The sequence below is a fragment of the Nicotiana sylvestris genome, chromosome 11 (genome assembly GCF_000393655.2).
Source record: "Nicotiana sylvestris chromosome 11, ASM39365v2, whole genome shotgun sequence".
Classification (NCBI taxonomy): Eukaryota; Viridiplantae; Streptophyta; class Magnoliopsida; order Solanales; family Solanaceae; genus Nicotiana; species Nicotiana sylvestris.
Window position 1 is genome coordinate 28558001 of NC_091067.1, and position 72089 is coordinate 28630089.

Consider the following 72089-nt stretch of genomic DNA (forward strand, 5'->3'; position numbering starts at 1 on the left):
TGACCCCAAAACTAACCCGGTCGTGATGACGCCTAACATGGAACTAGTCCAGCCGGCACATTCCAAAAATAATTCGACATTTAAAAATAAAGATGTTTTAAGCTATTAATTAATAAAACTTCATAGCATAAGTCTTACTAATAAAGCACAAAAAGAAGCAAAAGCCCGACATCAGGGTGTCACAAGTCACTAGCATCTACTAAGCACTATCCGATAACAACTAAGACTAATACAATCTGGAATACACTAATAAAATCTAGAGGAATATAGGAGGGAGAAGAGCAAGGCTGCGATCGCCATGCAGCTACCTTGCCAACTCTTAAATATCTGCAACAGATGAAAGATCAGCGCTCGTTGTCATGTCCAGCAACCCCTGTATCTGCACACAAGATGCATGGAGTAATGTGTGTACGCCAACTCAGTAAGTAATAAAGGTAAATAAAGACTGAGCAGTAAGAAACACATAAATCTACGTCATGAAACCTCAGTAAGTACAACATGCTTTCAAATCAGTATATAAGTCAAATCATCTATTTTAAAATCAAATTTCGGTAAAAAATCATTTGAAGATATTTTTCAACATTTTTAGCAGAGGTTTAATGAAATTTAGAGTAAAAGTGCTGAAAATCATATATAGCCCCTCGGGTAAAACTTGTAGCATAAACCGCCCCTCGGGCATAATATCACTGAGAATTAATCCCTTAGGCAAACCTCACAATAACTCGTAATCAGCCCCTCGGGCACAACATGAATCAAGAACAGCCTCTTGAGCACAACATGAATCAAGAACAGCCCCTCAGGCAACATCATATCACTCACTCAAAGTACCCGCGCTCACTGGGATGTACAAACTCCGGAGGGGCTTCTACAGCCCAAGCACTATAACAAGCCACCTCGTGGTATAATCAATCGGCCCTCAACCTCTCATATATCACAAATCAATAACAACATGCTGCGGCGCACAGCCCGATCCCATAATATCCTCACAACACAGGCCCTCGGCCTCACTCAGTCAGAAACCTCTTAAGCCCCTCGGGCTATCAGTAAAAGAGTGTGCTCAGCCCAAAAGATATCATTTTATGCATCAGAACAGAGTAGTAAAGACTAAGTTATGATATTAGTAAAACATAGCATGACTGAGTACAAATCTTAAGTCAAAATAGTGAGGAAATAATAAGAAAAGGCCCTTAAGGGTCCAAACAGTTTGGCATGAGGCCCAAATATGGCATTCATCCCAAATTATAGAAATTCTTTCTAAAACACAAAAGTATCATATAGTTTCCATTCAAATACGCAACTTAATAGTTGCAATGGGGCGGACCAACTCACAATTCTCAATGGTGCACACCACACGCTCGTCATCTAGCATGTGCGTCACCTCAGAATAGTGAAACGATGTATAATCTGGGGCTTCATACCCTCAGGATAAGATTTACAATCATTACTTGCCTCAAATCGGTCAAATCCCTATTCTGCGACGCCCTTGCCTCTGGAATCGGCCTCCAAACGTCCTGAATCTAACCAAAAGCAATACAATGTGATCAATATTGGCCAAGGGATCAATTCCAAATGAAAAACTATTAATTTATACCAAAATCCTAAAATTCACCCAAACCCGGCCCCCGGACCCACGTCTCGGAATCCGACAAAAATCACAAAACTAGAAACTGCTTTCATTCACGAGTCTATACATACCAAAACTATCAAAATTCGACGTCAAATGGTCCATCAAATCCTCAAATTAAACTCCCCAATTTCCAAGCCCTAACCCCTTAATTTCATCCCTAAATTTCTTTCAATTTCAGGCTTAATCAACTCACAATTACCATAATCACAAGCATTAAGCTCAAATAACTTATCTCGATGAGTATCCCCTAGATTCCCTCTTCAAAACCCTCCAAAAATCTCAAAAATCCGGATAGAAATGGTGAAGAACACCCCAAAATTTGCGAAAGACTCCTTAAATACCTTCTGCCCAGGCATCTCACACCTGCGGCCCATTTTCACGTATCTGCGGCACCGCTTCTACGGTCAATTCAACTGCATCTGCGGTTTTCACTTAACCGCCCATAACCGCTTCTGCGGTCCAATACCCACACCTGCGGTCTCGCAAGTGCGCTCCTCCTTTCGCACCTGCGGTTCCTGGCTTCCTTTGCTTTGGCCACTTCTATGGGCATCGCACCTACGATCCCCACTCCGCAGGTGCGGTTATGACAGAATCGGCATCTTCAGTTGCCTTACCAAAAATACCAATAAGTCACATATCAACATACAAACTTAGTCGAACCTCCGGAATACTCAAAACAACATTGAAACACCCAAATACTCCCGGATTTAATCCTAAGGATTTCCAAAATCCGCAAACGGTGCCGAAACCTATCAAACCTCGTCCTCACTACGGACCTACTCCCATTTTCAGAATTCCTTCTGACCTCGATATCAAGATTTCCATTATCGACCGGAAAACGCCAAATTTTCAATTTCGTCAATTCAAGCCTAATTCTACCGCGGACCTCCAAATTACATTCTGAACAAGCTCCTAAGTCCAAAATCACCTAACGGAGCTATCCAAACCATCATAATTCACATCCAAGATCTTCTACACATAAGTCAACATTCGGTTGACTTTTACAACTTAAGCTTCTAAATAAGAGACTAAGTGTCTCATTCCACTCCAAGACCACTTCGAACCCGAACCCGAACCAACACGATACGATGAAATACAACTGAACAACATATAAAGAAGCAGAAATGGGGAAAACTGGGCGGTAACTCATGAAACGACCGGCCAAGTCGTTGCATCCTCCCGCTCTTAAACAAACTAGTCAAGAAACGTACATGAAGCCTCAAATAGGTGGGGATATCTGCTCCGCATCTCCCACTCGGCCTCGAGCCTCCTCCACGGGCCGACCTCTCCACAACACTTTCACTGAAGCAATATCCTTAGATCTCAACTTTCAGACCTACCGCTCCAAAATAGCCACTAGTTCCACATCATTAGTCAAATTACCATCTAACTGAACCGTGTTGAAATCCAAGACATGATACAGATCACCGACATACCCCCGAAAATCTAGGTGGCAAAGCAAGCTCATAAGCCACCTTCCCAATCCTCCGAAGCACATCAAAAGGAACAATGAATAGAGAGCTCAACATGCCCTTCTTCCCAAATCTTGTAACATATTTCATGGGTGAAACCTTCAGTAGAACCTTTTCCACAACCAACATCACGGACCTTCCTATCGGCATAACTCTTTTCCCTCGATTGAGCTGTACGAAGTCACTCCTGAATCACCTTCACCTTGTCCAAAGCATCATGTACCAAGTCTGTACCCAAAAGCTTGGCCTTGCCCAGCTCAAACCAACCTACTAGAGATCAACACCGCCTCCCATATAAAGCCTGATATGGAGACATCTGAATACTCGACTGATAATTGTTGTTATATGGAAACTCAGCGAGTGTTATAAACTTGTCCCATGAACCACCAAAATCAATGACACAAGCGCGCAACATGTACTACAATATTTGAATAATGTGCTCTGACTGTCCGTCTGTCTAAGGGTGAAAAGTTGTGCTCAACTCAACTTGAGTACCCAACTATCGATGCACGACCCTTCAAAACTGCAATGTAAACTAAGTTCTTCTCATGGGGCTTCAACTGACAAGAAGCATAAGCAATCACTCTGCCCTCCAGCATCAACACACACCCAATACCAACTCTAGAAGCATCACAATATACTGTATAAGAACCTGAAGTTGATGGCAAAACTAACACTGGAGCTGTGGTCAAGGCAGTCTTGAGCTTCTGAAAGCTCGCCTCACACTCATATGACCACCTGAAAGGAGCACCCTTTTGGGTCAATTTGGTCAACGGTGATGCTATAGATGAAAATCCCCGAATGAACTGGCGGTAATAACCCGCCAAACAAAGAAAGTTGTGAATCTCTGTGGCTGAGGATGGTCTGGGCCAGCTCTGAACCGCCTCTATCTTCTTCGGATCAACCTGAATACCCTCACTAGACACCACGTGCCCCAAGAACGCCACTAAACTGAGCCAAAACTCACACTTGGAGAAATTTGCTTGAAGCTTCTCCTCCCTCAACCACCGCAATAAAACGCTCAAATGCTCAGAATGCTCCTCCTGACTATGCGAGTACACCAGAATATCATCACTGAATACAATCACAAACGAGTTGAGATAAGGCTGAAACGTTGTTCATCAAATGCATGAACGATGTTGGGGCATTGGTCAGCCCAAAAGACATCACAAGAAACTCATAATGAACATATTGGGTCTTGAAAGATATCTTAAGTATGTCCGAGTCCCTGATCTTCAACTGGTGTTACCCTGACCTGAGATCAATCTTGGAGAATACTATTGCTTCCTTAAGCTGGTCAAATAAATCATCAATACAAGACAAATGATACTTGTTCTTGACTGTGACTTTGTTTAACTACCTGTAATCAATGCACATCCTCATCGTGTCATCCTTCTTCTTCACAAATAGAACAGGTGCACCCAAAGGCAACACACTAGGTCGAATAACCCATTATCAAGGAGTTCCTAAAGCTGCTCCTTCAACTCATTTAACTCCGTCGATTCCATATGATACAGTGGAATAGAAATGGGCTGAGTTCTCGGCGCCAAATCAATATCAAAATTAATAACCCTGTCCGATGGCATACTCGGCAGGTCTGCGGGAAAAACATCCAAAAAATTCCTCACTACCGGAACTGAATCAATGGTAGGAGTCTCTACACTGACATCCCTCACGAAGGCCAAATAAGAAAGACAATCGTTCCCAACCATCCGCTGGGCCTTCAAAAATGAAATCACTCTGCTAGAAATTACTCAACAGTCAATCCCTTGTACCCCCGGCATAGCCAACGTCACTGTCTTAGTATGACAGTCCAAAATAGAACGAGAAGGAGAAAACCAATCCATGCCAAATATCACATCAAATCAACCATACAAAGCAATAGAAGGTCCACTCGGGTCTCCAAACCCCTAATAGTCACCACACACGACCGATATATGTGGTGTATAATAATAGTATTGCCCACCAGAGTAGACATATGAACAGATGAAACAAGAGACTCACGGGGCGTATCCAAATAACGAGCAAAATATGATGACACATATGAAAAAGTGGAACCAGAATCAAATAATATAGAGGCATCTCTGTGGCAAACTGATTCAATACCTGTGATTATGGCATATGAAGCAATAACATCTGGTTTGGCTGGGAGTGCATAGAAATGGGCCTGACCACCACTTGATCGACCTCCCCCGCTGGGGCGACCCCTAGCTGACTGGGTGGGTGGTAAAGAAATTGGTGCTGAAGTTGATGGCTGACTCCTCTGCTAAGGCAGATCCCCATGACGACGAGGACACTGCCTCCACATATACCCCAACTCTCCACACTCATAATAACCACCTAGTGCTAGAGACGGGAACTGAAGGGAACCTCTAGCACCGGAATGACTGGTAGAAGAACCTGGCATGGATGAGCCCTGAACTGATGGAGCATGGGACGAACACTAGGATGGAAGGGCACTAAGTGATTAATGGACCTGATGAGAACTGTGAGAACCATGGCCCGATGATGCCCCACGATGAACTGAGCGAGCTGACTGAGCATGTCTAAATGGACGGCCTCTACCATGCTAATACTTACCCCCATGAGGAGAACCATTGAATCTACCCTATACATGAGGACTCTTCCCTCTAAACCCTCTTTTGAGCACGAACCATCTCAATCTGTCGAGCAATGTTGACAAACTCATCAAAAGTGGCACCAGGCACTCTCTCTCTAGTCATAAGCAATCGAAGCTGAAAATCGAGCTATCTATAAACCTCCTGATCCTCTCTCGGTCTGTGGCAACTAACCAGACCGCATTATGAGCCAACTCGGAGCATCGCATCTCATACTGTGTAACAGACATATCACCTTGACGAAGCTACTCGAACTGCCTACGCAGCTCCTCTAAGCGAGACTCAGGTACAAACGTCTCCAGAAAGAGAACGGAAAACTACTACCAAGTAAGGGGCGCTGCACCAATCGGCCTACGCATCTCGTAAGCCTCCCGCCAACTAAGTGCAGCCCCAAAGAACTAGAAAGTCGTGAATGAGACCCTATTGGTCTCCAGAATACCTGCGATCTGAAGCATCCTTTGACACTTATTCAAGAAACCCTATGCATCCTCACTCTCAAAACCACTAAATGATGGAGTTTGGAGTCTCCCAAACCTCTCTAATCTGTGATGCTTGTCCTCTGACATAAAAGGACCTACATAGTCCTGAGCAGCTGCAACCGGATGGGCTGGAGGTACCCCCAGTGTCTCAAATCCCTGAACAACCTGCTCAGGTGTGCGAGCGGCAGGAGTCTGAGTGCCTCCCCCGGCCTTAGAAGCAGTTGCGCCCGTAGTAACTGAGACTGCCTGAGCCAGGCCAGTGTACACTTATAAAATCTGAGCTAGGGCCTCATGAAGGCCTGGAATATTAATAGGCAAGGCCGGTGCCTGAGATGGTCCTGCTGGAGCATCCATAACTTGGACCTGATCATAAACTGGGCGGCCGGTGGATCTGTAGGTGCTACCCTAGCTATTGTGCGGGCTACACCCCTGCCCCTACCACGACATCGACTGCGACCTCGGCCTCACGTGGCCCTAACTGCTTGTATCGGTGACCGTCCGTCCTAACTGGTATCATGTGTCCTCACCATTAGTTAGAGAATAGAATAACATAAGTTTAGTTACCAGAATCAACAGATTCGTACGACAAGAATTCAAGAATGTGAAGTTTTCCTAAAGGTTCTGCAGCCTCTCGAGGATAAGTACAGACATCTCCGTACCGATCCACAAGACTCCACTAAACTCGCTCATGACCGGTGAGACCTATGTAAACTAGGTTTTGATAGCAACTTGTTACGACCCCAAAACCAACCCGGTCATGATGGCGCCTATCATGGAACTAGGCCAGCCGACACAATCCCAAAATAATTCGACATTTCAATATAAAGATGTTTTTAGGCTATTAATTAACAAAACTTCATAGCATAAGTCTAAATAATAAAGTGCAGAGAGAAACAAAAGCCCGACATCGGGCGGTCACAAGTCACGAGCATCTACTAAGGACTATTCGATAATAACTAAGACTAATACAGTCTGTAAAACACTAATAAAATCTAGAGGAATATAGGAGGGAGAAGAGCAAGGCTATGATCGCCATGCAACTACCTTGCCAACTCTAAAATATCCACGACGGATGAAAGATCAACGCTCGCTATCATGTCCAGCAACCCCTGGATCTGCACACAAGGTGCAGGGAGTAATGTGAGTACGCCAACTCAGTAAGTAAGAAAGGTAAATTAAGATTGAGTAGTAAGAAACACATAAATCCATATCATGAAATCTCAGTAAGTACAACATGCTTCCAAATAATTATATAAGTCAAATCATCTCGTTTAAAATCCAAGTTCAGTAAAAAATCATTTGAAGATATTTTTCAACAGTTTCAGCAGAGGTTCAATGAAAACCTCACAATCACTCGTAATCAGCCCCTTGGGCACAATATGAATCATGAACAGCCCCTTGGGCAACATCATATCACTCACTTAGGATACCCACACTCACTAGGGGTGTAAAAAATTCGGAGTGGATCCTACATCCTAAGTTCTATAACAAGCCGCCTCGTGGCATAATCAATTAGGCCCTCGACCTCTCATATATCATAAATCAGTAACAATATGATGCGGTGAATAGCCTAATCCCATAATATCCTTACAACACAGGCCCTCGACCTCACTCAGTTAGAAACCTCTCAAGCCACTCGGGCTATCAGTAAAACAGGGTGCCCAGCCAAAAGATATCATTTTATGCATCAAAACGGAGTAATAAAGACTGAGTTATGAAATCAGTAAAACATAGCATGACTGAGTATAGATCTTATGTCAAAACAACGATGAAATAATAAGAAAATAATAAGAAAAGGCCCCTAAGGGTCCAAACAGTTTGGCACGAGGCCCAAATATGGCATTCAGCCCAAATTATAGATATTCTTTCTAAAAAACAAAAGTATCATATAGTTTCCAGTAAAATACTCAACTTAATAGTTGTTATAGGGTGGACCAAGTCACAATCCCTAATGGTGCACACTGCACGCTCGTCATCTAGCATATGCGTCACCTCAAAATTGTGAAATGATGTATAATCCGGGGCTTCATACCTTCAGGACAAGATTTACAATCATTACTTGTCTCAAACCAGTCAAATCCCAACTCCACGACACCCTTGCCTCTGGAATAGGCCTCCAAACATCCCGAATCTAACCAAAAGCAATAAAATGTGATCAATATAGGCCAAGGGATCAATTCCAAACGAAAAACTATCAATTTAAACAAAAATCCTGAAATTCACCCAAAACCCGGCCCCCGGGCCCACATCTCGGAATCCAACAAAAATTACAAAACTAGAAACAACTTTTACTCATGAGTCTATACATATTAAAATCCGACGTCAAATGGTCCCTCAAATCCTCAAATTAAACTCTCCAATTTCTAAGCCCTAACCCCTTAATTTCATCCCTAGTTTCTTTCAATTTCAGGCTTAATCAACTAAAAATTACCATAATCACAAGTATTAAGCTCAAATAACTTACCTCAATAAGTATCCCTTTGATTCCTTATTCAAAACCCTCCAAAAATCTCCAAAATCCAGATATAAATGGTGAAGAACACCCAAAAATTCGCAAAAGGCTCCTTAAATACCTTCTGCCCAGGCATCTCGCACCTGCGGCCCATTTTCACGCATCTGCAGGACCGCTTCTACGGTCAAATTAACCACATCTGCGGTTTTCACTTAACCGCTTCTGCGGTCCAATACCCGCATTTGCGGTCTCGCAGGTGCGCTCCTCTTTCCGCACCTGCGGTTCCTGGCTTTCTTGGCTTTGGCCGCTTCTACGGTCACTCTTTTGCTTCTGCGGGCATTGCACCTGCGGTCCCTACTCCGCAGGTGCGGTTATGACAGAATCAGCAGCTTCAGCTGCCTTACCAAATTTCGAAACTCTCCGATAACCATCCGAAATCGTCCCGAGCCCCTTGGGTCCTTAACCAAATATACCAATACGTCACATATCAACATACAAACTTAGTCGAACCTCCGAAACACTCAAAACAACATCGAATCACCAAAATACTCCCATATTTAAGCCTTAGGATTTCCAAAAAACGATGCCGAAACCTATCAAACCTCGTTTAAATGCCCTGAAATTTTGCACACACGTCACAAATGACACTACGGACCTACTCCAATTTCTAGAATTCCATTCCAATCCTGATATCAAGATTTTCACTACCGATCGGAAAATGCCAAATTTCCAATTTCACCAATTCAAGCCTAATTCTACCACAGACCTCCAAATTACATTCCGAACACCCTCCTAAGTCCAAAATCACCTAATGGAGCTATCCGAACTATCATAATTCACATCCAAGATCTTCTACACATAAGTCAACATTCGGTTGACTTTTCCAACTTAAGCTTCTAAATAAGAGATTGTATCATTCCACTCCACGACCACTCCGAACCCGAACCAACCAACACGATACAATGAAATACAACTGAACAACACCTAAAGAAGCATAAATGGGGAAAACGGGGCTATAACTCATGAAATAACCGGTCGGGTTATTACACTAAAATTACAAGTTTAAAGAAACTCATCGGTTAAATAGGTTTATATAAATCAAAATTGACGAAATATTATTTTATGTGAAATTTTATATTAAAATTAATTTCTCCCATGTACCACATCCCAATAAATAAAAGATGTACCACAACAAAACGACCCCAAATTCACACAATTGTTTTTGCAGTAATTCCAATTGATCTAAATTCTTTTGATTTGCAAACAAATGTGGTGATCTGATAGACCGTTTTGAGAGCTAGCCTTAATTTCTACATTTCGATACATTTCATTTCTTCATTTGATATTTATTGGTTTGTGTGCATGATCCATGTCATATTTTGGAAAGCTTTTACGTAAAAGTTTAAAGAAAAGGTGATTTTTGAATTAAAATGAGCCTAGAGTTGACCACGGTCAATATTTTTGGTAAACGACCTTGGGTCGATGTATTGATGATTCCGGTGGGTTCGTACGATGTATTTGGAATTGTATGCATGTTTTATTGGGGCCCCGAGTGACCCAGTGTGTTTCGACGCATTTTGTGAAAGATTGTGAAAAATGAGTTTTTAAGTTGAAGTCTTGAGTTTTGATGATCAATTCTTATTATTTGATGTTAGTTTGGTGATTTGAGGTAGCGAGCGGTTTGTAGGATATTATTATACTTGTGTGCACGTTCGAATTGGATCCTGAGGGGCTCAGGTGAGTTCCGAACAAGTTTTGGGATGGTTTGAAACTGCTGGTGTAAGTCTGTTACTGGTGTCAAGTTGCAGGTCTTGCATCTGCGATAACCTGATTGCAATTGCAAGCCTCGTAATTGCGATGTCAAGTTTGCAAATTGTGAAGTGGGAACTAGAGGATAGGTTTCGCATTTACGAATACTTAATCGCTTTTGCGATCTAGTTTATGACTGCTTTTGCGGTCCTAGTGTCGCAACTGTTCACATATGAATAAGGTTATCCAGGGTCAAATAATATTAAAGAATCCCTATGACACACTAAAACAATACATGTGATCACGACATCGGAAGCAATTGCCTCTAGCCTAGCGGGAAATGTGAAGCAATGGGACTGACAACCACTTGTTCAACCTCCCCTTTTAAGGCGACCTCGAACCGTCCGAGCCCTACCCTAGTTGGTTGTGCGCGTCGTGCAGTTGCTGGTACTGAAATTATAGGTTGTGAGCTTTGTTCTGGAACCCTACTTAGGAGTCTTGGGAAATCCCTCTTGAGATGACTAAGTCCCCGCACTCGTAGCAACCCCTCCTATAAGGCTGTTGACCCTGATAACCCAAAGAATTGCCTGTGAAAACCTGAGCAGATGGAGCACGGTAGGAACTCTGTGCTGGTAGCACACTGAATAATGACTGAACTGGGCGAGTATTGTGTGAATTGTGGCTAGCTAAAGAGCCACGAGGAATATGACGAGCTTCCTAGGCGGACTGAAAAGAAAAACCTCTATCATAATGTGACTGGCCTCCAATGAGGCATTACTGAAATGACCTAAACCACGAGGCCTCTTGGCCTCCCGCTCCTCACACTCAAGCTTGTGAACCTACTCCAAACACCTAGCAATCTCGACCACCTAACCAAACCTATCATCCATCTCGGCCTCTCGAGCCATACTGTAACGTAAACTATAGTTGAGGTCGTCAATGAACCTTCTAATCGTCTCCCTCTTTTTGGGAACCAGCCATATAGCATGACATACCAAATCTACAAATCTCATCTCATACCGGGTCACAGTCATACCTAACGTAGCTGCTCAAACTCCCTATGCAACTCCTCCATTTGAGTGTGTAGAACAAACTTCTCTAAGAAGAGACTAAGAACTCATGCCATGTAAGTGGTGCTACGCCAGTTAGCCTGCCTGACTCATAAGTCTACCACCATCTGTAAGCTTCCCCAGTCAACTAAAAAGTAGTAAACGCAACTCCACTAGTATCCACAATACTCGTTGTGCGAAAAATCTAATGACACTGATCCAGAAAACCCTGAGCCTCCTCTGACTCTCCTCCACCGAACTCAATAGGGTCAAACCTATTAAATCGTTCCAACCTCTTTTGTTCCTCATCGGTCATAGGTGGACCAACCTCAACTCGAGCAGCAACAAATGGCGGAACTGGAAACACCCTTGTTAATTGATAACCCTGAGCTAGCTACTCCGGCGTGCAGGTGGCTGGAGTCTGGGCTCATCCCCCATCCTTATGGCAGGCCTACTTTTATAGCTTGATACTTACTTTACCTTTGAAAGGTTGGAATCCAGGAATCGTGGACTAGAGCCCTTATTCTAGGTAGATGTGCCACCAATATATTCTACCTTTGAAATCTGGCTTTACCTTGGCCGCTTCTCCACCAAGATCCTTTCGATGGATGTCACTGGTCTTGTCTCTTCTCAACTGGATTTGACTTCTATTTAAGACTTTTTGAATATTGAATCTAACTAATAGCATCGGTCCCGACAAAGATCCCACTTTTGGAGGTAACTGGGATCATACCGCCTGAGGCAAGCTCATGCACACATTCAAGATCTAGGCCAAAGCCTCCTTAAGACTAGGAATGACAATCGGTACCATCGGTGTCTGAGTTGGTCCCACCGGCTCAACAGTATCTGTAACTTGTTCCTTCACTGGAGCGACTGATGGCTTTACAAGTGCAGGCCTAGCTATAGTGCGAGCCCCACCTCGGCCTCTACATCGACCCTGGCCTCTCACGGCCCTATCTGGTGGTACTGGTACCCTCCCACCCGATTTAGCTGCACGTGTCCTCACCATATGTAAGAGAGTAGAAGAGTAAAGGTTCAAACTTCGGAAATAACGAATCTACACGACAAGAATGCAAGAAAGTGAAGTTTTCCTAACTGTTCGGTAGCCTATCAAAGAGAAGTACAGACGACTCTGTATCAAACCACAAGACTCTACTAAACTTGCTCATGACCTGTAGAACCTATGAACCTAGGACTCTGATACCAACTTATCACGACCCAAACCACCTACCGGTTGTGATGGCGCCTAATTCACTTGCTAGGCAAGCCAAACATAACGAAAATAAAATGTAAATACTGCTTTTATAGGAGTAGTACAAGTCTAAGGTCAATCTAACATAAATAATAGGTTCAATACATAACAAATTTCCAACAACTGGTAAGTATAGAGTCATGAGCTCTAAATGGAAATACAAGTCTGAAATACTAAATAAAAATATTGTCTAAAATAAAGATAACAGTACAAAATAAAATGAGATGCCAAGACTTCGGTCGAAATGCAGCTCTACCTCGTCTCTCGGACAACTCAGCAAGCAAAACTCCATTACTGGCGGCTCGGTCCAACAGTACAACCGACCCCATGTACTCATCAAGTATCATAACTAACCTCGGCGAGGTTCCATAAGCAAGAATTATAAATTATACTCGATAATCACATGTACAGTTCATAAATCCAACAAGTATAGAACATTAATATGATCAAGTCATAAATCACAGAAAGAACCACCTTCGTGCACACAATTATTTAACGTGCTCTGCTCAGTCAAAATCTAGCATATAAGGAAGATATGCAAATAAAGGAGATAGCAATCAATAAAGTTGCAAGTAAAGATGAAATGCAACAACCAACTCAAACACTCGCCAGATTTTACTCAAGATTTCTATAACATTACCAAACCACTCATTAGTTTTTCCTCAATCCGCGTGTACACTATCAAGAAGAAACATGAGAGGATGACTCTATGGGGTGGATCCATATCCATACGCTGCACGACGTAGTCACGTGCAATAATCATAATCCACCTAGCGTGGTCATAGGCTCACTATCATAGATCCACCAACGTGGTCAAAGGCACAGTATCACAATCTGCCGGCGTGGTCACAGGCATAATAACACAATCCACCCAACGTGGTCATAGGCACGATATCACAATCTGCATGGTTTGATCACATGCACAATATCACAATCCGTCTTGCATGATCCAAACATATACCTAAGTCTAAAATCACCATACAAAGCTATTGGAACTATCAAAACTCCATTCTGGAGTCTACCCAAATGTCAAACTCCGGTCAACTCTTACAACTTAAGATTCCAACCTTAGGACTATGTGTCCCAATTCACTTTAAGACCTCCTCGAAACCAAACCAACCACCCCAACAAGTCACTATCACGACCCCTGTTTTTCCTCCGCAGAGAAAGTCCGGGTTTCGATATTCACGGGGTGTAATGACTCATTTCCTTTTGGGAACTGGGTATTTGAAGAGTCACCACCTAACGAATTATGGTGCGTTAGGGAACCTAGAGTAATTAACTCTTGAGTTGGTTTGCATTACCAGAGATTAGGGTAAGGGCTCGAAGTAACCTCGAGGGGAAGGTGTTAGGCACCCCTCTTGGTCCACAACTGTGGGTCCCGACCAAACTTATAGTTACAAATTAGTCCATATAAATAGTTGAATCAAATAAGTTGCAAATAAAGCACGTTGGATAGTTCAAGTAGTAAGATAAAGGTTTGAACAAGTTGTAAAAGGCGTAAAGTTTTGAATAGAGAAAAGATTTGGCAAAGAGGGGTCCTAGGTTGTTTGTCATATAGTGTCACCCCACGCAATTTCCGAGAAACACTCCTCGATGAGGGGCTACACGTGACATTAACGCGTAGTCATCATATCCCATGTCTATCATTCTCATCCCCTTATTGGTCATGCAAAGCGAGTGTTTGGTCACTGATTCCTATTGCGTGCTACTACTCGTCCCTTCTTAGTGGTCCCGGAGGGAGTTAGGACCTCTACCTATAGGTAGTTTTAGACGTACCCCTAAGGTTTAAAAAGGCAAAAACTCTAAGGCGACAATCAAAACATGTAGGACTTTCACACATAATGAGAGCAGATAAGAGGCTCAAATTTCCTCCTCAAGTAAACATACAAGCAACATGACCCAAACACAGTTAAGGTCTTTATTAATTAAAGTCCTAAAGCAGGATCGCTAAGTGACTGTGCAAAAATAGACCAAACTTTTATCAGAAGTTATAACCTAGAAGTTGCCTAAGGACTCTTTTTAAAGTTATTAGAATCAGAAACGTTAAACGATAGAAACAACTTCAGGGAAATGCAGTTTTTGAAAATGCCCTAAGGCTTGCCTATATACAGAATACTATGTCTATATTAATTCAGAAACAAATAGGTTTTTGAAATAGACCCTTTTAATACCTATAGGCAGGATATCTAATGAGATTAAAGCAATTTTGATAGGACTGGTTTCATGAAATATTTACACTTAATAAGACCAGCTTTAAGAAGTAAACTAGGCGAAATGAAATTGATTTATTAGGCTAATTAGATTATCAGACAGAATTGCGAGTATAGATCCCTATAGGCATGATATCTAGGCGTATTACTAGTTTTAGTCGATTTGCATATACAAAAAGACTTATTAGTACTTAATCGGAATTGAGTCCTATAGGCATGACATCTACTGATTTAAGACATGATTGTTTGAAACCTATAAACATGGTTTCTAACATGACAATAATGCAGAACCTTAAGAACATGATTTCTGCTTGATGCAAACGACATTGGAAGTGAAACCTTATAGGCATGATTTCTATTTGATGCAAACAAAATTAGAAGTTAAATCCTATAAGCATGATTTCTATTATGCAAAAGCAATCAGATTCAAAAGAGCAAAGCTATGAGCATGTTTTCTACTTACACAAGTAGTTATATTTCAACAACAAGGTCCTAAGAGCAGGATCTCTACCCATATCACCCCATAACGTATACATTTACCACCCTTTTTACTAAATACCCTAAATATCTGTATACAAATTATTACAGACCAATGAATAAATTACATAAATGAAATAGAAAATCAAGAAGATATTCTATAAGGAGCCTGCAATTAGGCCCAAGTTTCCCAAAGCCTCCAATTGTCTCATAAGCCACAATTCCATAGACAAATCAGAGTCTAGGTGCATCAAAGTTCCCTAAGGGTCTCAAGGACCCCGGGCAATGCTTACACCTAGACTTAGCAACCAAGCATTGAACAAGTGCAGTGTGAAAAGGCCAGCCTTAGTATGCCAGTATTCAGAGGGATCTCAAAAGGATCCCAAGGCAGTACACATACTAGAGGGGGCGGAACTTATTAACTAAGAGTGAAGTGGAAGTGCAAAACACAAGTTGAAAAGGGTTATTGAAGACTGTATTGGAAAGTCTATTTTGAAAGCACTTAGTAAATCAACAGAGATTGCTTGAAAAGAAGTTGGAGTAGTAAATAGCTTAAACACCTTAGGAAAAGATCACACACAACTAGTTTTCAGAATTCAATAGTCACACAGGGGTCAAGGGGTTTGGGGATACATAAACATTTGGCTGCATAACCTAGCAAGGGTCTTAAGACTGGTTTGGACTTACTCAGAGATAGTTGGCACTGGCATAATCACAAACCAGTCAAGAAGAATACAAACACATAGAAGGGGGTGATAAGGATTCGGGGATTCATAGGGTGGTAAGCACACAAGAAGTAAAAGACAACTAACAAGGCATGATTTGAAACCTACATAAGGGAATACATTGATCTAAAGGGAGGGGAGTCATACTAGCATACTGGTAATGTAACTTAACCACAAATTTCATAATAGAACCACAAGTAGAAGCAAGCTAGAAATAAAAGAAACTGAAACAATAAGAGAAGCATATTGTTGCTAGAGCTTTAAATCAAAACTAGGACATACCAGTGAAGATAGAAGTAAGTAGAATGAAAGAACCAAAGAGCACATATGATTAACATTGGCTTGCAGCCGGCTAATAGTAGCAAATAGCACAAGAGAGAGAGGGAAAGCAGGGATTTTTAGTAAGAGAGGTAGTTTTTGAAAACCCAGTGTTCGTGTCCTGTTAATGAAAGACTTAGGGTATTTATAGTTGAAAATAGGTAGTCATATAAGGTAAAAATCATAGTAGTATAATAATTGAAGAACTCAAAATCAATCAATTAAAGAATCAAGGAAGTACTCCCTTAAGTTAAGGGAATCAAATCAAACGTGAAGATTCAATATCATATAAGGAAAGAAGAAAAATCAGTGCATGACTAAATAAGGAAGGAGTCAGGGTTCAGTAGGCATAGAGTAGTCAATTAGGACCAAATTCATAAAACCTTAATTAAGGACACAACTCAGTAGAAATAACGTATCATAGCAAATATGGTAAGGAAATTAGTCAGCTTAAACAGACGGGGTAAAGCTTTCAGGGCTTTAAAAGAAAACTTTTCAATCAACATCAATTAAGGAAATCAGAATCAATCAAGAGGGAGTCACAATTCTGTATTTCAACATATAAATAGAGACGATCACACAGACGTAACAAACAGGCAATGTTAGCCATAGTGACAGAAAGAAGCAAGAGATGAACAGACAAATGAGCATAGTCATACAGAAGTAACATAAGCAGGCTAAGGATTCACTAAAACACATTCGAAATATAGTAACCACAGAGATTAACAAGAGTCAAGTAAACAGGCTAACACACAGAACCAAAGCAAAAGAAATCTTAGGAATTAGGGCTTTTGACATAGGCGAATTAAAAATCAGTAAGAACATAAGATCGGTAAAAAATAAGCAAGGAAAGAGGTTTAAATCATAAAGAAAATCGATTAAAACAAGTGTAGAAAGAACTCCGAGAAAATCCTAATTTTTAAAGAAAGTAAAAATGGTTTGAAGTAGAGGATCTTTCAGAAGAAGTTCGAGAAGAGTGCAAAGCATAGGAAGAAACAGACTTAAAGCATAAAAATAGCACAGATCTGAGAGATTCAGACGAGAGTTAGGGTTTCAAAGGGAAACCCAAATAGAAATCGAAAGAACCTGTTGTAAACTTCACCAATCGTGACATATAAGGTGTGATTTTGCCCAAAATCATACCGGAGAAGCCATGAGTAATAGAAACAGAAACCCTAGATCCAAATCGGCAAGGCCCAGGAGGGCCTTAGAGATTATGAGCAAGGCGGTGGAGTGACCATTGGAAGCTTGGGGTTGAGAGGTAGTCGCCGGAGATGACCGGAGAAGGAGGCGGCGGTTAAAAAGCAATTAGGGTTAGGTTGAGAGAGAATAGGGAGATGAGAGCATCTGAAGGCGGATTGGAAAAGTGATTAGGGTTGGGGGGTTGATTAGAGTTAAAAAAGGAAGGGGCTTGTTTGGACCGTTGATCTGGGAGATCAACGATCAAGATTTAACCGGGTAGGTGGGTTCCGGGTTTGGGTAGGGGTTTGTAGGGTCTGGGTTGGGTTATTTAATAGGAAATTGGATTGGGGATTGGTCCGATTTGGGCCACAATTGAAATCCAAATCTGGCTATTATTTAAATAGCTAATTTGTTTCTTATTTTGATTTATAAAAAATAATAGGTAATTTCTAGAAAATAAGTTAAGGTTCCAAAATGATTTAAAATACATAATTAATATTTTAAAAATATAGGGACCAATTTTATGCATATAAAATATGATTATACCTTAAAATGGGATAACATTGCAATTATATGCAATTTAGCTAAAAAATACTAAATGTAATTATAAAAATGCATAAAAATTATATTAGTCACTTGTGGGATTATATTGGGCTGCCGTTATTGTTGTTGTATAGAAATTAAATAAATAAATTATCATAACAATAATTTTGGAAATAAATATTGGGGGATTTTATGGATAAAAGAGAGAAAATAAATCAATATAAACCCTTAAATTATGGAAAAAATAATAAAAGCCTTGTGCACGCTTATATATGCATGTATATGCTATTTTGAAAGCATTTATACATATTTAAAATATATAGGAAAAAATTGGGTATCAACAGTCACATAACCACAAATACACATATATAAAGTATCAAATGGAAAAAACACGGCTAAAATACTCAAAACGACCGGCTGGATCGTTACACTATTTATGTAGCATTTTCTTGTGTTACTACTCTATTATGTGTAATGACAAATGGTATGTAAATAATTTTGTTTAGATATTTTATAAATATTGTGGTAATTAACTAATTTAGTTAGTAATTTTATCAGTGTTAAAATAATTTAGTTTTACTATTGTGAATCACCTACAAGTGGCAATTGATCAAAATAACATTCTTACATTTATAGCATTTATATATGTATTTTGAATACCATTTCCTTTTCACCTCATTTTTGTACTATTTATTATAATAGTCTTTTATTGTAATTGATCACATATCTTTATCCAAATAATATTCCTATATTTTTATTCCTGAAGTTTACTATACCTATATTATTTAATTCCCCAAATAAGTATTTTTCCATGATTTTATTATGTTCATATTATTTTGGTATTATTTGAAAGAATAGCTTACATTTATTATAATTAATTATATTTCTCACATTTCTTTATTAAAATAATTTTTATATTCTTATGTAGTAATTTACTATACTATAATATTTAATTTCAAAAAACTAGCATTTTAGCTCTTTTTGTGTCACGACCCCGGTTCGCCCTCCGTGAACCATCGCGACGACACCTAGTATCTAAGACTAGGTAAGCTTAAATTGCGGAAGAAAAACCAAAATTTGCGGAAGTAAAATGATTTAAAACAGAAATAAAGTAATAACAGTGTTTTAAATGTGCCGCTCGGCATACGCCATGTTTAACTCTCAATACCAATACGTAAATCAAGACCCGGAAATCCACGAATCATAAGCTAAGAAAAATATTAGATAGCTCTATTTCCGGAATGTCTAATAAGAACAGAAAAATACAGAAGGGCTAAATACTAAATGCAGGAATAGAAAGTGACTTCTCGGTCTGCGGACGCGGCAGATGTACCTCGAAGTCTCTAAAGCAGTCGTCTCCCTCAAGGATGGTAGGCCTGAGTAGCGGTACCTGGATCTGCACATGAAAAACATGCACAGAAGGGGCATGAGTACACCACAGCGGTACTCAGTAAGTGCCAAGCCTAACCTCGGTCGGGTAGTGACGAGGAAGATTTGTAACAGGATAGTGATGCCCTGTTTCAGAAATAAGCACGGCTCCTATTCCCACTCCTTTCATGTTAGCAGCCCCATCAAAGAAAAATTTCCAACCTAGTTTTTCGGCCTGTTCTAGCTCGTCAATATGCATCACCTCTTCATCGGGAAAATAAGTCCTCAGTGGCTCATACTCTTCATCGACCAGGTTCTCGGCCAAATGATCGGTCAATGCTTGGGCTTTCATCGCAGTCCGAGTCACATAGATTATGTCAAACTCTGTGAGCAAAATCTGCCACTTCGCAAGTCTTCCTGTCGGCATGGGCTTTTGAAAGATATACTTCAATGGATCCAAGCGTGAAATAAGGTAAGTAGTATAGGATGACAAATAATGTTTCAATTTTTGTGCCACCCAAGAATTTTGCACACGCGTCACATTCAACACTACAGAGCTACTCCAACTTCCGAAATTCCATTCCGATCCTCGGATCAAAATCTCATTATCGGACCAGAAACTTCAATAATTCCACTTTCGGCATTTCAAGCCTAAATTTGCTACGGACCTCCAAAACACAATCCGAACACGCCCCTAAGCCTGAAATCACCCAACGGAGCTAACAGAACCATCAGATTTTCATTCCGAGACCGTCTTTACACTGTTCCGACTACGGCCAACTTTCCAACACTTAAGCTCTCATTTAGGGACTAAGTGTCCCAAAACTCTTCGAAACTCAAACCGAATATCCTGGCAAATCAAAATAGCAGAAATAAACTCGAGAAAAGCAGTTAATAGGGGATCGGGGCGTATGTTCTTAAGACGACCGGCCGGGTCGTCACATCATGTTATATTTTATGAATTATATTTCTGATCTCACGCCGTGACTATAAAAAATATGGGGTTGATTTCCTTTTTTGTTCCTTCAGTCTGTTCTCAAGCCATACTAAACCAGTAATGCATTCATGGCCTAATATACAGGTATCTAAGTTCCAAAAATGCATAATAGAGGCAGAAAGCTCATATGTACCTTAAGCACAAACTTAAATACTTAATCTGTTGTCTTGGTCTTGCCATTTCAATAGGTTGAATTCTTGAAATTTTCCTCAAATCTTTGTTTCAAAAAAAAAAAAAAAACATTCTTCCATAATTTAAAGTTAAAAAACAATATAAAAATCGCTTAAATAAACAGCAAGGTAAGTTCAAAATAACAGAGACGGAAACTCAACTGCGAAAGAGTCCAAAATAAGCTGAGTTTGATTTACTATGGGCTCGTTTGATTGCTAGAGTTGGATCCAACCCCCCCCCCCCCCCCTTTTTTTTTTGGTCAATAAAACATGCATATATTAAATATTAAGGAGTAGTGCAAGGAGCCTTTCCATTCTTTTTGAACTGAACTCCTTGTCTTAAGTCAAACTTATTTAATACTAATTTACAAAATTAATAATTATGTATATAATATGTAATAAAATATGAATCCCTTTAAAATTAGTAATTAAAATTATAATTAAGCATATCTACGTAAGAATTTCAAAAATTTACTTGTATTGAGATATAGCTTGAGTAAATTAAGATGAATTTAACTATGGTTCAGAAATTATATTGTCCAATTTACCTTTATAAAAACTATCTCCCTTCATTTCAAATGAAGGGTGATGTGAACATTTATTTCAAAAATAAAAAAAATTAAAAATGTTCTATTGTTACCTGGAGATTTGAGAACTTGAATAAATATATATAGCCTTGGGATGGTTTAATGTAGTGGAAATTAATTAGGGCGGTTCAGAATAGAATTGAAACTGATAATTCAATCACAAATTTGGCTTATTGGTATCAAGCTATCGGATTAATGATTGATGAAAAAATTGAAATTTTATAATTAACAATTTATCGGTACGGGGCCGGATTACTCAATTTTCGTATCGAATAAAGGGAGTTTTATAGCTTTACCCATGAAAACCAAACTAATTATCCTTATCTACCCATTTACTTTTCTACCCGTTAAACTAATTACTTTTCCTACCCATTATAGCTTTTGCGGGTAATTGGCTATTTTTATACTTTTTTTCTCCTTTTTCTTTATTTTTTCCTTTTTTCTCCTTTTCTATTTTTTTTAAATCATATTATTCTTTATTTTATTATTTTCAAATAATCTGATTTCATACTCAATTTTGGACCCTTTATTTTATTTTCTTTTACTTTTTCTCTTTTTTCTTTCCTTTTGTTCATTATCTTTATTTCTTCTTCCTTTTGTAAAGTAAATTAGCTCTTTTTTTCTTTTACTTTTTTTCTTACATAATCTAATTACATTCACTTTTTTTGTTCCTTTTTTTTTTATACAATAATAAAAGATAACCGATATAGTAAATATTTATTCACCTTCTTTAATAAAACTGATAGTATAATGTACTATTTGTTTTTCTTTTTCTCTCTTTTTTTTTCATTGCATTTTTTAAATATATTTATTACTGTAAATATTTCAAGCACATAGGTGTAACAGCCAAACCCGCTAGTGATATTATCCGTTCTAGTCCTAGGCCCTCACGAGTTTAAAACGCGTCGCTAGGGTCTAAACCACGCGTCGATGTAGGACTCTGTGGTGTATCGTCTAGCTTTACCTCCAGAGTTATCTTCAGTGCATCTAGTATTTCATGTGTCTATGTTGAAACTGTATTTTCATGAGCCGGGTCATATAATTGATAGGCAGGAGATAGAGTTTGATGATACTCTGTCATATGAGGAGGACCATGTAGCTATAATAAATAGGCAGGTTCGTAAGCTTCGAACCAAAGATGTTGCATCAGCAAAATTAATGTGCGAAATGTTATTGTTGGATTGTTTGACGGGTTGAAATTTTTTTAGATAGCTCCAGTTACAAAGAAAATTCTACCAAATTTTTTAAACTTTTTAGGTGGTATTCTTTGGGGTGCTAAGGAATAAGTGAGAGAGAGACAAAGGCTTAGGCATTCTTTTAGACTCAAGGACGATTGCGACGCAACATTCGAGGATGAGGCAAGGGAGAATGTAAAGCCCCGTAGATTTTTAGGCTTTAAACGTTGATAATGACGATCTTCATGTGACGTAAATTAGATGCTCGACGGGTATAAGAACCTATGCAATCTAGATAAAGTGATTGCAGATATGCCTATAGCACATGATGATTAGAAGTGGTTTATATGATATATTTATATAAGAAAAAAAAAAGAATTAAATAAAGCAATTGAAGCATATGACTGTGTATATTATATGAATTAGTAGTGGTGTGAAATGATAAATTGATAAAGACAAAAAAATTTAGAAGATAAAAGAATGAAAATTTACAAAAAGAGAATTGAACTATTCACGTGCATGGTCACGTGATACATATAGAATGGAAAATTTAAAGAAAAGGCTTTACAACGAAACATTAGGAATTGGTGTTTCTGTAAGGACGATCCAATTGATTAGAGAGAGAAACTCTCCCTCCTCTCTACTCACCTACAATCTCATCTTCTACGTTGATTAGCAAGGGATGAACCCTGAAACAAATTCACATGTATCCATTCTTCCAAAACCACCTGATCAAACTACTGATCATCCATTATCACCAACTAATTCCGCCCCAAATATTTCAAACAATCTCTTATTTAAAGAGAAATTACTCTCCCACGAAACTATAATAGATACACAAATTAACTCAAACATCACTATGCTTGACTATGCTGAGCCAATGAGAGAAGATTCCGACTATGAAACGCTGTCCCCACAATTCACTCATATCTCACTATCAGATGAGGACAGGCAACACATGTACTCACCATGGCGGTTCTCTCTCATAATCAAACTCCTAAGTAAAAGAGTGGTCCATTAATATCTTTAAAAAGGATCCAAGACCTTTGAAAACCCAAACGAAACATTTCCATTAATTGACCAAGGATCAGATTTTTATGTGGTTAAATTTACCAAAGAAGAAAACATGGCAAAAGCTCTACAACAAGCGCCATGGTTTATCAATGGTCATTACCTCTCCGTTAGAAGATGGGAGCCTAATTTTGTGGCCAGTAAAGCCAAGGAATTATACTCAGATGTCTGGGTTCGTCTTCCTCGGTTACCTATCGAGTTCTACGATGGGATAGTGCTTGGAAAAATTGGTAACTCAATTGGGAAGCTACTGCATATAGATGCATGTACCAGTTCAACAATCCGAGGGAGGTATGCAAGACTGTGTGTGCAAGTCCCATTAGACCAACCTATCCAAACTGCAATTCAAATTGGCTCTCATCTACAACAATTAGTGTATGAAGGAAAAATCTTTTTGTGTAAAGCATATGGTCGTTTATGTCACACAACACCCTCATGCATCTACCTTACAACAGAGACAGTGAAGCAGACACAAACGGGACCCTGGCTGATATCCTCTTACTCAACAGGTAAGGGACACTCCACTAAGGAGCAGTGACACACAGTGTCATTCCCAAAAGGACATAAGCATAAGCGCAGCACTGCCACTCCTCCAAAGGCCAGAAACACGGGTAACCAAACAGGTATTAGTGTCAATATTTTTGATGCAACATCAGGTAAGTTCCTAAATAATCAAAAATTAGCTTGTAAGCCTAAAAATCCTTTACTTCTGAGCAACAAAAATTAGAGGATTTTTGTTATTCTACTACTAAACATCATAAGCTTAATGCTAATCCTACTATTACTATTCAAACCTCTAATAAATTCTCATCATTACTTGCTAATAGCAATGATTTAACTAAAAAAAGAGGAATCAACTAGAATGGATTTGGATGAAATTTTTCATAGCCAATCCACAGACAATACCCACTCTTCTCCCACACAAAACGATTCCACTACCCCCAAATTGATAGTCCACGTGGCACTGTTGTTGCATGCAATACCACTATAGACAAACCAGCGGCCCCACTCCCTAAACATCTACTAAGCACGCCCTCTCTTACCCATAGTTCCCCTAATACACCAATTAACAACTTGTCACACAACAATGGCCACGTGGCCATGCAAACTAATTACTCAATTAGGGATAACCTAGAGTCGGAAGCAACTACACAAAGCATGCAAACTCAAATCTCTATATCATCTACTCAATCATTGCCTCACGAGCCCCAAGTTCCTACTGCCTTTACATCTTCCACTCCTCAAAATGAATCCACCACAACCTTTCACAAGGAGGAGAATACCACTAAACCAAATATCCCCCCACCAACGTCCATCCATACTATCAAGAATGGACAACCAAGTACAAAATCCAAATCGTCCAATCTATGTCACGAATACCCTCCCCCAGGATCATCAACCAACGACATGGTTGGAACAAGGGCTTCAGGGATAGGCAGCCTTCTTTACGTTGAACATCCAGAACCAAGAGGTTCTATTTGTCCTCCAAAACCCTCAGATTCTAGCCCAGATAATTTCAGAGGGCATGAGGCTAGTAGTGTCAAACTACATCAACCACCTCTGGGTGATGAATGTTCTCGACCCCATAGCTCCAGCATTGGCACTTGCTTTACTCCACAACATGCAAGCTCATTGGAATCTTCCACACCACTACAATCCATTGGTGAACATGCAACTCTTTTACCAGCTCCCATTCTTTGCTCTACAGGATCAAAACACTCCTTCTTTGATCCATGCATGGCAACCTGTGCCTCAGTATTTCCCACCACCGATGGATATTCATCAAACACAACCTCATCTCTATCACAATGCACCCGTACAAGAAGAGGAAGGAATAGTGGAGCAAGAATAGATCATCCCACCACTAAACATAACATCGTTCATAGAAATTTCAAACCTACACGTAGTCAAGGTCATGCTGTTCCAGGCACTGGAGGACAAGAAGTTTGTGTGCAAGTGCCCACAAGAACTGTTCAAATGTTCCCTCGACATCAGAACTCCACTAAATGAGGTAGTAGGCAACTTCTCAGTAATACTAAGCCTATCAATGAAGAGCAGTGTTCTACAACATCCCCCTCCCCCTCGATCCCTCAATGACTAGAATTCCTAATTTTGTTATTTAGAACATCAGGGGTGGAAACAATGATGAATTTAGGCATCATTTTAGGGACCTACTGACTACCCACAACCCTTCCCTAGTTGCCCTTCTGGAAACTCGTATGGCCAATCACATTGGCATTAGAGATGACTTCCAATTTTCCAACATGGTCGAGATTCCTGCTCAGTGTCAGTCGGGGGGTATTTCCATCCTTTGGCATGACTCCCATGTCCAACTCAACCATATTCGTCTTGATGGTCAAGAAATCCTTGCTATGATCTAGGTACTACCCAATCACCATCCTTGGTTGTTGAGTACTATTTATGCTAGCACCCATGTAAATATTAGGTCTCAACTTTGGTTAAACTTGAAAAATATTGCTAATAATTTTAAGGGCATGTGGTTCCTAGGTGGCGACTTCAAGGAAGTTGTTAGTCTACAAGATAAATGGGGTGGGAGACCTATTAATCGCAATAGAGCATCTAAATTATAATCTTGTATTAATCACTGCTAGCATATGGATCTTGGGTTTAAGGGGGTAAATACACTTGGTCTAATCATAGATATAATCGTCCTGATTTAATTTTGGAACGACTTGATAGGTGTTTTATCAACGAACAATGACTTGAATATTACCCAAATGCATTTGTTATCCATCTGCCTAAGACTTATTCTGATCATACACCCATACTCATTTCCCTATCTCATCACACTAGGCTTCACACTAAACGTATTTTCCAGCTTGAAACATTCTGGTGCCATCACCCTGATTTTACTTCTATGGTTATGGATACTTGGAATGGTCAAAATTTATCCAATGTCACCACTCTTTTCACTAATAAAGTTAAAGATTTGGCTGCCAACAATTTTGGTGATGTTACTAGGAAAAAGAAAACAATCCTAGCACGACTTAGTGGAATCCAAAAATCCACCAACTATCCTAGGAGTGTTTTCTTAAAAAATCTTGAGCAAACCCTCACTAATGAGTATAACACTCTTTTAAAAATAGAAGAGGATTACTGAAAACTCCATTCACGTATAAATTGGCTTAGTGAAGGTGATGCTAGTATCATATTTTTTCAGATAAGTGTTCTTAATAGGAGAAAGAAAAATTGTATCTCCTTTTTAAGGATGCTCATAATAATTGGATTAATGATCCCGATCAAATCATTCAACACACCTTTAATTATTTCCACAACATCTATCAAACAAGCCACGAATTCTCAAATTGGCTACCCACCCATACTTCCCCAGTCTCATCCAGTGCTACTGATTTGTCAGTATTGGATAAACAACTGCACAATCATGAAATTACTAGGGCTATTTTCTCGTTTAAACATTTTAAAGCTCCTGGCCCAGATGGAATACACCCTTTTTTATCAAAAGTATTGGCACATTGTCCATAGAACAATCTACGACAAATGTCACTCTGTATTTGATAACCTCACCATCCTTGAACAGATTAACACCACTTTCGTTTGTTTGATACCCAAATTCCCTAATGCCAACGAGCTAAAAAATTTCAAGCCGATTAGACTTTGTAATACTTCCTATAAAGTTATTATCAAAATCATTGTCAACCGTCTAAAACCCTTTTTAGATATCCCTCAAAGGCCCTTTTCAATCAAGCTTTCTCAAAGGATGATGGGCGGCTGATAATGCCATTATCATTCAAGAAATTATCCACCACTATAAGAAAGTAAAAGGGAATAAGGGAAATGCTCCTTAAAATCGATTTGGAAAAAGTATTTGATCGCTTGGAATGGTCCTTTATTCGTAGAGCCCTCCACTATTTCCATTTCCCACCTAAAATTACCAAACTCATCATGTCTTGCATTACTACCTCTAGTATTGTTGTCCTGGTCAATGGATCTCAAACGGAGTTCTTCAAGCCATCTAGGGACATTAGACAAGTTGACCCTATGTCACCATATATATTTATCCTTTGTATTGAATTACTATTTACCCTTATCAATCACCAAGTTGATTTAACTCTTGGGATCCTATTAAAATAAGCCCCAAGAGGCCACCTATTTCCCATTTATTTTTCGCGGATGATTTAACCTTAATAGCTGCAGCCAAAGAGAAATATGCTTCCACAATCAAACATTGTCTTGACTACTTCAGTAGATTATCAGGGCAACAAATTAATCATTCAAAATCAAAACTACTCTTTTCTAATAACTGCTCAAATTCTCAAAGAATTTCAATGTCTGCCATCCAAAATATCAAAATTAGTGACACCTTTGGGAAATACCTAGGTTTTCCAATTCTGAGTACCAAACCTAAACCAAGGGACTACAATTTCATCCTTGACAACCTCAACAAAAGACTTAATAGTTGGAAAACTCAATTCATATCACTACCAGGGAGAGCTACTCTCATTCAAATAACCCTCAATGCTCTCCCTAATCACATCATGCAATACACCATGTTGCCCAAAAACACACCGGCAAATTGACAAAATTCAACGAGATTTCCTCTGGGGAAGTTCTCCTACATCCAAAAAGATTAATTATATAAAATGTGATACTGTATCATTGCCTAAGTAGGATGGGGGTCTGGGGATACGAAAATCCTTGGATAAGAATAAAGCGGCTCTTACAAGCCTCACTTGGCATTTTTTAACCATCCCACCACTATCTGGGCAACCTTGCTTAACTCCAAATACAATGGTCGATACTCAAATACTTCACATTCTTTCATATAAAAATATCCTCACAGGATAGACCATTTGTAAATATGCTACTGCATGGCATATTGGAGAAGGTTCCCACATAGATATTTGGCATGCAAACTGGATACCATGCATAAAAAGCCTAAGGAGTATGATCGACAGTCCCCTACCACACCAAGAGTCCGCCCTCAAGATTTCTAATATCTTCTACAATGGGACATGAGACCTATCACGACTATCCTATGAATTTCCTCCCCATATTCTAACTCAAATCCACTCTATTCAACCCACTACTAACGAGAACCACACTGATACTCCAATTTGGGCACCAACCACTATTGGTATATTTACCACAACTTTCGTGTACCCTCTTATTACTGCTAATGCAACCCACACCCAAAGTAAGAATTTTCATTAGCTCTGGAAATTAAAAAATTGGAATAAGCTTAAATATTTTCTTTGGCAATGCTACCATGATAGATTACCTACAAAAAACTTCTTGAATCACATTGGAATAGCCACTTCTTTGTACTCCCCAGTTTGCCCTACCGTAGAGGAAACATCTCAACATATTTTCCTATTGTGCCCAATAGCAAAGCAGTTATGGGAAGCTCTAGATGTAATCATTCAATTAGTTGATACCCTTTCCACCCATTGGCTAGATAGTCTATATAAACAAAAACCACACCCCATATACCCTTCCTTGACATGGGATTGTCTTTTGTCCTTCACTCTTTAACTTCTCTGGCTAAATAGGAATAGAAACACCTTCCACAATCTTTGTAACTCAGTGGATAGTAATCATGTTATCTCAAGAGATATAGAATATTTGCATTGCAGTAATATCAACTGCAACAAACTCGATAGACCCTTACAAGTTGCTACCAAATGGGAACCCCCTACTATACAACAATTGAAACTCAATATAGATGGGGCCTTTAAGGGTAGATTTGAGCAAGGAGGGATAGGTGAGGTATTCAGAGACTCGACTGGGAACTGGATTCTTGGTTTAGTAAAGCAACTACTGGTCCTTCTCCTCTATACATTGAGCTTGAGGCATTATGCCAAGGCCTAGAACTAGCAGTAACCGACCAATTCATAAATTTGCAAATAGAGACAGACTCTGCCTCTATACCATCACTAATTGAATCAAACTACTCACCACTCTATAATTCACTTCTTTGTAAATGCAGGTACTAGATGAAGATGTTGGGGAATCCACCCATCCTACACATTTTCAAGGAAGGCAACAACATAGCGCATGATATGGCGCAACAGGGAATTCAGCAAGACAATGTCTATCATAAGCAGTTATATCTTGAAGTTCCTAACTACCTTAAAGAAGTTGTGCGAGCGGATTCAGAAGGAAACACTATTACTAGGACTACCACCACCAATACTATTGTGTTAAATTATTTGGTTATGCTGGGCACCCTTGTAATGTTCACTTTTGGTTGTAATGCTACTTCTAATGGTATGCCTTCGTCTGCTCCTAATGGGAGGACCATGCCATGTAACTATGCTACTTAGTATTGAATAAAAGTTTATCCTCCTTGCCAAAAAAAAAACTCTTGTTTCGGCCAAAGCTTAAGGCAGCATAAAGTTTTTCCTTTTCGCTGCTTCCATTCTTTCCACGAACAAACAAACTGTAAGAAATTCCTTCTTCCTTTTAGTTTTTCCTCATTTCTATCATATTAAATTGTCTATTCTATTAGAGATTAGTTATAGTAGTTGCAAACAGGAGTTGAGATTTGAGTGGTAAAGAGAGAAATTGATAATGAAGGTTTGAATTAGTGAAAAAGATGAAATCTTTGACTGGGTGATATAATGTATTATTGATAATATTATTAAGGATGATTGTACCCATTGTATTGTAAAAGAATTAAATGAGTAAGTTTAGTTCCCACGTAATAGAGGAAAAATTCACAGATTAGAGGATTTGAACCAAGGCTCCTAAATTAATGGGAATAAAGTTGCAAGCTTTAGGCACGTATTGATGTAAGTTAAATCGGTTTATCATGTAGATTGTGAAATTGGGGTTCAGGATTGCTTGAAGGAGGTGTGAAGTGGAAGTTAAGCTTGTCGTCTTGAGGTGAGTTGAGGCTTATTCTTCTAGTAGGGAATTTTATTAGAACTCACATGCTCCATGTGTTTGATAAATCTAAGCCATGTCTCCTTGTGCTCCATTATTCAGTTCGTGACATTCTTATTCACTACGACTTTATATATATGATAGAGTTACATGTTTATGCCTATTGATGTCCCTTCATTTGTCATATTTACATTTAGTGAGGTATTTAGTTCTTTATGCATTAATGTGATAACATTTAAGGGAGAACTAGCCATAAAATTGGATTGCGGCCGCACTTCATTTAATTGTGCGGACCACACATTTCTGAGTGCGGCCGCATACTTGAACTTGGACTGGAGCTGGACTTCAGTATGTGGACCGCACATTTGTGAGTGCGGATGTATACTTGAACTTGGACTGGAGTTGACCTTCAGTATGCGGATTGCACATTGTGAGGCGGCCGCATTTTCGCCTCATGCGGCCGCACAATAATAGTGCGGTCTGCATATCTTCAATCTTCCAAAAACATGGCTCCCTGATTCTCCTATTCTGTAGACCGCACAATTATGAGTGAGGCCGCACAATAATGGTTCAGTACGCATTTCTTCATGGCCCAAAAATACAATTCTCTGAACTTCATCTTCTGCGGCCGCACTAGAATTTTGCGGTCAGCATTTTGCATGGAAATTCTGTCAGAGGCTTCCTTATGTTCTGCGGCCGCACTCAATATTGTGCGGTCCACATTGTGCCCTTTTAGCCTTGTTTTGGTCCTTGTCCAAAATTACTCCTTCTTGAGTTGATTTCATTTCTTTGGATCATAATCCAACACTCCTACAAGAAAGCACATTTTATTAGTTTTCAGGAATATCTTTAAGCAATTTTGAGCTAAAACGAAAGTAAAAGAGTGCAAATAATTAGTCAAAATCTCTGTCGCGCCCCCTTTTTCTCGTAAAATCGGGTTTATGACATTTGATTGGGACAACTCGTTCCTTTTGGAACTGGATTTTGCATTTGAAGAGTCGCCACCTAATGGTTTAAGGTTAATTAGGACACCAATAGGGTTCAATTCTAAGTTCGATTGAATAACCAGTGATAGGGTAAGGGCTTGAAATTATCCTAAGGGTAAGGTGTTAGGCACCCCTCAGGATCCACCAGTGTGGTTACCGGCCAGACAGTTTATTGTGATTTGTGCAATTAACAAGTAAATAGATAAGACTCACATAAGAAGGGATTTAGATTAAACACACAAGAGAAGGGATAATTAAAAGAAGAGTTTTGAAAAGAAGTTTTCAAATAAAAGGGAAGGGGTCCTAGGTTTATATTTAATATGGATCACAACAATGTGATACCTGGTATGACACTCCTCAAAAGAGGGGATATACGTGGTATTAGCGCACCTGTCATCACATCTATATCTACCCATCCCACCCCGTTAAGGTATTTAAAGCGCGGATTCGTCTCGATCACTATTGCATGCTATTACCCGTCCCATTCCTACCAGTCCCGGAGGAGCTTAGGACTACTATTTCCTAAAGGGGGGGGGATATTAGGCTGATTTTGGTTTCAAAAGGTAAAAATCTAAAGCGACATACAAAACACATATACTGCATGTTGGGGGAAGCATATAAACAGATAAAGGCCCATGTACACCTCCTCAAACGAAAATACATAAATAGCATGACTTGCACATACTTTTAGGTCTGATTAAAATACTAAAGACGAGGGGAGTTTGATCATTGAGGCAGATCAGTTTATTACATAACTCAGATAAGAGGTATGAGTCAGGCCTGCTTGCTGGTTGTAGCAATTAACAAAAGTGGATTCAATTTTATGGTTATTACTCTAAGGCTTACCTAAGTGTTAGATGAGGTCCTATTGACATGATATATAATTGATTCAGAATGTTGTGAAACAGTAATAACTCAAAACGAATTGTTTGAAATCCTATAGGCATGCTTGCTAAACCTCGTTAAATAAGGGAATTAGGTTATTTAAAACCGGTTCAGAATAGACTGATTAAATTAGACTAACTCCATATTCTATAGGCAATGGTATTTAATGTTGCTGATTTTAATACCTATAGGCATGATATCTAACATTGAATGATTTCAACATCATGAACATGATACTTACTTATAGCCGTTTAAAACCTAAAGCATGATATCTAAGTGGCATGCAGAATTTTAAATAAGTCCTATAGGTAGAGTTATCTAGATGTGAAATTGACCATGAAGAAATTAAGATAACCCTATAGACATGGTGTCTAAAATGCAGAATTGAACACGCAGAATAAAACAAACAGTCCTATAGACATGCTTTCTACCCTTGAGCTTACATGGTTTCCCAACCCTTTTCACTAGCTGGCCCCAAGTGTTTATTATAAATTATTACAGACCAGAAATAATGAAATAGATCAAAAAAGTTCAAAGAAAAGTTACAACCAGAGGAAGCCTGACTCTTGACTTCCTCTCTGAGTTATGGAATAAACCACCTCAAATGCCATTGATTCAAAGCCTTTCTCAGACTTGAGTGTGTCAAAGTTCCCTAAGGGTCTTAATAGGACCCCGGGCAATGCTCACACCCAAGTTACATAACCAGAATAGAAATGAGTGCAGTGTGGAAGTGCCAGCCCTTATTTGTCCAAGTTTAGAGGGAGCTCATGGGTCCCAAGGCAAGTCTCACACAGGGGGGGGGGCAGAATTTAATTTCTAAGAAGATATTGAAAGTGCAGGAACAGAGTTTCAAAACTAAAGGGACAAAGGAGAGGGTAAGGGGTGATAGAGAGACAGTAATCAATAACACATAGAGTTAATAACTTCATACAAAGGGAGGTCAAGGGTTGGGAATCCATTGCGAGGAGCCCATGCACTTAGGCATGGATCAGTTTTGGGCATGTACAACAATAGAAGGTGCTGACATGATTATAAAACAATCATAACACACAACATCTAGAGGAAACATGGATGTTATGATCCCAGAGGAATCAGGTTTGGGTCATGCACATCATTGTCCAATGTTGTCATGCCCCAAACCAAACACAAGTATTAAACACATTGGGGTGGGGGTTTAAGATTTACAAGTCATGATAAGTAATGGCAAAAACATTAACTCAGAATCAGGAAAGGGCAGATTACAGCATGCTTAATAATGGAACTTGGATAAATACAAATAGGAGACAAACAAGAATGCAAGAAACAGTAGAGAAGCATGTTGTTGTTGATGCAGAAGATAAATTAGAACATACCAGTAAAGATGCAAATGCAGGAAAAATAAGCAAACTTCCCATAGCCTAGCCTTGGCTTTCAACAAGCTAGGTAAGGCAGCAATACAAGTAAAAACAGAGAAAAAGAGAGATTTTAGTGGAGTGTGTGTGTCTGAATCCAAGTGTTTTATGCCTTGTGTTTGTGTGTTTGAAAGAAAAGAAGTACAGGGTATTTATAGCTTTCTGAAAATGGGTAAAAGAGAAGTAATAAGCTACAAACATGGAAACAATCACAATTCAGAATCAATTATACAAGTGATTGCCTTTAATTAAGGGATCACTTGCTTAACGGGCAGTGACAAGTACAAAATAAGGAAAGAATCAATTTGTAAGCAGGCTGATAGTTGCCATAAAAGCAGTAGTAAAACAATCGAGTAAGTAACTAAGTCTAAGTACAGAAATATACCAATTTTGGAAAAGATTCAGTAAGGCAAAACAGGAAAAGAAATCAATTAACCTTAACAGGCGAGTGAAATCAGAATTTCACAAAGTAAAAGTTTGAAATCAGTCACAAGTTTGAAGATCAATCAAAGAAGGAAACTCAACATATAAATAGAGTGCACAAACACTATACATGCAAAGCCAAGCTTATTGGCAAAGGGAAATAGCAGGCAATAGTAGTACAAAATTCATTAGATAGCAGCATTCGAAGCATGATAGTCCAGTAGGTCAAATCACATTGAATCAGTAGTGAAGAAAACATAGAATATCAAAAAGCATGCGAAGATCTCACAGTAGCATGTGAGGAAAAACCTTTTTGAAAAAAATAAAATAAAATTAAAATTTCGAGCATAATCGAGTTTTAGAGATGATAGAAATCTAGAATCAAAAGAATCACACAAAGGAATAAGAGAACTTCAAATCGAGTCACGTACTTAAACTAACAGTCTTAGGCCCAAAGCCATAGGGTTTTCAACAATAGTAGAGTTTTAAAAGAGGATAAACGAACAAATCAGACAAAACTTCAAGCAAACAAGCATTCGTCTAATAAACAGTCAAAAGAAATTAGGGCTTTTAACATGCAAACTCAGGTAGAAGAACGATATGAGCAAACATAGCAAAACATGTCAAAAATCAAAGAAAAGTTTTGAAATAACTTAACAAGAACCCTAATCGGAAAAGATAAGGAGTTTCAAAAGTAGAGTTTTAAAAGAAACTTCGAGAAAGATGCCTAGAAGTTCAAAGCAAACGTAGATCTGAAGCAGATCTGAAAGAAATCAAAAGAACCTTAGAGATTATGGTTTCGGAAGAACCCCAAGTGACGAGAAAGGCCTTGAAAGGCATCGATCTAAGTAGGAGAGTCAAAGGTATGACTCCAATGGCCATGGTTGGCCTGAGAAAGGTCAGAGACACCGAAGAATAGTCATCAAGCAAAGACATGACCAAGCCCCTTCAGGATCTAGTCATTAGACCATAGAAACGAACACGTAGAAGCCATGAGAGGCTGATACAGGTCTCCGATGACCTTGGAAGGCCATGTATTAGGGTGGATTAGGGTGGCGTCAGCTAGGGTATGAGGGTGTTATAGGGAGGATTTGAGAGAGGAGAGGTTTCAGAGGCGACGTGTTATGAGGAATGATAGGGTTTAGAGGGTCGTTTAGGATTAATTAAGGTAAGAGGGGCCTGGTGGCCGTTGATCATTTTGATCAATGGTCTGGATTGAACAGGTAAGTGGGGCGGTTTAATGGGATAGGTTTGGGTCGATTCAGATCGGGTCGGGGTAATTGGGCTTCATATTGGGTTCAATTGGTGTTCAAAATCAGGCTATAATTGAAATAAAATGGGGGTAACATTTAAATAGACAATTTTTCCTATTTGATTTATAAAAAATAATAAAATGATTTCTATAAATATATTAAAGGTACTAAAATGATTTATAGTACATAATTATCAAATTAAAAATACTGGACTTAATTTTTATAGATATAAACGCAATTAAATCTAAAAGAGGCTAATATTGCAATTATATATAATTTAGCTTTAAAAATACTAAATCAATTTATAAAAATATGCAAAAAATATTTTAGCCATATTTTATATGAGAATCCAATAAATAAATCACCAAAATGATAACTTTGGGAATTATTATTGGTTTTTTATGAATAAAATAGGGGAATAAATTGGTTAAAAAAATCTTTTCAAAATTAGGAAAAATGATAAAACATTTCAACATACTTATACATACATATATATGCCATTTTGAAAGTATTTTGCATACTAAAAATATAGAAGAAAAAATTGGGTATCAACAGCTGCTCCTTTTTACCTGAGAAGGATGAAAGAGTTGTCGGGTAAAGATACGATGACCAATTTTGACCGAGCGAAATGGTTCGAAGAGGTTTAGGCTGCGAAGACTTTCGATAGTGGACGCAATATCTAGGGCGGGGTGAATGGTTAAGGTTTAACATGGCTGCGGGAACTGGAGCGGGATTGCTCCTGCTGAGATGGTCGTTGCTCGTCGGTTTACCTGCAAATAAGCAATACAAGCGTATATTGTGCGTAAATTTAAACATGATGCAATTTCCCGTCGGACCATGAAGATTGTCTTTGGATGTTTAGAATGTCATCCTTAGACCATGATGTCGTGGGCCATGAAGCGTATAAAGAAGGATTCGCAGGCCATGAAATAATGCTCTCGGGCTGTGAGGATGATGCCTCCGAACCATGATGCCTTTGAATAATGATATGCAAAAGATTAAAAGGGGTCCTCAGGCCATGACATGGTATTCTCGAGCTATGAAAATGGTGCCTCCGAACGATGACACCTTTGGATAATTTGGTGATCTTTCAGCCCATGAGGTGCAATATTTGGCGATCTTTCAGACCATGCAAATGCAGTAGGTGACGATCTTTTAGCCATGCAAATATAGATAAAGTGGCGATCTTTCAGCCATGCAAATGTAGATAAAGTGGCGATCTTTCAGCCATGCAAATGTAGATGAGGCGATCTTTCAGCCATGCAAATGTAGATGGAGGTAGAGCTTAACCTTAGAAGGCAGAATGGTAGCCTTATGCAATGCAGAAAATGCAGATGGAGACAACGTTTAGTCTCAGAAGACAGAATAGAAGCCTTATGCAATGCAGAAATGCAGATGGAGACAATGTTTAGTATCGGAAGGCAGAATAGTATCCTTATGTAATGCAGAGATGCAGATGGAGAAAATGTTTAGTCTCAGAAGAATGGTAGCCTTATGTAAGAAATAAAGTGGCAAGCGGTAACAAAGCTTTCTTAGCTGATAGTAGATTGCGATATTGTGACTGCACGGAACGTCACCGGTGTGTATGGATGGCAAATGTGAGTAAGTGCGACAGTTCCGAGAGTTGTATTCTTGAACAACGTTTGTTTCGTGGGTGTATAGTACGTCTGATGTTTTCGTAATCACAGTGCCTGCGTTCAAAGAAAAATTGTGAGTTTTGTAGGGGGTGAAGGTTATTTCGTATCCCCGCTGGCTCTGCTTGATCTGCTCGGCTTTGATCTGGTGATATTGTTTGCATCATTGGGGTAGCGTTTCTAAACAAGGCAATTTCAGTAATAAACATTCATGATTTCGTAAAAATATGTCATAAATATATATAATTAAAAACAACAACTTTTAGATGAACCGACGACTGCGACGTGGTTCAAGACATTGCAACCTCTCTTTCTACGGAATTTCGAGGGTCCTCCTCAAAATTTTGCCCCAGTTTAATGGGTTGAAGTTTCTGACCGTTGCTTGCGATGATTGGCTGAAGTTACTTCGGAATTTTGAGGGCCCTCCTCAAAATTCCGCCCCAGTTTCTAATTGCGGGGGGAAATGAAGATTTTATTGAATTATGACCGAACCCATAGGGCTGCTACGTATCCCCTATTAAATTGGAATCAGGTTAGGCGTAGTTCAATTTACATCATATAGGAAAGCATAAAGATTACACATAGTAACGCTTGACTGCATCTGAGATGATTGGTTTTGGCCATACTTGTCCGTCCATTTCTGCAAGTTTGAGGGATCCTCCTGTCAAGACCCGATGAACCATGTATGGACCCTACCAGTTGGGAGAGAACTTCCCGTTGGCTTCATCTTGATGAGGAAAAATTTTCTTTAACACCAACTGCCCTGGTGTGAACTGTCTTGGCTTGACTCTTTTGTTGAAGCCTCTGGACATTCTATTCTAATAAAGTTGACCATGGCAAACTGCATTCATTCCTTTTTCATCTATAAGGGCTAGTTCTTCATAACGACTTTTTACCTATTCCGCGTCGCCGAGCTCAGCTTCTTGTATGATCCCTAATGAAGGGATTTCTACCTCAGCGGGAATGACGACTTTTGTACCATAAACCAGAATATAGGGGGTTGCCCCGGTTGATGTACGGACTGTGGTGCGATACCCTAATAGAACGAATGATAACTTCTCGTGCCACTGTTTATGCTTCTCTATCATTTTCCTCAATATCTTCTTGATATTATTATTGGCGGCTTCTATGGCTCCATTCATCTGAGGTTTGTAGGCTATAGAATTCTTGTGTTTGATCTTTGAAAAATTCATACATAGCTTTCATCAAGTCACTATTGAGGTTGGAGCCATTATCAGTAATGATTGACTCTAGAATCCCGAATCGACAAACATGTGGTCGCGGACAAAGTCCATCACGACTTTCTTGGTTACTGCTCTGAAAGATGCTGCTTCGACCCATTTGGTGAAATAGTCGATTGCTACTAGGATAAACTTCTGTCCATTGGAAGTGTAGGGCTCGATTGGTCCAATAACATCCATTCCCCAGGCGGCGAATGGCCATGGTGAGCTTGTTGTATTAAGCTCATTTGGAGGTACTTTTATCATGTCTGCATGTATCTGACAGCGGTGGCATTTTCGGACATATTGGATGCAGTTCGTTTCTATAGTCATCCAAATGTAACCAGCTCGGAGTATCTTCTTGGCTAAGACAAAATCATTCATGTATGGACTGCAGGTCCCAGCATGAATTTCCTCTAGTAGCCTGGATGCTTCCTTTGCGTCGACACACCTTAATAATCCCAAATTAGGAGTTCTCCTATACAGGATTCCTCCCTATGAAAGAAATTATTGGACAATCTCCGAAGTGTGTGTTTCTGAGTAGGATTTGCAAGTTCTGGGTACTCACCTTTTACCAAATACTCGATATCATGAAACCAAGGCTTTCTATCTTCTTCTTCTTCGATATGGGCACAGTAAGCCGGCTGATCATGGATTTTCACTGGAATGAGATCAATGAAATTTTTGTCTGTATGTTGTATCATGGATGACAGGGTGGCTAATGCATCGACGAACTCATTCTGGACCCTAGGAACATGTTGGAACTCTGTCTTCGAGAACCTTTTCTTCAAATCCTGTACATGATGTAGATACAGGAGTATCTTGGAGTTCTTTGTCGCCCATTCTTCTCGTACCTGATGTATAAGCAAGTTTGAATCTCCGATCACTAGCAACTCTTGAATGTTCATATCGATGGACATTTTAAGCTCTAAGATGCAAGCTTCATATTTAGCCATGTTGTTGGTGCGCGGGAACCTGAGTTTGGCAGACACCGGATAATGCTGACCGGTTTCAGATACTCGGACTGCTCCTATGCCAATTCCTTTGAAATTTGCCGCTCCATCAAAAAACATTCTCCAACCATTATAGGATTCTGCAATGTCTTCTCCTATGAATGATACCTCTTCGTTAGAAAGATACATTTTTAGGGGTTCGTATTCTCCATCTACATGATTTTCAGCAAGGTGATCTGCTAGTGCCTGTCCCTTGATTGCTTTCTGAGTCATGTAGACAATGTTGAACTCACTCAATAGGATATGCCACTTGGCTAGCTTGTCAGTGGGCATGGGCTTCTAGAAGATGTACTTCAAAGAATCCATCCTCGATATGAGATATGTAGTATAGGCACAGAAATAGTGCCTCAGCTTCTGAGCTACCCAAGTCAGAGCACAATAGGTGCGCTCTAACAGAGAATACCGAGCCTCGTATGGGGTGAACTTCTTACTAAGGTAATAAATGGCCTGCTCCTTCCTCCCTATTTCATCATGCTTTCCTAGAACGCAACTGAAAGCTCAATCCAATACTGCAAGGTAGAGTAATAAAGGTCTACCTGGCTCAGGCGGGACCAAGACTGGTGGTGTTGACAAGTATTCCTTGATTCTATCGAAGGCCTTTTGGCAGTCATCAGTCCATTTGGTAGTGGTGTCCTTTTTCAACATCTTAAAGATTGACTCATAGATGACTATAGATTGTGCTATGAACCGGCTGATGTAGTTAAGCCTTCCCAAGAAACTCATAACGTCCTTCTTGCTCTTTGGCGATGGCAATTCTTGAATGGCTTTAACTTTTGATGGATCCAGTTCTATTCCCCGATGACTCACAATAAACCCAAGTAATTTTCCAGCACGAATCCCAAATGCACTCTTCGCGGGATTCAGTTTCAGGTTGTACCTTCGCAGTCTATTGAAGAACTTCCTCAAGTCTTCGTTGTGATCTGTGGCCTTCTTGGACTTGATGATAACATCATCTATGTACACCTCTATCTCCTTGTGTATCATATCATGGAAAATGGTAGTCATGGCCCTCATGTAGGTGGCCCCAGCATTTTTTAACCCAAACGACATCATCTTGTAACGTTACATTACCCATGGCGTACTGAAAGCCGTTTTCTCAGCATCTTCTTCATCTATCCAGATCTAATGATAACCAGCGAGGCAATCTACAAATGATTGCAACTCGTTCTTGGCACAATTGTCAATCAGGATGTGTATGTTTGGCAAAGGGAATCATCTTTCGGACTGGCCTGGTTGAGATCTCGGTAGTCGACACAGACTCTGACCTTCCCGTCCTTCTTTGGTACTGACACAATGTTGGCTAACCATGTTGACTATTCTACTACCCTAAGAACTTTAGCGTTGACCCGCTTAGTGACTTCCTCCTTGATTTTCAGACTCATATCAGGCTTGAACTTTCTGAGCTTTTGCTTTACCGGCGGACATGTTAGATCGGTTGATAGTTAGTGAGCCACAATATATGTACTCAGACCAGTCATGTCATCATACGACCAGGCGAATATGTCCTCATATTCCTTTAGAAAATCTGTGTATTCCTTCTTTTCTGATGGCGATAAGTGGACGCTGATTTGTGTTTCTTAACCTTAACAAGCGAGTGAAATCAGAATTACACAAAGGAAAAGTTTGAAATCAGTCACAAGGTTGAAGATCAATAAAAGAAGGAGACTCAACATATAAATAGAGTGCACAAACACTATACACGCGAAGCAAAGCTTATTGGCAAAAGGAAATAGCAGGCAATAGTAGCACAAAATTCAGTAGATAGCAGCATTCGAAGCATGACAGTCCAGTAGGTCAAATCACGTTGAATCAGTAGTGAAGAAAACATAGAATATCAAAAGCATGTGAAGATCTCATAGTAGCAGGTGAGAAAAACCCTTTTTGAAAAAATAAAAATAAAATTAGGGTTTCGAGCATAATCGAGTCTTAAAGATGATAGAAACCCAGAATCAGAAGAATCACACAAAGGAATAAGAGAACTTCAAATCGAGTCACATACTTAAACGAACAGTCTCAGGCCCAAAGCCATAGGGTTTTCAACAATAGTAGAGTTTTAAAAGAGGATAAACAAACAAATCAGATAAAACTTCATGCAAAAAAGCATTCGTCTAATAAACAGTCAAAAGAAATTAGGGCTTTTAACATACAAACTCAGGTAGAAGAACGATATGAGCAAACATAGCAAAACATGTCAAAAATCAAAGAAACGTTTTGAAATAACTTAACAAGAACCCTAATCGGAAAAGATAAGGAGTTTCAAAAGTAGAGTTTTAAAAGAAACTTCGAGAAAGATGCTTAGAAGTTCAAAGCAAATGTAGATCTGAAGAAGATCTGAAAGAAATCGAAAGAACCTTAGAGATTAGGGTTTCGAAAGAACCCCAAGTGACGAGAAAGGCCTTGAAAGCCATCGATCTAAGCAAAAGAGTCAAAGGTATGACTCGAATGGCCATGGTTGGCTTGAGAAAGGTCAGAGACGATCGAAGAACAATCATCAAGCAAAGACCTGACCAAGCCCCTTCAGGATCTGGTCATTAGACCATAGAAATGAACACGTAGAAGCCATGAGAGGTTGATACAGGTCTCCGATGACCTTGGAAGGTCATGGATTAGGGCAGATTAGGGTGGCGGCTGCTAGGGTTTGAGGGCGTTGTAGAGAGAATTTGAGAGAGGATAGGTTTTAGAGGCAGCGTGTTATGAGGAATGATAAGGTTTAGGGGGTCGTTTGGGATTAATTAAGGTAAGGGGGGTCTGGTGACCGTTGATCATTTTGATCAACGGTCTGGATTGAACAGGTAAGTGGAGCGACTTAATGGGATAGGGTTTGGATCGGTTCAAATTGTAATTGGGTCGGGGTAATTGGGCTTCAAATTGGGTTCAATTGGGGTTCAAAATCAGGCTATAATTGAAATAAAATAGTGCTAACATTTAAATAGCCAATTGTTCCTATTTGATTTATAAAAAATCATAAAATGATTTCTATAAATAAATTAAAGGTACTCAGCCGCACTCACAAATGTGCGGTCCATATATTGAAGGCTAGCTCCAGTCCAAGTTCAAGTATGCGGCCGCACTAAAAAATGTGTGGCCCGCACAATTAAATGAAGTGCGGCAGTAATCCAATTTTATGCGACTGTAGAAAGCCCAATTGACCAGTCAATCTCAACATGCGGACCGCATACAGAATTGTGCGACTGCACAATCTCCGAAAGGGCAATTTTGTCAGATATTTTTCAGCTTAGTATAAATACAACTTTTTATCATTTTTAAGTGAAGTTTTGTAAGATTTGTTTTGAGAGAGCACCCGAGCCATTTTTCTTTACTGTATTGGGAAACATTGTATAAGTTTAACATTTTAACATTAGATTTTCTTCCTTTAATCATCTATTTTGGATTTTATCTTAGTTTCTTCTTTAATTTATTCATTTTCTATGAGTAGCTAAATTTCCAGCTAGTGTTCTGACCCAATCCTAGTGTGGGTACTTAATGGGTATTTGATTTAGGGCTTGTTTGTGATTGAGTTAGTGATAATTAGCCTAGTTCTTGCTGGAATTCAAGAATTAATGGTTGCAAACATTGAGTTGAGTGTGCTTACATTAGTGGTGATTTATATTAGGGGCAAGCTTATGGTACTTAGAGCCGGACTTGTGACATTCTTTTGAGAGAGATGAGCGAACTTTTTACAATCCTTGCTTTGAGTGTTGAATTTCTAAAGTGAGATATGCTAATGGAGAGTTGAGGAGGAGGAGTTTGGGATCCACAATGACCTACATAATAGAGCGAGTGTCTTTGATGAATATAGTCAACTCTTGATGCTCTAGTGTCACATCAGAACTATTGTACTCAAAAAGTCAAATCATTGCATTGTTGATAATTTCTATGTGTCGTGGGTAATTGTTGGTTCCAATTGATGTATGATTGATTCACCTTAGGCCAGCTGAAATATTTCTTGTCTTGTGCAGGTGGGAATTACCTTATTTTCTTGAGGACATGCAAAAGCTTAAGTTTGGGGGAGTTGATAAGTTGGGATTTTGACTACTTATTTGCACTCTTTTACTCTCGTTTTAGCTCAAAATTACTTAAAGGTATTCTGAAAAACTAATAAAATGTGCTTTCTTGCAGGAGTGTTGGAATATGAGCCAAAGAAATGAAAATCAACTCAAGAAGGTGTAATTTTGGACAAGAACCAAAACAAGGCTAAAAGAGCACAATATGTACCGTACAATATTGAGTGCGGCTTTAGAACAGAAGGAAGCGTCTTAAAGAATTCCCATGCAAAATGCGGACTACACAATTCTAGTGCGTCCACAGAAGATGAAGTTCAGAGAGTTGTATTTTTCAGCCATGAAGAAATGCGGAATGAACCATTATTGTACGGCTGCATGATGTCAAGTGTGGCCGCACTAATAATTGTGCTATACACAGAATAAGACAATCAGAGAGCCATGTTTTTGGAAGATTGAAGATGTGCAGATTGAACTGTTATTGTGCGGCCGCAGGAGGAAATGCGGCCGCACTCACAAATATGCGGTCCGCATACTTAAGGCCAGCTCTAGTCCAAGTTCAAGTATACAACCGCACTCACAAATGTGCGGTCCACATAATGAAGGCCAGCTCAACTGGAGCTGACCTTCAGTATGCGGACCACACATTTGTGAGTGCTGCCGCATTTTGGCCTCCGACGGCCGCACAATAATAGTGCGGTCTGCACATCTCCAATCTTCCAAAAACATGGCTCTCTGATTCTCCTATTCTGTGGACCGCACAATTATAATTGCAGCCGCACTTGACATCATGTGGCCGCACAATAATGATTTGGTCCGCATTTGTTCATGGTCCAAAAATACAACTATCCGAACTTCATCTTCTGCGGCCACACTAGAATTGTGCGGTCCACATTTTGCATGGAAATTCTATTAGAGGCTTCCTTATGTTCTGCAGCCACACTCAATATTATGCGGTCCACATTGTGCCCTTTTAGCCTTGTTTTGGTCCTTGTCCAAAATTACTCTTTCTTGAGTTGATTTTTATTTATTTGGCTCATATTCCAATACTCCTACAAGAAAGCACATTTTATTAGTTTTCGGAAATACCTTTAAGCAATTTTGAGTTAAAACGAATGTAAAAGAGTGCAAATAAGTAGTCAAAATCCCTACTTATCAACTCCCCGAAACTTAAGCTTTTGCTTGCCCTCATGAAAATAAGGTAATTCCAACCTCCACAAGACAAGAACTATTTCAACTGGCCTAAGGTAAATCAATCACACATCAATTGGTACCAACAATTACCCACAACATGTATGAATTATCGACAAAACAATGATTTGACTTTTTGAATCCAATAGTTCTAATGTGACACTAAAGCATCAAGAGTTGACTCTATTCATCAAGGACGCTCACTCTATTATGCAGGTCATTGTGGATCCCAAACTCCAACACCTCTACTCTCCATTAGCATCTCACTTTAGAAATGTAACAATCGAAGCAAGGATTGTAAAAAGTTCGCTTATCTCTCTCAAAAGAATGTCACAAGTCCGGCTCTAAGTACCATAAGATTGCCCCTTATGTAAAACACCACTAATGTAAGCACACTCAACTTAATGTTTGCAACCATTAATTCTTCAATTCCAGCAAGAACTAGGCTAAATATAACTAACCCAATCACAAACAAGCCCTAAATCAAACACCCATTAAGTACCCACACTAGGGTTGGGTCACAGCACTAGCTAGAAATTTAGCTACTCATAGAAAATGAAGAAATTAAAGAAGAAACTAAGATAAAATTCATAATAAATGATTAAGGGAAGAAAATCTAATGTTAAAATGTTAAACTAATACAATGTTGCCCAATACAGTAGAGAAAAATGGCTTAGGTGCTCTCTCAAAAAAAAAACTTACAAAACTTCACCTAGAAATGATTAAAAGTTCTATTTATACTAACCTGAAAATATCTGACAAAATTGCCCCTCCGGTGATTGTGCAGTTGCACAATTCTGTATGCGGTCCGCATGTTGAGATTGACTGGTCAATTGGGCTTTCTGCGGTCACATAAAATTGGATTGCGGTTGCGCTACATTTAATTGTGCGGACCACACGTTTCTGAATGCGGTTGCATACTTGAACTTGGACTGGAGCTGGCCTTCAGTATGAGCACCGCACATTTGTGAGTGCGGTTGTATACTTAAACTGGAGCTGGCCTTCAGTATGCGGACCGCACATTTTTGAGTCGGCCGCATTTTTGCCTCCTGCGGCCGCACAATAATAGTGCGGTCTGCACATCTTCAATCTTCCAGAAACAAGGCTCTCTGATTCTCCTATTCTGTGGACCGCACAATTATGAGTGCGGCCGCACTTGACATCCTGCGGCCTCACAATAATGGTTCTGTCCATATTTCTTCATGGACCAAAAACATAACTCTCTCAACTTCATCTTCTGCGCCGCACTAGAATTGTGCGATCCGCATTTTGCATGGGAATTCTATCAGAGGCCTCCTTATGTTCTGCGACCGCACTCAATATTGTGCGGTCCACATTGTGCCCTTTTAGCCTTGTTTTGGTCCTTATCCAAAATTACTCCTTCTTGAGTTGATTTTCATTTCTTTGGATCATATTCTAACACTCCTGCAAGAAAGAACATTTTATTCATTTTCGGGAATACCTTTAAGCAATTTTGAGTTAAAACGAATGTAAAAGAGTGCAAATAAGTAGTCAAAATCCCTACTTATCAACTCCCCCAAACTTAAGCTTTTGCTTGCCCTCATGAAAATAAGGTAATTCCCACCTCCACAAGACAAGAACTATTTCAACTAGCCTAAGGTAAATCAATCACACATCAATTGGTACCAACAATTACCCACAACACGTATGAATTATCGACAAAACAATGATTTGACTTTTTGAATCCAATAGTTCTAATGTGACACTAGAGCATCAAGAGTTGACTCTATTCATCAAGGACGCTCGCTCTATTATGTAGGTCATTGTGGATCCCAAACTCCTTCTCCTCTACTCTTCATTAGCATATCTCACTTTAGAAATGCAACACTCAAACCAAGGATTGTAAAAAGTTCGCTCATCTCTCTCAAAAGAATGTCACAAGTCCGGCTCTAAGTACCATAAGCTTGCCCCTAATGTAAATCACCACTAATGTAAGCACACTCAACTTAATATTTGCAACCATTAATTCTTGAATTCCAGCAAGAACTAGCCTAAATATCACTAACCCAATCACAAACAAGCCCTAAATCAAACACCCATTAAGTACCTACACTAGGATTGAGTCACAACACTAGCTAGAAATTTAGCTACTCATATAAAATGAAAAAATAAAGAAGAAACTAAGATAAAATTCATAATAGATGATTAAAGGAAGAAAATCTAATGTTAAAATGTTAAACTAATACAATGTTTCCCAATACCGTAAAGAAAAATGGCTCAGGTGCTCTCTCAAAACAAAACTTACAAAACTTCACTTAAAATGACAAAAAGTTCTATTTATACTAAGCTTAAAATATCTGGCAAAATTGCCCCTGCGGAGATTGTGCAGTCGCATACAATTATGTATGCTGTCCGCATTTTGAGATTGACTGGTCAATTGGTCTTTTTACGGTCGCATAAAATTGGATTGCGGCCGCACTTCATTTAATTGTGCGGACCACAAATTTTTGAGTGTGGCCGCATACTTGAACTTGGACTGGAGCTGGCCTTCAGTATGTGGACCGCACATTTATGAGTGCGGTTGTATACTTGAACTCTGACTGGAGCTGGCCTTCTATATGCAGACTGCACATATGTGAGTGCTGCCGCATTTTTGCCTCCTGCAGTCGCACAATAGTAGTGCGGTCTGCACATCTCCAATCTTCCAAAAACATGGCTCTCTGATTCTCCTATTCTGTGGACCGCACAATTATGATTGCGGCCGCACTTGACATCCTGCGGCCGCACAATAATGGTTCGGTCCGCATTTGTTCACGGCCCAAAAATACAACTCTCTAAACTTCATCTTCTACGGCCGCACTAGAATTTTGTGGTCCACATTTTGCATGGGAATTCTATAAGAGGCTTCCTTATGATCTGCAGCCACACTCAATATTGTGCGGTCCACATTGAGCCCTTTTAGCCTTGTTTTGGTCCTTGTCCAAAATTACTCCTTCTTGAGTTGATTTTTATTTCTTTGGCTCATATTCCAACACTCCTGCAAGAAAGCATATTTTATTAGTTTTCGGGAATACCTTTAAGCAATTTTGAGCTAAAACGAAAGTAAAAGAGTGCAAATAAGTAGTCAAAATCCCTACTTATCAACTTCCCCAAACTTAAGCTTTTGCTTGTCCTCAAGCAAATAAGGTAATTCCCACCTCCACATGACAAGAACTATTTCAACTGGCCTAAGGTGAATCAATAACACATCAATTGTGACCAACAATTACCCACACCACGTATGAATTATCAATAATGCAATGATTTGACTTTTTGAGCACAATAGTTCTAATGTGATACTAGATCTTCAAGAGTTGACTGTATTCATCAAGGGTGCTCACTCTATTATGCAGGTCATTGTGGATCCCAAACTCCAACTCCTCTACTCTCCATTAGCATATCTCACTTTAGAAATGCAACACTCGAAGCAAGGATTGTAAAAAGTTCGCTCATCTCTCTCAAAAGAATGTCACAAGTTCGACTCTAAGTAGAATAAGCTTGCACTTTATGTAAATCACCACTAATATTAGCACACTCAACTTAATGTTTGCAACCATTAATTCTTGAATTCCAGCAATAACTATGCTAAATATCACTAACACAATCACAAACAAGCCCTAAATCAAACACCCATTAAGAACCCACACTAGGGTTGGGTCACAACACTAGCTAGAAATTTAGCTACACATAGAAAATGAAGAAATGAAAGATTAAACTAAGATAAAATACATAATCAATGATTAAGGGAAGAAAATCTAATGTTAAAATGTTAAACTAATACAATGCTACCCAATACAGTAAAGAAAAATGGCTCAGGTGCTCTCTCAAAACAAAACATACAAAACTTCACTTAAAAATGACAAAAAGTTCTATTTATACTAAGCTTACAATATCTGACAAAATTTCCCCTACGGAGATTGTGCAATCGGACAATTCTGTATGCGGTCCGCATTTTGAGATTAACTGGTCAATTGGCCTTTCTGCGATCGCATAAAATTGGATTGTGGCCGCACTTCATTTAATTGTGCAGACTACACATTTCTGAGTGCGACCGCATACTTGAACTTGGATTGGAGATGGCCTTCGGTATGTGGACCGCACATTTGTGGGTGCGCTTGTATACTTGAACTTCAATTGGCCTTCAGTACGCGGACCGCACATTTATGAGTGCGGCCACATTTTGGCCTCCTGTGACCGCACAATAATAGTACGGTCTACACATCTTTAGTCTTCCAAAAACATGTCTCTCTGACTCTCCTATTCTGTGGACCGCACAATTATGAGTACGGCTGCAGTTGACATCCTGCGGTCGCTCAAAAATGGTTCGATCCGCATTTCTTCATGGCTCAAAAATACAATTCTCTGAACTTCATCTTTTGCGGCCGTAATAGAATTATGCGATCTGCATTTTGCATGGGAATTCTGTCAGAGGCTTCCTTATGTTCTGCGGCCGCCCTCAATATAATGCGGTCCACATTGTGCCCTTTTAGCCTTGTTTTGGTCCTTGTCCAAAATTACTCCTTCTTGAGTTGATTTTCATTTCTATGGCTCATAATCCAACACTCCTGCAAGAAAACACATTTTATTAGTTTTCGGTAATACCTTTAAGCAATTTTGAGCTAAAACCAAAGTAAAAGAGTGCAAATAAGTAGTCAAAATCCTTACTAATCAACTCCCCCAAACTTAAGCTTTTGCTTGTCCTCAAGCAAATAAGGTAATTCTCACCTCTACAAGACAAGAACTATTTCAGCTGGCCTAAGGTGAATCAATCACACATCAATTGGGACCAACAATTACCCACACCACATATGAATTATCAACGATACAATGATTTGACTTTTTGAGTACAATAGTTCTAATGTAACACTAGAGCATCAAGAGTTGACTCTATTCATCAAGGACACTCGCTCTATTATATAGGTCATTGTGGATCCCAAGCTCCTCCTCCTTTACTCTCCATTAGTATATCTCACTTTGGAAATGCAACACTCGAAGCAAGGATTGTAAAAAGTTCGCTCATCTCTCTCAAAAGAATGTCACAAGTCCGGCTCTAAGTACCATAAGCTTGCACCTTATGTAAATCACCACTAATGTTAGCACACTCAACTTAGTGTTAGCAACCATTAATTCTTGAATTCCAGCAATAACTATGCTAAATATCACTAACACAATCACCAACAAGTCCTAAATCAAACACCTATTAAGTACCCACACTAGGGTTGGGTCACAACACTAGGTAGAAATTTAGCTACTCATAGAAAATGAAGAAATAAAAGATTAAACTAAGATAAAATCCATAATAGATAATTAGGGGAAGAAAATATAATGTTTAAATGTTAAACTAATACAATGTTACCCAATACAGTAAAGAAAAAAGGCTCAGATGCTCTTTCAAAACAAAACTTACAAAACTTCACCTAAAATTGACAAAAAGTTCTATTTATACTAAGCTGAAAATATCTGACAAAATTGCCCCTGCGGAGATTGTGCAGTCACACAATTCTGTATGTATTCCGCATGTTGAGATTGACTGGTCAATTGGGCTTTCTGCTGTTGCATAAAATTGGATTGCGACCGCACTTCATTTAATTGTGCGGACCACACATTTCTGAGTGCGGCCGCATACTTGAACTTGGAATAGAGCTGGACTTCAATATGTGGACTACACATTTGTGAGTGCGCTTGTATACTTGAACTTGCACTAGAGCTTGTCTTCAGTATGCGGACTGCACATTTGTGAGTGCGGCCACATTTTGGCCTCCTACGGCCGCACAATAATAGTGCGGTCTGCACATCTTCAATCTTCCAAAAACATGGATCTCTGTTCTCCTATTCTGTGGACCGTACAATTATGAGTGCAACCACACTTGACATCATGCGGCCCCACAATAATGGTTCGGTCCGCATTTCTTCATGGCCCAAAAAGACAACTCTCTGAACTTCATCTTCTGCGGCCACACTAGAATTGTGCGGTCTGCATTTTGCATGGGAATTCTTTAAGACACTTCCTTATGTTCTGCGGCCGCACTCAATATTGTGCGGTCCACATTGTGCCCTTTTAACCTTGTTTTGGTCCTTGTCCAAAATTACTCCTTCTTGAGTTGATTTTCATTTCTTTGGCTCATAATCCAACACTCCTGCAAGAAAACACATTTTATTAGTTTTCGGGAATACCTTAAAGCAATTTTGAGCTAAAACCAAAGTAAAAGAGTGCAAATAAGTAGTCAAAATCCTTACTTATCAACTCTCCCAAACTTAAGATTTTGCTTGTCCTCAAGCAAATAAGGTAATTCCCACCTCTACAAGAAAAAAACTAATTAAGCTAGCCTAAGGTGAATCAATCACACATCAATTGGGACCAACAATTACCCACAACACATATGAATTATCAACAATACAATGATTTGAATTTTTGAGTACAATAGTTCTAATGTAACACTAGAGCATCAAGAGTTGACTCTATTCATCAAGGACGCTCGCTCTATTATGTAGGTCATTGTGGATCCCAAGCTCTTTCTCCTCTACTCTCCATTAGCATATCTCACTTTAGAAATGCAACACTCGAAGCAAGGATTGTAAAAAGTTCGCTCATCTCTCTCAAAAGAATGTCACAATTCCGGCTCTAAGTACCATAAGCTTGCACCTTATGTAAATCACCACTAATGTTAGCACACTCAACTTAATATTTTCAACCATTAATTCTTAAATTCCAGCAATAACTATGCTAAATATCACTAACACAATCACAAACAAGCCCTAAATCAAACACCCATTAAGTACCCACACTAGGGTTGGGTCACAACACTAGCTAGAAATTTAGCTACTCATAGAAAATGAAGAAATAAAAGATTAAACTAAGATAAATTCCATAATAGATGATTACAAGAAGAAAATCTAATGTTTAAATGTTAAACTAATACAATGTTACCCAATACAGTAAAGAAAAAAAGGCTCAGATGCTCTTTCAAAACAAAAATTACAAAACTTCACCTAAAAATGACAAAAAGTTCTATTTATACTAAGCTAAAAATATTTGACAAAATTGCCCATGCGGAGATTGTGCTGTCGCACAATTCTGTATACAGTCTGCATGTTAAGATTGACTAGTCAATTGGGCTTTCTGCGGTTGCATAAAATTGGATTGCGGCCGCACTTCATTTAATTGTGCGGACCACACATTTCTGAGTGTGGCCGCATACTTGAACTTGGACTTGAGCTGGACTTCAGTATGTGGACTGCACATTTGTGAGTGCGCTTGTATACTTGAACTTGGACTGGAGCTTGCCTTCAGTATGCGGACCGCACATTTATGAGCGCGGCCACATTTTGGCCACCTACGGTCGCACAATGATAGTGCGGTCTGCACATCTTCAATCTTCCAAAAACATGGATCTCTAATTCTCCTATTCTGTGGACCACACAATTTTGAGTGCTGCCACAATTGACATCATGCGGCCCCACAATAATGGTTCGGTCCGCATTTCTTCATCGCCCAAAAATACAACTCTCTGAACTTCATCTTCTGCGGCCACACTAGAATTGTGCGATCTGCATTTTGCATGGAAATTCATTAAGACGCTTCCTTATGTTCTACGGCCGCACTCAATATTGTGCGGTCCACATTGTTCCTTTTTAACCTTCTTTTGGTCCTTGTCCAAAATTACTCCTTCTTAAGTTGATTTTCATTTCTTTGGCTCACAATCCAACACTCCTGCAAGAAAACACATTTTATTATTTTTTGGGAATACCTTTAAGCAATTTTGAGCTAAAACCAAAGTAAAAGAGTGCAAATAAGTAGTCAAAATCCTTACTTATGAACTCCCCCAAACTTAAGCTTTTAGTTGTCCTCAAGCAAATAAGGTAATTCCCACCTCTACAAGACAAGAACTATTTCAGCTAGCCTAAGGTGAATCAATCACACATCAATTGGGACCAACAATTACCCACAACACATATGAATTATCAACAATACAATGATTTGACTTTATGAGTACAATAGTTCTAATGTAACACTAGAGCATCAAGAGTTGACTCTATTCATCAAGGACGCTCGCTCTATTATGTAGGTCATTGTGGATCCCAATCTCCTCCTCCTCTACTCTCCATTAGCATATCTCACTTTAGAAATTCAACACTCGAAGCAAGGATTGTAAAAGTTCGCTCATCTCTCTCAAAAGAATGTCACAATTCCGGCTCTAAGTACCATAAGCTTGAACCTTATGTAAATCACAACTAATGTTAGCACACTCAACTTAATGTTTGCAACCATTAATTCTTGAATTCCAGCAAGAACTAGGCTAAATATCACTAACCCAATCACAAACAAGCCATAAATCAAACACCCATTAAGTACCCACACTAGGGTTGGGTCACAACACTAGCTAGAAATTTAGCTACTCATATAAAATGAAAAAATTAAAGATTAAACTAAGATAAAATCCAAAACGGATGATTAAGGGAATAAAATCTAATGTTAAAATGTTAAACTAATACAATGTTACCCAATACAGTAAAGAGAAACGGCTCAGCTGCTCTCTCAAAACAAAACTTACAAAACTTCACCTAAAAATGACAAAAAGTTCTATTTATACTAAGCTGAAAATATCTAACAAAATTGCCCCTACGGAGATTGTGTAATCGCACAATTCTGTATGTGGTCCGCATGTTAAGACTGACTGGTCAATTGAGCTTTCTGCGGTCACATAAAATTGTATTGCGACCGCACTTTATTTAATTGTGCGGACCACACATTTCTGAGTACAGCTGCATACTTGAACTTGGACTGGAGTTGGCCTTCAGTATGTGGACCGCACATTTGTGAGTGCAGTTATATACTTGATCTTGGAATGGAGCTTGCCTTTAGTATGCGGACCACACATTTGTGAGTGCAGCCACATTTTGGCCTCCTACGGCCGCACAATAATAGTGCGGTGTGCACATCTTTAATCTTCCAAAAACATGGCTCTCTGATTCTCCTATTCTGTGGAACGCACAATTATGAGTGCGCCCGCACAATTATGAGTGCGGCCGCACAATAATGGTTCGGTTCGCATTTCTTCATGGCCCAAAAATACTACTCTCTGAACTTCATCTTCTCCGACCGCATTAGAATTGTGCGGTCTGCATTTTGCATGGGAATTCTGTCAGAGGCTTCCTTATGTTCTGCGGTCGCACTCAATATTGTCCGGTCTACATTGTGCCCTTTTAGCCTTATTTTGGTCCTTGTCCAAAATTACTCCTTCTTGAGTTAATTTTCATTTCTTTGGCTCATATTCCAACACTCCTGCAATAAAGCACATTTTATTAGTTTTCGGGAATACCTTTAAGCAATTTTGAGCTAAAACGAAAGTAAAAGGGTGCAAATAAGTATTTAAAATCCCTACTTATAAACTCCCCAAATTTAAGCTTTTGCTTGTCCTCAAGCAACTAAGGTAATTCCCACTTCTACAAGACGAGAACTATTTCAGCTGGCCTAAGGTGAATCAATCACACATCAATTGGGACCAACAATTACCCACAACATGTATGAATTATCAACAATGCGATGATATGACTTTTTGAGTACAATAGTTCTAATGTGACACTAGAGCATCAAGAGTTGACTCTATTCATCAAGGACGCTCGCTCTATTATGTAGGCCATTTTGGATCCCAAACTCCTCCTCCTTTACTCTCCATTAGCATATCTCACTTTAGAAATGCAACACTCGATTCAAGGATTGTAAAAAGTTCGCTCATCTCTCTCTAAAGAATGTCACAAATCCGACTCTAAGTACCATAAGCTTGCCCCTTATGTAAATCACCACTAATGTAAGCACACTTAACTTGAAATCATTAGAGCTTTTTGAGATGCAATGAAGGCTTTTGGATTAAGGTAGGACTTGTTGGAATAGAATGGGTTCATCTTTCCTTAAGCACTCCATTTTCTCCTTTTGGATCATACTTTACCGACTCTTTGAGTAATTTTATTTTTCCTCGAGGGAACTAGAGAAATGTAACATCACTCTTTCTCGGTCATGATATTCATTTTTCTCCTTCTCTATTTACTCCATGCCCTTTTCACTCTTGTTTTCCTTTGAATACCTTCAATTCTTCACTTTATTCACTTTCTTTTTGGCATTTTTCTTTTTGTTCTTTCTTTATTTTCTTTGCCTTCCCCTTTCTTCTTTTCTTTCTATTCTTTGTACCTTTATATCACTTTCAAACTCCTCGTTTCTCCCCGTAACTTATGTTTTTGCCAATTGTTTCTCAAGAATTCTAAGGAAAGATCGGGTGCCAAGAGAGGGTCATTACAAAACGGATAAAGGCTTGTAACGTGGTTATTGAAAGAAAAATGGCTTAGGCTTAAATGGGTTGACTAGGGATATCAAATTGGTAGGCTATGGGATATTTCAAATATCAAATTTGATCAAGGAGAGCCTACAATCATTTCTCAAGCCAAGCTACACTTAGAGTTTCGCCTAGAAAAATATTCAGGGCAAGTTCTAGACTATTAGCACGATTACTTGGACATGCAACTAAATATCTCACCTCTCACGCTGCTGGATTGCTAAATAGAACGGAGTCGAGGGCCCACAACAACCCTAGTTAAGATTGAGAATCACAAATGGCTTGACTGAACTACTCAATGACTATTTAAGTCAACACAAGAGAAAAAAGGTCACAGCTAGAGCTATTTTCTGCCAACAACTAGTTTTTAACCATAAGGACGTAGGTAAATGTGTTGGTACCAAGTGAAGCATGCTTGAGACCCTTTTATTCATTACTACTATATTTGCCTAAACATAAAAGAAAACGGAATCAGACATTTAAGAAGGTTATCACGCCATCCATCATTGGGAAAAGCCACCCAGTTCACACAAAATCTGCCTTTGGAAAGAACCGTGACATTAAAAAACCAAAGGCTTATTGTCCACTCCAATGAGAAAAGAAGCTAACAAATCAAAAAGAAGCTACTAAAGTAAATAAGAAGTTATACTACTAAGGAAAAACAAACTAAAGAAGCTATGTAGTAAACTACGGAAAGTAAGACAAATGAATATACAAACCAAAAGGAAATGAATATATACATCAAATGAGAGCGAAGAATATATACGTAACCAAAGAGAAAATAAAGATAAAAGAAAACGAGTATATAAGAGTTATTACATGCCAATATCAACGTCAAATCAATCAAAATGGACCACCCCCCTGAATAAAAATAAGCATTGTCCCCAATGCTTAACAAAATTAAGAATAATGAAGGGTAGCGAGTTAAGAGAACTCCCTATGTGGTCTCAGTATGCATGGCATCCGCTTCACCCTTGGGATCCTCTAACTATATCTCATCATCACCTAGCTGAGGGACAACATGGTTGGTGAGCATCTAGATCATCTCCTCAGCGGTGTGGGCAACGACGTCCGACTCCTCAAACTAGCCGGCTGTTGCCTCGGGTACTGCTGGTACTGCCTGTGTTGGTGGTATCACTAGCTCCATAAACAGGTCAAGTGGTAGATCTCCTGCAGATGTTACCTTGGTAATCACTTTTCTCAACTTCTCCACTGACTTCTTCGACACCTGAGACTTCCGTATATTCTTTTCTTCCTTTCCCAACTACTTAATGACTTCCCCATGCGCCACCAGAGTCTCCATAATAGTCTTCTGGTTGTCCAAAATCTTCTTCAATGTTTCCTCCACTGACGGAGGTACCTATTGTGTTGTTGGGGCAGAAGACTGTGCTGCAACAACACTGGATATGTCAGAAAGCATTGAAGTAGCTGCCTGCATCCAGTTGTCGAGACTCGCCAATGTCTGGGAGACTCGCATCGCAGTATGTGGATAAGGGAATAAGGTTGGCATTGTTAATGGCACTGATAATGAAGCTGGCGATCTAGAAGAAGATGGTGGTGGCATGGTTGTTGTCCCGGTGGAATAACCGGTTGCTGTAGAAGGTATGGCATATGTGGAAGGCTCCGCAGCCGAATCAGTAACTACTACAGTTGGCTCCTCAGACTAGACACTGGAGGTAGTTACCTTACCCTTGAACTTTGGGTTGTCAGTGTGAGCACGTGATTTTTTCCCTACATGAAATACTCCCATAAATTCAAAACAAAGTAATTTTGTTTCATTATTTGCAATTTTGTGGATTTTCTGGCATTTGCTGTTAGTTATTTGCATTTTTTGTCTGTGCATTTCGTTTGTTAATTAATGAAAAATACAAAATATGCTGCATTTGCATTTAGGATTTAATTTTTGCATGTTTGAAATAATTAGTAATTTAGTGTTTATAAAACTGGAAAATCACAAAAAAATAGTTCATTTTTGCATTCTCATTTTAATTTCTCGAATTTTGTTAGCTTTCTTTAAGTTGGTATTTAATTAGTATGGTAATTATTTTTAGAGATTAACTAGTTTAATTTGATAGGATAATATTAGTTTTAATAATTTAGGATTTATTTCTAATTTTGGAAAGAAAAGAAATTTGGAAATTGAAAAAGAAGGAAAAATTAAAAAACAAACAAAGGGAAATTCGATTTGGGCCATTTATGTAAAACCCCTTCAGCCCAATTGCCATTTCCCCCTCGTACCCGCCCAATTCTGGCCCAAATCCACCTATACCCGGTCCGGATCCCCCTTTTAGGCGAAACGATACCGTTTCGACCATTGCCAATCTGAGCCGTTGATCCTCACTTGATCTAACGGCTCAGAACTAAAGCTGGGGGAGTATATATATGTCTGAATACATACCCCCCCAGTTCATCGTCCCCAACACCCCAACTTCAGAACCCTGCCCCCCCAAACCCTAGTAGCCGCCCCAGAATTCCCTACCATCCGGTGGCGGCGCCGGCGTCCAATCGCCACCAAATTAACACCCTGAACTCCTTTCCACCTCCCCATCCAAAATCTCCACACAGTTCCTCTCGAATCCCCTTCTATCACCTCGAATCTCAGATCTGAGGTTAGCAACAGAAACCCTAAAATTCCCAGATCCACCCAAAATCACACCATGCAACCCCTAATCTCCTTCCGGCCTCAAATACATGTTGGTTTCATCTCAAAATGGCTCGTTAGTGGTAGAGTATTGGTCCGGATAGCCAAGTCTCTCCTTGGGATTCTTTTCCGGCTTAGCAAGGTCAAGTGAACCTAATACCGTCATTAATTGTTCGTCTTTTGTTAAGGACAACCGATTAATGACCGTCAAAGGTTCACTGCCTCTTTCAAGGTTATTCGAGTTCATGCGGTTCTTGCCGAAGCAAGTTTGGGATAATTTCCCTTTGCATCGATTGGTTTCTGTTGGTCTCTTCTGTTTGTTTGCTTGGTTTGTTTTACAGCTTTTCAGAATTTTCGTCTCTTGATTAATTGCATTGTGTTCTGATTGCGAGATTGTTATTTAGCTTATTTGCATAGTTGTCGATGACAATCGGCTTCGTAAGGTTTGTGTTTAATTTGGTTTCAATTCACGAGATTTTCTTTTTTTTTTCCGCTGGGTTTCATGTCACATTTGGTGAATTAATTTTGGAACTGAGTCAAGTATAGTTCATCGTTCGCATTAATTCTTGTTTCAAAAATATTTTCTGAATTCATGTATATGGATGAAGGGTATTCAAGCCAGTTTCTCATAATTTCAATAGTTGTTTTGGATTTCAATTTATTTGAAAGTGTCAGCCCGTTTGTTTACTGTTATTGAGATTGTGAGCATTCAGAATTTAAGGGGGGTAAGTGAATAATGGGGAATTTTAGGGGGTAATTTGGAGATTGTTTCAACTTAAAGAATCTTTAATAACTGATGGGAAGCTTCCTAAATAGACAGCTGCCCAAAATGGTTGGGGAAAATAGGCTGTAAGTTGAAAATATCTGAAGGAAATGGACAGCTGTCCAAAATTCAGTTTTGTAAGATTCCCTATGAGGGTATTTTAGAAAATCTGACTGCCTTGCCTTGGAAGGCACACAGCAGACCCTCAACCTTTAAAAAGAAAGCTTTCTTCTCATTCAAGTCAGTTTTTTTGACACCTTAGAGAGACTGAAAAGGCTGAAATACAGGAGAAATCAGAACAACTAAAAAAAGTCACTGTTCCATTGAAAGTTTTTTTTTGTAATTCTTGAGGCTCTCACTTCTGAAATGATCTCTGAACAATCGAGGGCTAAGATGGCTTGAGACTTACTCATTAGGGCTAGGTGTTGGGTGTTTGCTTGTGTGAAAGTGTGTTTAACACTGCAATCTGGTATGCTGACTTGCATTCTCTGGAATTTTGAGCTGTTTTGGTACACTGTTCCACTGGATTTGAGGTCCACTTTGCTGCTTCTTACTGCTGCTGGGTTTTTTGATTATCTCGCTGTTTCTTTCTTCACATTTTCAGCTATGTAAGGACATTTGAACCTTGAGTAAACCTAGATAAGAAGCCTATGAAATCAAGCTAAAATGGATGTTTTGTTCTTTCAAGCAGAGGCTATTGGTCTTCTTGTGATTTCTGCACATTTCTCTCGTTAATCATTATGAGTAGTTAGTCATATAGTTTGTAGCCTATTTCATTTTCAGACTTGGGATTTGCACCAATGTGTTATAAATAATGTTAGATTATTGGACTATTACAGTGTTGTAAGTCAGTGCTAAGCTCAGCCATACCTATGTCTTGTTCATGAATGTCACTCATGTCTTTGGGAAACTGTTAGAATGTGTAGAGTAGTTTAACCTTCCCTGTATCATGTTCACCTTTAATTGTTTAGCTGAAAATCTGCCCTGTTTCGCACTGTGCAAGCAGTGCATCGATTCATTATTCTAGGTGTAAATTCTGATTGTGGCTCTTATTTGTTTGATTTGCTGGTTTGTTCCATTGGATCTGATTTCTAGCACTTGTTTAACCTTTCAAAAATGTGAAAGTATGGTTCAGTCCATGCTTCTCATGATATAGGTTTGGTTACTGGGGAGAATCTGCCCAGGACCTACCTGCATTTTTCAGGGACTATGGATTTGTTTTAATGTGTTCATTGTAAGGTTTATTTTCATAAGTTGTATCTTTGTTGTCTTTGTCCGTTCTTATATCGAAATTTGTTTTATTCTGCTAAAGTTTGCTGGATTCAGATCGTAGCTTAACTGTTAGTCTTCATGATTCAATCGTTAGTTTTAATACATACCCGGTGGTATGATTCTTTGCGAGGGTGTTTCTCATGAATTATTAGAGAAATAGCTTTGGGCTTTAAGAAATCAGGTTTTGGACAATGGTTTGTGTTGATTCTTGAGGATTATGTCCAGATCGCCTGGATCTTCGAACTGGTCATGTGACCAAATTTAAAGGATGTAATTTCAAGCAAATGAATATGGGCCTAGCAAATGAGCTGCCAGGCCCTTCTCCACATTAACACTTCTGGGCTGCAAATCCACGTGCCTTGAGTTAGCCCGTTTGTTTTTCACAGTGTAGTTAGTCCGTAACTTGTGGCCTTAGCAAATCTAACTCGATTTTAGGAATAATTGTTGAATATTCGTACAGAAACCTTTAGGTCCGTTTAAAATACAATTGTGATTGTGTACACGTTCGCGTGACATGATTACAATTCTAAAAACTAATTCGGAGTATGCGTTCGCGCAATTTCGAGCAAACCTTCTTAGTAATAAAACGGGTTTTCGTAGGGTATTAATTAAATTAGCTCATATAGTCTGTGGCGCGTCGTATACCATTTAATCATACAAAATGACAAGTGTTTATAGTTTTCTTTAGATAAGCGCAACTTTGGCCAAATCTTTTCATATATAATAATCAAGCGTTATTAATTGTGGACACGTTCGCGTGACATGATTTTTGACGCGCCAAAGGGAAAGAGTATACGTACGCATAACTCGATCCTTTAACTACGAATAATCAAGTGATTTAAAAGCGGTAAAGGATAAACGCACATAGGGTCTAAAGTCAGTAATTAAATAATTTCAATAAGCCAAGTATGATCAAAGCGACCGTGCTAGAACCACGGAACTCGGGAATGCCTAACACCTTCTCCCGGGTTAACAGAATTCCTTACCCAAATTTCTGGTTCATGGACTGTTAAATAGAGTCAACCTTCCTTGATTCGGTATTTTAATTGGTGACTTGGGACACCATAAATTATCCCAAATGGCGACTCTGATTTTTAATAAATAAACAATCCCATTTCGATTGTCCTTTAATTGGAAAAACTCCCTTATGTTTATACCGTCTACGGGGTGTAGGTAAAAAGGAGGTGTGACAGCTCTGGCGACTCTGCTGGGGATCGAACCCAGAATCTCTGGTTTAGGGTTTAAGAATTCGAGCTTGTTTCATGATTTTTACTTGGCTTTATTTATTGTTCATAATACTGTATTCTGTGAACCTTTATGCTAATTGCTATCTGTTAACCGCTTTGATATTGTTGGAATTGAATAACTGTCTTCTTACGCCACCCATCTGAGTCTTCTGAAAATGGTGCATATGTTCGCGTAGCCCACCTTTTCTGTAGAAATTATACCAAATAGAACGAGGTTGGTCAAGCGACAAGGACGGGTAGACTTCAATGCTCCCGGTACGTCACCCCCTCCTCGGGCCTAGTTGTCCGCTCGGGTACCCCAAGTCTAGACAAAAACCCCAGGATTTAAACCTAGAAAAATACAGCCCCATGCCGGATCCCTAGTAGGAACGTTTGTTTGCATCATGTGCATTTGACTTAGGGGACTCAACACAGGGGTTGGGTCCGTCTAGGACAGGTGTGCTCGAAATGACAGACCATCCTGATGCATCCTATGTGCCATGTGAACATTTATTTGTTTTGGCTTGCATGCTGACCGGCTAGGGAAAATAAAGCGAAAAAGAAAAGAGGAAAACCAAGAGTGATATAGGGAAGGAAATAAAACCCTGTTCTAAAACATCCCAGTATTTGAAAAGCGTCCTGAAACTCTGCCCAAAAATTTTTCAAAAAAGGGGTTATTTTTAAAAGAGTCAAACACTGTGTTCTTTCAAATGTGTCAAAACTGACCGAACTATGAAGGTCTGATTCTCACCAGATGTGGGATATGTAGGTAACCTACATAAGGTTCGGCCTTATTTTTGAAAAAAGAGAAAAGAAAAACAAGAAAAGAGAGTCGATGGTCGAATGAATGCAACCTTGATTTTGGTCAAAATAAGCCGACCCAGCTTCGGCTATGTCCTAAACCATTCTTGCCGAGGTAGCCTCAGAGTATTTTTCAGTTGTCGAAAGGCTATTTTTGTAAAAGAATGGGCAAGCTTGTGAGGGGTCATAAAGTAATTCCCCCGGCCTCAAAATTCGCATGAAATTGTGAAGGGGCCGCATTGCGGAAACAACCATTTGTCTAAAGTTGGCATACAGGGGAAGAGATTATGGTTCTTTTCTTCTTTTATTTGTTCTTTTTCTTTTCTTTTTTGAAAAACTGTTTACAAAAGGGTCAACTCGAGTCAAACCATAACCTTAATCCTCCACAGGAATAATGAGTACCATCCAAGAACCACCAGAAGTGGTTAGGGAACATGCTCGGCTACACTTGCGTATGTGGTAGAATGATCTAGACGAAGATGGTCAGAAATGGGTGAAAAAGCACTTGGGTTCTCTTATAGACATCTTTGAAATCAAACCACGGTAAGATCTGATCAAAGCTTTGGTAATGTTCTGGGATCCTGTCCACAATGTCTTTCGTTTCTTAGATTTTGAGATCACCCCTACTTTGGAAGAGATAGCCGGGTACATTGAATTCGGACGGGACTTGAGGAAGCAACAACTCATATTTCCAAGGGCTCCATTGGTGCACAAGTTCTTTGACCTCTTGAGTATTAGTAAACAGACAAATAAGGAATGGGTGAGCAACGGGTGCTGGGCTTTCCATTTCTTATACTTCAGGTTCAGGCATTCCTCTGGTTTTGAAATGCATGAAAAGGGACTGAGCAATAAACAAAACAAGAGCCTTTGGAAAATTCATCGTCGGTTCGCATTTATTGTGGCATTCTTGGGGATCATGGTTTTTCCAAATGAGAAAGGAACGGTGGACATTCGTATGGCTAGAATTGCACAAATCCTCACTACCAAGGAAGATCATACACTTTCCCCGTTGGTGCTAGCAGATATCTATCGCACATTGACTGTATGCAAAGCAGGGGCTCAGTTTTTTGAAGGTTGCAGTATCATTCTGCAAATGTGGTTGATCGAGCATCTTCACCATCATCCCAGATTCATGAGTTACGGTTCGAGCCCAAACAACTTCATCATTAGTTACGAGGAGAGGATAAAAGATTACAACACACCAGAAGGATTTGAAGCATGGGTTTCTCATTTGAAAGCTCTTGACGCAGGTCAGGTTGAGTGGACCTTAGGATGGATCCCGTGGATAGAAGCCATCTATATGATCGCTACCAAAGGATACCTGAGGATAATGGGCGTAAGGAGTATTCAGCCATATGCACCGCAAAGGGTCTTGAGGCAATTAGGGAGGTATCAGATTGTGCCTGAAGATGAAGATCTAAGCATCCAGGTCATAGAGTTGCATCCAGAAGCCGCATTGCCTAAGGCTATAGTTCAGCAGGATTGGAATAGGTGCCGGTATCTCAAGAACGGCACCCAGGTACCAGACATCACCAAGGGGGAAGCAGATCCAAATTATGCTACTTGGTTTGAGGAAATATCTTATGTAAACAACAAGCAAAGCCCGAAAGGCCTGCAAAAAGGCCTCATGTTCAAGCCTTTGATGATAAAATTCAAGAGAGGTTAGCTTGGGGGAAGAAGGAGAAGGAATATAAGGCCATTATCCATGGTCTGCGAGAAGAATTGAGAAATGTTACCTTCAACAATGATTTGCAGGCACAAGAGGCCGAAGGTGAAAGGAGAGGATTGGTGCGAGAAAATGAGGCCCTCAGAGCTCAGGTTCGACAGTTGAAAATTGAAGCCAAGAACCCAGGCCGAAGCAGGAAAGATGGGAGGCTCATTTACAACCTCACTCAAAAGGTACGTGACTACGAAGATGACCTGCAGAAAGCTGAGTCTGAACTAGCAAAATCACGGGCAAGGTTGGCCAAAAGCGCCAAGGGGCGTGCAACTTTCGTTCAACAGATGAAAGAAAGATATGAAAGAGGGGTCACGGGTTGGGAAAAGGCAATCGGCAACATCGAGGGTGAAATGGCTAAGCAAGCCAAAAATTTTAAGGCTGAAAGAGAACATTGTTACGCCTTAATGGCATAGCTAGAAAGGGACTTGCAACAACTCCAAGAGCAGAACCAGGTAGCCGAACGAACTTTGGAAGCCAGAATCTAACAAATTGGGTGTTCGTTGCAAGAGAAGGGCGTCATAAGAGAGCGAGTCAAAAGGGTTGCCAACTATATCGCAATGAAGTGCAGTAGCTATGAGGATATGAGGAGATCTATGTTCCTCGCCACTGTGATGATTTTTGTTTGCCGGGTAATGGAAGATCTCTACCACCTTCAAGAGGATTTAGCAAGTCGGCCCGCAGCAAGGCCGAATGATGCCCCGCGGGTCCCAGGGACAGTTGAGGCATTGATGTATTCATGATTTCTTGAGTCTATTTTCTTTCTGTTAAAGTCTTCCAGTTGTTTTGGAGTCTGTATTTCTATTATTAGAGTATGCGGGTTGTTTGTTTTTAAGTTTGTATCTCGAGTCTATTAGTTTTTTTTGAGTCTGTTAGTTTCAGTCTTTGTAATAGCATTTCTATATGAAAATTGAAAATCCCAAATGTTTTTACTTTATTTTACACTTATCCACCAGAACTACGCTTGGTATGATTCATGCGGGGTTATGATACGTAGCAATCTCCATAGGATTCGACCGCAACTGAAAAAAGAAAAAAAAAGAGGAAAAGAGGGAAAGAAATTAAGAAGAAAAACAAGAGAGTAAAAAAAAGGGAAGAGCGAAAAAAACAAGAAAGAAAAAAAAAGAGAAAATAAGAGATAGCAAAAACAAAGAGAGAACAGAGGCCAGAATAAAAGGAAAGGAAAGAAAAGAAAAGGGGATGTTTGCAATTAAAAGAGAGAAAAGGCCGGGATGACGCATGCAACCGATCAAATACATAATATAGACGGTTTACTGTTTAGGCACATTCATGCCCAATGTGCGGTTGCCAATCTATTAAAGCCTAATCACTAACAAGGTTGTTTGTTTGATGTATTCAGTTCAGGCAGGTGATTAGTTGACTGGCATTCTGGCAACTCACTCCTACAACACCCGATCGAAAGACGGGCTAAATATGGTCGACCAGGAACTAAAAACCAGTATTGTCGATCCATCGAAAGAGAAGGAAGAAATGGATGTTAATGCAATGAGGGAAGAAATGTATAAGCTAAAACAACAGATGGCTGAAATGTACCAAGCTTGGGTGAAAGGGCATACACCACCGGTTTATCACGCCTATCCTGCTTATATCCCACCATCAGCCCAACCTCCAGAGCCTCCCACCGTGAATTCATCTCCGGCCTTCCCCCTCTACCAATAATGTCAAGGCACCACTTCCCATACTTCTCAAGCTCCACCACCCAAGCAAGTCTTGTATCCTCCCCCACCAATTAAACTTGTTTTTGTGGCACCCCCACCTGCTACATTACACAGATCTTCTAGTGAACCCCTGTTTCAAACTTATGACAACTAGTACTATCCCCCAGAACCCACTTTCAAAGTTCCAGAACCATATCCTTACACTCCTCATCTTGATATCCCGACAGAGACCGAGAAACCACTCAGGAATCCTGAGCATGAAGAAATGATCAAAAAGGTCAAAAGCTTAGAGCAATCGTTTCGAGATATGAGGGGGCTGAGAGGCCAAGTAAGTGTGGCCTATAAGGATTTATGTCTGTTCCCAGATGTTCAGTTGCCAGCAGGGTTCAAAATGCCCATGTTTGATCTGGGCATGGCGACCCGGTAGCACACTTAAGAAGGTTCTGTAGCAAGACGAGAGGAGCAGGTGGAAGAGATGAATTGCTGGTGGCATATTTCAGCCAAAGTTTGAGTGGGTCGGTGCTAGAATGGTACACCAGACAAGATCATAGAAGGCGGTAAACATGGGACGATTTGGCCCAAGCCTTCGCCTGTCATTTTCAGTACAATCTCAAAAGCATCCCAAATCGTCTGTCATTGACAAAGATTGAAAAAAAGTCCGGTGAGAGTTTCCGAGAATATGGGTTCCGTTGGAGAGAGCAAGAAGCGGGGGTTGACCCCCCGATGAAAGAAAGCGAGATGGTTGATTATTTCTTGCAGGCTTTGGAGCCCACTTATTTTGGTCATTTGGTGTCAGCAGTGGGCAAGTCCTTTAATGAAGTTGTGAAAATGGGAGGCATGATTGAGGAGAGACTCAAGTCCAATAAGATTATGAGTTATTTAGCAATCAAAGCAACCACTCAGGCCATTCAAAACGGTACTAGGGGTGTACTCGGAAAGAAGAAGAAAGAGGATGTTGCAACGATCGAGTCGGCAGCTTGGGGTGGAGCCAGGAACCTTCCGCCATTCTACAACCAGCCTCGACCCTATCCCAAAACATACCCCCACACTCCATATAGCCCACCACAACATTACTACCCACCGCCAGACCCCTATTTTTCTGTCTATCCCGCACAAACCTGTACCCAACCTCCCGTTCACGCGCAATGGCATGCGCCAGCTCCACAGAGTCCCTACCAAACTCTACAAAATACCCATCCACCCCCAAAAGCCTACAAAACCCCCTTGGAACAGGTTTTCGACCCAATCAAGCCTTTAAGAATGAAAGGGTGCAGAAGCAGAAGACTTTCACTCCATTGGGAGAATCATATACTAGCCTATTTCACAAACTGAGACAGTTGGGTATATTGAATCTAATCGAGGCCAAAATGCCGAACCCTCTTCCTAGAAATCTTGATCGCTCGGTGAGTTGTGAGTATTGCTCAGGGGCCCTGGGCCATGACACAGAGAAATGCTGGAATCTAAAAACAGCTGCACAAGAGCTCATTGATACTCATCGGATCGAGGTTCAGGCCCTAGAAACACCAAACATCAACTAGAATCTGCTACTAGCTCACCACGAAGCCCATAATATTGAGTTGATACACAAGGTAGGGGAGGCTAAGAAACCCTCGCAGACAGTGATGATGATTCGCTCCAGTGAAACCAATTCAAAGGAAAAGGTAACCAGTGGGAAATCAGTGGTCCAGCGGAAAAAGGTAGACAACAAGCCAGTTGTGGTAGCCGAGAAAGGGTCGTCAACTACTGTTGCAGTGAAACCAAAGAAAGCTAAAGTGGTGGTACCAGGGGTTACAAGTAAACCTGTCGTGAAGGGTGCTCGCACAGAGCCTGTTATTATAAAACCAGTAACTCAGCTGCCAGTGATCAGCAGCAGGGCAGTTTCGTGGAATTATGAATGCGTGACAATAACTTATCAGGGGAAAGAGGTTAGAGAAGAAGTGTGTGAGACCCATGGTTTGACTCGATCGGGGAGATGCTTTGCCCACGAAGAGTTGAGTAAAGCTAAAACTTCCAAAGACAATCTAGTGTCGGTGAAGAAAACTGTGTCTAAGGAAGAAGCAGAGGAATTTTTGAAAAAGATGAACGTACAGGACTATTCCATTGTGGAGCAGTTGAGGAAAACACCGGCTCAGATCTCGCTCTTGTCATTACTGATCCATTCCAACGAGCACCGTCAAGCTTTGATGAAGATCTTGAACGAAGCCCACATTTCTGACAAAATTACAGTAAACCACTTGGAAAAGATAGCTAACAAGATATTTGAGGTAAACCGAGTCACATTTTCCGATGATGAGTTGCCCGTGGAGGGCACCGAGCACAATAGAGCCCTCTATCTGACGGTGAAATGCGAAGACTCCGTGGTTACTCAGGTACTGGTTCACAATGGGTCAAGTGCGAACATCTGTCCTCTCACCACATTAAACAAGCTGTAAGTGAAGGAGGAAAGAATTCACAAGAATAGTATTTGCGTTCGGGGATTCGACGGTGGAGGGAAGGATTCAGTCGGGGATATAGTGCTTGAGCTCACAATAGGGCAGTTGAATTTACTATGGAATTCCAGGTGATCGATGTGGCTGTATCATATAATCTGTTGATGGGACGACCCTGGATCCATGCTGCCAAAGCAGTCCCGTCTACTCTGCATCAAATGGTCAAGTTTGAATGGGATCGACAGGAAATTGTTGTACATGGCGAAGATAATTTGTGTGTGCCCAATGATGACATTGTGTCGTTCATAGAGGTTGACGATGGCAAGGTACCATGGGTTTATCAGGTTTCCAACACAGTATCGGTAGAGAAAATTCCGGAAAGCAAGTGCGTGCCAACTCCAAAGATGGTTGTGGCATCAGTAATGGTAGCTGTTGAAATGTTGAAAAACGGTTTCGTATCGGGCAAGGGTTTGGGTACATCTCTGCAAGGTATTGTGCAGACAGTCTCCCTTCCAAGGAATCTAGATACTTTTGGTCTGGGGTTCAAACCTACCATTGCAGACATGAGAAGAGCTAGGAAAATGAAAAAGAAAGCATAGGCATTGCCAAAGCCGGTCCCGCATCTGTTAAGGTCATTCGTCAGGCCAGGTACTAGAAAACAACTGTCGTCAAGGATCCCTGGACCACTGATTGGAGCAGATGGATATTTGGAGAAGGGGTTCGAAAGGTTATTCGCTGAGGTCAATATGGTTCAGGCTGGGGAAGGGTCGAGCAAGGCAGATGTGCAATTTGTGGGACCACGTGCAAAAGTCAACAACTGGAAAGCTACTCCTCTTCCTATCCGGAGGGAGTCTTGGTAGTGGGTTTTGATTTTCTTTTAGTTGTCTGAATTATTACAGGGTCTATAATTCAGATGATATGTTCCATCCAGTTGGATGTGTTAAAACCCTGTTATCTTTATATTCAATGAAATTCAATTGTTCCTTTTCCTTCATTTCTTCTAATTTCATTTTTGTTTTCTTCTTTTGTACAGTTCTTTTTATGCTGATATTAATGACATGACATGCATGAGGAATCATTGGCCCAGTTTTAAAAGCCAATCTAACTCTGAAGTAATAATACAAGAAATTGAGTGTGATGAAGAGTTGGAATTTGATGATGATGAGGCCTATGAAGAAATTAGTAAGGAACTAAGTCAGTTTGAGGAAAAGCCCAAACCTAATTTTAACGATACAGAAATAGTTAATTTAGAGGACCAAGAAAATGTCCGTGAAACTAAAATAAGTGTCCATTTGGAACCTCAACACAGGGAGGAGATAATCAAAGCACTGTTCGAATACAAAGACGTGCTTGCATGGTCCTCTGACGACATGCCAGGTTTAAGCACTGATTTAGTGGTTCACAAGTTTCCCACTGACCCGGCATTCCCTCCTGTCAAACAGAAGCTGAGAAAGTTCAAAACGGATATAAGTGTAAGGATCAAAGAAGAGGTCACCAAGCAGTTCTATGCGAAAGTTATTCGGGTCACGCGGTATCCCACCTGGTTAGCCAATGTTGTGCTTGTACCAAAGAAGGATGGCAAGACCAGGGTGTGCGTTGATTATCGGGATCTCAATAAAGCAAGTCTGAAGGATAATTTTCCCCTACCAAACATCCATATATTGATTGACAATTGTGCCAAACATGAGATTGGTTCTTTTGTGGATTGTTACGCGGGTTATCATAAGATCTTAATGGATGAGGAAGATGATGAAAAAACGACATTCATTACGCTGTGGGGAACGTACTACTATCAGGTCATGCCATCCAGTTTGAAAAATGTTGGGGCAACCTACATGAGGGCAATGATAACAATATTCCATGACATGATACACCAGGAAATCGAGGTGTACGTGGACGATGTGATCGTGAAGTCTAGGAGGCAGTCTGACCATGTCAGGGATCTGAAGAAGTTCTTCCGAAGGCTTCGCATGTACAATATCAAGCTTAATCCTACAAAGTGTGCTTTTGGGGTTCCGTCTGGAAAGTTGTTGGGGTTCGTAGTCAGCCGCTGGGGTATTGAATTGGATCCATCAAAAGTCAAGGCCATCCAGGAATTGCCACCTCCGAAGAACAAGACCGAGGTGATGAGTTTGTTAGGGAGATTGAATTATATCAGCAGGTTCATCGCTCACCTCACGACAACTTGTGAGCCCATCTTCAAGCTGTTAAAGAAAGACGCTGCGGTCAGGTGGACAGATGAATTTCAGGAGGCGTTTGATAGGATAAAGGGGTATTTGTCAAATCCGCCCCTATTGGTCCCGCTAGAACTAGGGCGACCTTTGATTCTATACTTGACGGTATTGGACAATTCATTCGGATGTGTATTGGGTCAACATGATATCACTGGCAGGAAGGAGCAGGCCATATATTATCTCAGCAAGAAATTCACATTGTACAATGTTAAGTACACCCAGCTTGAGAGGACATGTTGCGCCCTAACTTGGGTGGCGCAGAAGCTGAAACATTATTTGTCATCATATACTGCTTACCTCATATCTCGCTTGGATCCATTGAAGTATATCTTTCAGAAGCCTATGCCCACAGGGAGGCTTGCAAAGTGGCAGATCCTACTCACAGAGTTTGACAGCGTCTACGTAACCTGGACTGCAATGAAAGCGCAAGCCTTGGCAGACTATTTGGCCGAGAACCCGGTTGATAAAGATTATGAACCTTTGAAAACTTATTTGCCTGATGAAGAGGTGATGCACATTGATGAGTTAGAACAAGGCGAGAAGCCTGGATGGAAGCTTTTCTTTGACGGAGCTGCAAACATGAAAGGCGTAGGGATAAGAGCAATACTTATTTCTGAAACAGGGAAGCACTACCCTGTTACGGCTCAGCTTCATTTTTACTGTACCAACAACATGGCTGAGCACGAGGCATGTATTCTGGGTTTGAGGTTAGCCTTGGAAATGGGTGTCCAGGAAGTCTTGGTCTTGGGTAACTCAGACCTCCTGGTGCACCAAATTCAGGGAGAATGAGAAACACGGGATCTGAAACTCATACCGTACAGACAGTGTTTGCATGATCTTTGTCAACGATTTCAGTCAATAGAGTTCAGGCATATCCCAAGAATACATAATAAAGTCGCCGATACTTTGACCACTTTGGCGTCAATGTTACATCATCCAGATAAGGCTTATATTGACCCTTTGCAGATTCAAGTCCGTGATCAGCATGCTTACTGTAATATGGTAGAAGAAGAACTTGATGGGGAGCCATGGTTCCATGATATCAAAGAATACCTCCGGATGGGGGTATATCCGGTACAGGCCACAAGTGATCAGAAAAGAACAATTCGACGATTGGCAAGTAAATTTTTCTTCAGCAGAGGGGTGTTATACAAAAGAACTCCAGATCTTGGATTGTTAAGATGCATAGATGCAAGACAGGCCACAGTAATCATGACTGAGGTACACTCCGGAGTTTGTGGGCCGCATATGAGTGGGTACGTTCTTGCAAAAAATATTCTCCAAGCAGGATATTACTGGCTCACTATGGAGCGAGATTGCATTAGTTTTGTGCGCAAGTGCCATCAATGCCAGTTGCACAGAGATTTGATTCATTCCCCACCATCTTAATTGCATACAATGTCGGCACCATGGCCCTTTGTTGCCTGGGGCATGGATGTCATTGGGTCAATCGAGCCAGCAGCATCAAACGAACACATGTTTATTCTGGTAGCCATTGATTATTTCACCAAGTGTGTTGAAGTGAAAACTTTCAAATCTGTGACCAATAAAGCAGTGGTCGATTTTGTGCATTCAAATATCATCTGTCGGTTTGGGATTCCGAAGGTAATCATCACGGACAATGGTGCCAATCTCAACAGTCATCTGATGATAGAGACATGTTAGCAGTTTAAGATTATACATCGCAATTCCACCCCATATCGCCCTAAGGCGAATGGAGCAGTCGAGGCAGCCAACCAGAATATAAAGAAGATACTTCAAAAATGGTGAAAGGTTCAGGGCAGTGGCATGAAAAGCTACCATTTGCGTTGTTGGGTTATCGCACTACTGTCCGCACTTCAGTAGGGGCTACTCCTTATTTGTTGGTGTATGGCACAGAGGCAGTAATACCCGCAGAATTTGAAATCCCATCCCTTCGAATTGTTGCTGAGGCAGAAATTGATGACGTTAAATGGGTCAAAACCCGCTTTGAGCAATTAAGTCTGATTGATGAAAAGAGATTGACGGCAGTATGTCATGGCCAATTGTACCAACAGAGAATGACAAGAGCATATAACAAGAAGGTACGTCCACGGAAGTTCGAAACAGGTCAACTAGTGTTGCGACGTATCTTGCCTCATCAGGCTGAAGCAAAAGGAAAGTTCGCCCCAAACTGGCAGGGACCATTTGTCATAACTAGAGTGTTTTCCAATGGCGCATTATATTTGACAGATGTAGAAGGGGAATGTGTAGATATGGTTATCAATTCCGATGCAGTCAAGAGATACTATGTATGATTTCTTTTTTTTTGATTGTACATGTTTGTATTTGGCATATTTGGAAGATTGAAATAACGAAGGCGTGTTGTTCTGCTATCTAAACACTTTATTCCTTGTCACCCCTTTTGAGCCTTATTTATTTTCTTTCATAACCCTCTTTTTGGATCAACGACACAATTCAGAGATGCAAGTGCGGAGGATAAGTAAGTAAAAACAAAAGAAAGAACGAATAAAAAAGGAAAAGGAGAAGAAAGAGAAAGAAAAGAAAAGAAAAGAAAAGAGAAAAGCGAAAAAAAAGAAAAGGAAAAAGAGAAAAAGAAAAAAAGAGAGAAAAGAAGAATAACATAACAAAA

The 72089-nt window shown here is 39.9% G+C and overlaps 1 protein-coding gene across 1 annotated transcript; it reads right to left on the reverse strand.

Moving 5' to 3' along the window:
• Positions 1 to 27246: 27246 nt before the first annotated feature.
• Positions 27247 to 39139, reverse strand: LOC138880866 (uncharacterized). The gene is made up of 2 exons (XM_070161046.1): positions 38752 to 39139; positions 27247 to 27311 (listed from the first exon to the last, which is right to left on the reverse strand). The coding sequence occupies exons 1-2, from the start codon at positions 39137 to 39139 to the stop codon at positions 27247 to 27249; spliced, it is 453 nt and encodes a 150-aa protein (XP_070017147.1).
• Positions 39140 to 72089: the final 32950 nt, after the last annotated feature.

Excerpts from the sequence above, each read along its gene's own strand:
- LOC138880866 (XM_070161046.1), bottom strand. The coding sequence starts at position 39,139 with ATGGCTAAATATGAAGCTTGCATCTTAGAGCTTAAAATGTCCATCGAT. Across the intron at positions 27,312-38,751 it reads TATCGAGTATTTGGTAAAAG|TGGTGGATAATTTCTTGAAT; the intron begins GTGAGTACCCAG and ends ACTTTCTTATAG.